Here is a 68,936-nt window from a genome sequence, read left to right on the forward strand (position 1 = left end):
CATTTCTATCATGTGAAGCTTTACTTGGCTGGCAATAAAAGAAGAAAATAAATATAACCTGGGCAAGCTAGTGTGCACCTTTAATCCCAGCACTCAGAGGAGGCAAACAGATCTCTGTGAGTTTGAGGCTTGCCTGGCCTACATAGTGAGTTCCAGGACAGCCAGAGCTACATAGAGGGACCCTGTCTCCAAAAAAAAAAAAAAAAAATACAAACAGAAAAATAGGCAAAGCTTCTGTTTTTTGTCCCAAACATTTAGCTAATTGTGCTCTACTCCTTCAGAAAATACTTTGCTTTCATAATAAAAGTCTTTGGAGCCAAGTCACTTGAGTAGCATGCCCTTTACAGCAACATTCTGCAAATTCTACTGCGTCCAAATAAAGCAGTGTGAAGTTTTTCAGGACCACAGTTGTTTTACTATCTAGGTTTAGGTTTATTTCCAGTGTTGTCCTGTTTATCCAAGAGCTTCCAAGGACAATGGTTTTTAAAAGGGAAAGGACGTGCTTTTAATTAAACTGAGTAAGTACCTGAATGAATACAGACTGATAGTGACAATCAGAATTTCAGGTTCACTCACTATAGGGAGAAACAATTCTGTTTACAAGCAACTATTATCACACTCCCTGGAAGTGAAATGGCAACACAAACACAGGCTTTAAAGAAACAAATGCTATTCCAATGAGAGCTTTGGCGTTTCTCCTGACATTTGCCTTCTCTTAATTCTCCAATGAATTTCCTCATCCCCTCTACTAAAACTACTTTACAATATAATGTGTATAGATTTACTAAGTGGTTAACTAGTGAAACATTGCCTTATACACACACACACACACACACACACACACACACACACACACACACACACCTCTCATTAGTCCTTCAGGAAATATATTGTAACAGAACAACCTCATTTTTTTAAATCTCCTTTTCTATCCAATCCTGGAGCTGTTTTAAATGAGAGATTAAGAATTTAACAAGCATTTGGTAGATAGTTTGAGGGATAACTATGCTTTTGAAGGCCATAATTAATAAATTAAATAAATAAATATAGATGCCTAAATTTCCTATTTTTATGCCTTTATGTATTATACTTTTTTAAAAAAAAAATCTGCCTTACAGTTTAATGCCACTAAGGAACAGAAATACACAAACCTATTTAAAAAATAATAAATAAACTCTGGAACCAATATTATTCCCAGATATTTATTGATAGGAAAACCTAATGTAAAAATCCTGCCCCGTCTCTTGACTGCATCCCCAACTTCCATTTGCCATGCAGAACTGGATTCCCTTTGATCTTGGCTCACAAACAATTCTTTCATGAGCTGAAGGATGCTTAATGGACACGAACAGTACTTTAAAAGAGCCAGGTGGGAGCGCTCTGTATGTGTGAGCTTATTTCTGTTGAAAATATGTGATGATACTAAAACTTAAGAGGGACTTTTCTTGCCATCTTCTTTTCTGTTTGCTATTCCTTAAGCTTTGAGGGAGGGATGGAGCTGCCCTGTCCTGTCTTGGTTAATGTACACTAGACATTTAATTTTTACAAGCTGGAAAGCTGAAAATATCTGTAAATAAGAGAAAACAAGGGCTGAGGAGATGGGTCCATGGTGTGGTGGCTGCAACTATCAACTTGACAGGATCTAGGATCACCTAGGAGATATACCTTGGGGCATGTTTGTAAAGCACTAATGAATTAAATGAACTTTTGGCAAGCCCTAGAGAGATGATCTAGATTAGGTTAATTGAAATAAGGAGATCCACCTTAACTTTGGACAGGACCATTCCATGGGTTGTCATCCTACAGTGAATAAAATGGTGAACGCGAGCTGGGTACCAGCATTCAGCACTCTTTTTCCTTACTGTGGACTCAGTGTAAAGAGTTGGTGGATCCTGAGTGCTCATTGGCCAGCCTGTCTAGCCAAAACGGCGAGTTCAAAGTTCAACATCTCAAAATAACAAGGTGAACAGCAGTAGAGGAAGGTACTAGGTCCCAATCTCTGGCCTCCACAAGTTCACACAGGGTCAAGCGTACCTACCTGCACACAGACATGCATACAGCACCACACGCATGCACACACATGCACACTTACACACACAAAGAAAATTATTATTACTGTACAACACAAAGCCTAAAATCTGAGATATAATAATTTGTCTAAAATGAAAACTTAGGTCAAGCACTGGTAGATGGTTCTGTGGTTTAAGGCATTTGTTACCTAATCTAACAATCAGATTTCCATCCCTGGAATGTACATCATGGAAGAAGAGAATCAAACCCCTCAGATTGTCCTTTGACCTCCATAGACAGGCCATGGCATTCACGTATAAAATTAACAGTTAAATATAACAAAAGTGATTAATCTAAATCAAGAAAAGAACTTCATCATCCATTGTTAATTTTGGGAAAAGGCAACACCATAGTGTTGTAGAAGGCAGGGTCCCACCTACGCAGAGAGGAAATTGTGCTTCTTAAAAGTGATCTTAAATTTAGTGTTAATGAGTTCCCACTTCATGTCCCGGAAAGATAAACCATCCAAATCCTTTCGAGATGTCTGTTTAATATACACAGTGCTCCAGAAATCAATGAGCTCCTTAGAAGGCTAAACAGGAACATCCTTTACTTATGGGAAACAGGATGAAAGAATGCTAAAATTAATCATCTTGCATTGTTCTGAATGAGAATAGAGTGACCCATTCTATCCCCATCAACGGTGGTACAGACTTCTCAAGCATGCACTCTTTCACCTGTTGTTTCTCAGACCCAGGCATTCCCACACAAAACGTAATTCTCAGTGCTCTTGTGTATGACATTTTTGGGGCAGAGGAGGTCCCTTTTGAAACAGACAAAATATTAATTAAGCTGGCACCAATAATAAACAAGCTACTGTGTCTTAATATTAAACCAGAAATTCCTGGTTCACTGATGCAAAACTTAATTTACTTGGGACAGGAAGAAAAAGACAAATGGCATCCAAGGAAAAAGAAAATTGGGGAAACTTCCACTAAGTATGTGGCACCTCTTGCCAAGTGTGGTGATTGAAGAACTTCAATGGCCCCCACTTTTTATCTGCTCCTTTAAACTTCAGGCAGCGGGCAGGGTCCAGTATATTGTCAGGAGATGGGGGAATGGTTGAAGGGAGAGTGTAAAGTGAGGGAGAGAGGAAAAGGTGTGAAAAAAAGTAGAGAACTATTTGAATAAGTCTTTATTCAAAGTCCACTGTGCCATGAAGAATTCAGCTCAAACAGGAAGCAACATTGTCTCCAAATTTGTCAAGCTTTGTCCCTGTGACAGTGAAAACCTGATCATCCGATGTCTCACTGTTCTAACAAGGACACAGATTCCTCAATTAAAGTCATGTAAAACTTGGGGAAATTATTCAATAGGTGGGATTTACCCAAGATCTCTGATTTCTCGTGATCTTAAGATGAAATATGAAGAATCAAGACATCTTCTAATCCATGATTTTCAAGATATAATTACCTAAACAACCCATGTCTTTGTGAAGAAAATATAGGAGGTCTAGCAAACAGACAAGATTTGGAAGTTGCTTCATGGGGGTCTCCTGATGGAACTGCATATCCCTAACTGCAGAACTGATATTACATTGGAATTTTGATAACCGATTACTTTGAAAATATTAAAGAATAGACAAAATCATTAAGCTTAACTTACTTTTTTTTTTTCTCAAGACAGGGTTTCCCTGTGTAGCCTTGGCTGTCCTGGAACTTACTCTGTAGACCAGGCTGACCTTGAATTCAAAGAGAGCTGCCTGCGTCTGCCTCCCAGTGCTGGGATTAAAGGTATGCTCCACCACTGCCCAGCTCCAAGATTAACTTTTTTTTTATATTTGTACATGTAATCTTATGTTGGACTTAGTTTTCTATAGACATGAAGCTATTTCACAATGAAGGACCAGAGCTTGGGATAAGATATTAATGCACTTCAAAACTTTGTCTTAACCATGAGCTTACTAATACACAGTGAGGCCTCCATTTTCCTGATTCATGTGACATTATTCAATAGTGTCAAAATCAGAGACTCTCGGGTCCAGGAAAGGCGGGGAAAGGTGACTTGGGTCCTCTGGGGCATTTGGCAATGTCTGGAAATATTTGGGGTTGTCATGTCTGGGCAACATTATCTGCAGCTAGTGAGGAGAAGCCAGGGATATTGCTAAACATTGTGCAGTCCATGGGGCAAGTCCTCATAGCACAGGATGATCCGGCCGAATATGCCAATAACATAGAGCAAGGCTCCTCTAACCATAGCAATTTAATTATCATGAAATTGTTCTCTCCCTAAATAACCAATGATTAAAGCTGTATGTGAGAAATGCACTGGAAGGTATGTGTGTGATCTGAGAGGAAAAATGAAAGGGAAAACTTTTTATTCATATACATTTTCACAAACACATTGAAATAAGCCAAAAAGAGAACTTCTTAAGACAGTGTGATTGAAAAATGAAGGAACAGAATCCTAACTAACAAATACTAATCTACAATCAAGTTGTACTCCCCCATTATTTTAATATACCATCTAAAACATCATCTTATTAGAAACCATGGCCTGTGATAGCCAGAAAATGAAATCACCAGCATGGGTTTAATATGAAATTTTATGTCCCTTTCTTTATAGTGAATGTTTTTGAGGCTCGTGGGAGGGTAATCTGGAAGATATGATTGTGAACTTGGCCTTTTAGCTCTGGTGCATCTCCTTTACTTTCTTCATCCTTGGAAAAATCTATTGAAGTTAGCACAGATAGAACCATTTTTGCTATGGGAATCATGCTGGTTTAATCCCCCTGAGGACAATGGTAAACTGTCATGGTCTAAGAATATTCTAGTAGGGTATGCAAAATCATTTTTATAGCAATGCTTTAAAAAACTTGGATTAAAATAGTGAAATGGGCCAGAATGTCATTAAAATCAGAGTATCATCCAGTTCCAACCAGTGGTAGAGGGATATATTCAATAAGTCAACACGTGAGTCTTCATCCCTTAAATTCTATATGGCATACACCAAATATAGACAGTTTCTACTTTTAGTTTCAGCTTCAGAACATCTTTTTAAATAAATAAATAAATAAATAAATAAATGCCTACAATTTTTACAAATGAATCTATAACTGAAACTGTCCAGTAAAAGGCAAGTCGGTTTCATCTCTTAATGGCCTCCTGTCTCCACTGCCTGAAAAATTCAGCAGTTATTTGCAATGGTTCTGTCATTTGCCCTAATAACTGCTCTGAAATGTAAAGGTACTCCAAAGACTTGGAAGAGGTGAAGCTCTAACACCAGATGTTCAGCCACCCCCCAGACTGCAGCCATGTGGGTTTCTTCTTCTCATAAACGATCGTACAGTTTTGAGGAAATGTGAGCTTTACAAAAGATTAGTTGGATGTAAACTATCTCTTCCATATCCTGTAACCAGCATAATGGCTTCCCCTGCAGGCTCCTGCCTTCTGGAGGCAGCAGCTAGACCCATAGTTCTCAACCTTCCTAATGCTGTGACTCTTTAATACAGAGAGTTCCTCATGTTGTGGTGACCCCACAGCCATACAACTGTTTTTGCTGCTACTTCATAACTGCAATTTGTTACTGTAAATATATGTTTCCCCGTGTAAAAGGGTCTCCTGTTGAGAACCACTGAGCTAGACCCTATCCCATACTTAGAAAGGCAGCCTGTTTGAATGAAGGCCGTAGAATGAAGTACCGAAAGGCATTCATTACGCGTAAGGCCCGTGTCATCCCTTTGAATTCAAAAGAACTTAAACAAAACCAGGAAGGATAAGCAGGGGTAGCCCGAGACTTGAGTGAAAGGACTACGTGAGATAGAGGATGGGCCTCCAGGTCCTGGGACTTGACCCTGTGACTGTCCCTACTGCTGCCACACTGCCATCCACACACTGCAGTACGGAAGATACACTTTTTATTGACCTCTAAGAGTACAGAATTTTAGCTCCAAAATGTTCCCCATTCAGCTCCATTTTTTCATTGCTCTTGTTGTTTGTTTTCTTTTTGTAACTTTTATTATTCCCAATATAGTGTTTTCTTTTCCAAAGAACCCTTCACATCCAATTCCTACAGCGGATTTGATATGTGCAAATGGTTCTAAACCCTACTGTACATGACAATGCTTACCCTTTGGTACTATCTCTTGGGCCCTGGGCAAGCTGTAAGCATCGTGCTAAATCTGTATTCACTAAATTCCTGTTTCCAGAAAGCAAACTTTATGCCAACTCGTCCCGTCTAAAATTCTTGAGAGAATGATCAGCTGGCTGGTCCATGTACATGACATGATGGTTTTATGCTTCTGTTTACGTTGCTCCTAAGAGGGTATTGCTAAAACTCTTTAAACAAAATCCCAACTCAAGAGAAAATCGAGAGTTGTAGTTTGGAGGGAAAAGACCAGACCTGTCCTTGGGGTATGATGCTTCAAACTCCTAGAACAAGTCTCACTACCCAACTCTGGAAAAACTGAAGTACTGGTGAGTCCCTTACCTTCCCATCAGAATGCTTGGCTCCTAGCCTCACTATGCAGCAGTGATGCTGTGATTGGATGCCTACTGTGACTTAGGGACCAAGTAAAAGTTTTGCATGAATTAACATCTTAGCTCTGAGGAGCAGGTGCCAAAGACATTAAACGAACCAGGGGATGAACGCAGACTTTCCTATTCTTAACCCCCAAGCGCCTTGATCCCTCCCTCCAGTTCACACATCTCCCTGGCCATTATGCTTGCCTTTAAACACCCATGTCTGAACTGCTAGCTAAGTGTCCCAGGAGGCCGGTTTTTGCCCAGCTCCACCGAGCCTGGAGATGACTCATCGGGCCGCCGCTACCCCACGCTGAGGCTCCTTCGGGCTCTGGCAAACTACTGGAGAGGTGCCCTCCCACCCTGCAGGCCCGGCGGGGCAGGGCGGGGCTCGGCCAGCCAAGGCCGGGAGCGGGAACCGGCAGCGGGAAGCGGCCACCGCCCGGGCAGCGCGACCTAGGCGAGGCGAGCGGGGCGGGGCGGGGCGCCACGGGAACGGAACCGACCGACCCGAGCAGCTCTCGCAGTGCCAGCCACGATGGGGCTGGAGACCGAGAAGGCCGATGTGCAGCTCTTCATGGCTGAGGACGCCTACAGCCATCACAGTGGTGTCGAATACGCAGATCCTGAGAAGTATGTGGACTCAAGTCATGACCGGGATCCTCATCGGCTCAACTCGCACCTGAAGGTGAGTTTCAGGCCGGCTGTCACCTAGGCTGGTGGCTGCTGTGGTTCCCTGGCTCTCTTCTGCCCCTTCAACTCCTCCCCAAAAGTGAGCAATGGTCCTATTGGCACCCTGTTGGCGGGACACACAACTCTCAGGCTCCCTGCACAGCCAGGGATATTTGTCCCAATTCCTGTGTGCCCAATATCACCCTAAGAAAAGCTGGGGATACTCTAGCCACATCTTTCCTGCACACTTCCCTGCGTATAGTGCCTCTGCTCCCACTGCCCCTCCAGACAGATTGGGTGACAGCTTGGGTCCCTGTGTCTTGTCTCTGCAGCTAGGGTTCGAGGATCTGATTGCAGAACCTGAGACTACACACTCCTTTGACAAAGTGTGGATCTGCAGCCATGCCCTCTTTGAAATCAGCAAATATGTGATCTACAAGTTCCTGACGGTGTTTCTGGCCATCCCCTTGGCCTTCGTGACAGGGATCCTGTTTGCTACCCTCAGCTGTCTTCACATCTGGTGAGAGGGGACAAGGGGTGGATCTGCCTTCTGGAGCATACAGATGTTTCTTTCCCCCCCCCCCCCCCCCCCAGGCCAGTTTGCAGAGAATGTCTGCATTCCTTCCCAAGCAGTAGCGAGACCTGAGAAAGTTTGAAGGGACAGGCAGTGTGCTTTCTTTAGAATAATAGTCCTTTAGAATAATAGCTGAGAGTTTAAACAGAAGGAAGGGAAAGCCTCTTTCCTGGGTGTGATTTTTCCTTCCATACAGAAGGCTGAGCTGAGTGGGGGGGCGGGGGGGGGGGCGGGAAGGCTGCTTCCTGCCACAGGCTGCTCTCTCAAGGCTCTGTTGTGACTTGTGCCTGTGGTTCTGGGCAGGTCTTTTCTTTCTTTCATTGCCTTTTATTCGGTCACCATCTGTGCTTGGGTAAAACAAGAAACAAGTGTGATCTCAGAGCAGAACACCACTGACAGTCTGACCAAACAAGAATGGCAGGCTTTGGTAAAGAGAGCTGTGGCCAGGGCTATTCAAGCTTTGCTATTGGTGAATGGTAATAATGGAAGCAGGGGATGGGAAGTGTTTACAGTGATGGTGTTGCACACCTAACATGGATGAATGAAAGAAAACCCAAGGAAATGCAACAATGAAATAAGGCCATTGCATTATCTCTTCAATATCACAAGTGAATATGGCATCTAGTTACAAGGAAAAGAAATACAGAAACCCAACCAACATTGGCGGGATGTTTGTGAGTAATATTATGCGCATCCAAAATGCATAATAAATTTTAGAGAACATCTTAAAGCACTCAAACTCTTCTTAAGGGAAAGAGTATATATCCCTTCAATAAATTCTTTTACACTAAAGGTTAACCACTTTATTCAAAGAATCATTCACAGTGTCACAATAGTTCTCAGGTTGACTCCTCAAGCTGACCCTGTAACAGATGTAACCACAGATGCCACCATATAATTCTTCATGTTATATGGCATTGCCACACCCCTATATATTCTCCTTGTTCACTGTTAGGAGCAATCAAATCCATCACATCCATTAGTCTCTAGCTAACTGCAGCTACTGTTAGCTAGCTACTTCTGCACACAAAGTCTTGCTGGGCAAGTATGCAAAATTTTCTTCAACTTGCCTATTGCCTGGGAGGGGGATTTAGATACAGATTTGAATGATGAGAAAGCACCATTGAACACTAATGGAGAAATTGGGAAACAGAGGTTACTTTATGAGGGAAAGAAATCTGAAAGAAAAGTCTTGTAAAAGATAAACATAAATTTAGCTGGCCAAAGGATAAACAAAGAACACCAATTTAATCACTCGGGGTCGTAAGCGGTCATGTTCAAAGTGCCAAAAGTTTGCCAGAAAGAGAAACCCTCTGCCTTTATGTAAATGCAGATCCACACAACCGGACATTCCTAATTAACTGAAGCCTCCAATGGCACGTCTAAGCCAGTTCTTTTTCCCCTTTCAAAAATGCGAAAAAAGCAAAGGCTCCATCACGTATTGTGATATGCTGGCTTCACTGCTCTTTGGAAGTACAGAGTACAGATTTATTGACGATACTATAGGTCTTCTCACACCTTTTGTTGAAGAATTGGAAAAAGGGGAATTTTTCATTTGCCAAATGGTGGAAAGATATTAACAATACGGCAATGGCCCAAACGATGCTTCTTTCCACCCTGCTCTCCCAAGGGTGGGAGGAGTTTTGTGTTTGGCTTCCACCTGTGAATCATCATCCCGCCTTTCTTTTTAGCCACATGATATGTATTATTTAACTTCGGCTTGTTTTTCAAATCGCATTCATGTGGGACATTAATATTTAACTGTCACATAGTTGTCATCAGGTAGCTGTGACTCCATGCTTCACCGTTACTCTGCACAGTGATGAAATAGCTTTATCATTAATTGATTACATCTGCCTGACAGATAGGCTGGATCAATGGGATGCTTTATGGAAAACTAGACTTGTGTGAGCAAGCTTGAGGTTTTGTTTCTTTATTTATTTATTTATTTATTTTTAGTTGTTTTTTAAACAAGGGATTGCTCATTGTTTAGTCAAAGTTGAGAAAACTTTAAAAAGAGACTTTAAACCAAGTCACAATATCACTTGATTGTGGTTACTGTCTGGGGCATGGGGCACATTTGGTTGGTGGTTTATTAAAGGTTTTGTTTGGTTGTGAGCACACAGCTCATCATGTTTCCCAGGTTGGCCTTGAACTCCTGAACACAAGGAATCCTCATGCTTTAGCCTCTCCAGTAGCTGGAACTACAGCTATACACCAAAGCTAGACTTTGGATTCTTTGCCCAAATAAATAACAAAAACTAAAATATAAATGTCTAGTTATATTGGGCCTTCAGTCAAATATTCGGGTCTTTGAGATTTGTGAGATGATTCTGTTTGATCCTCAGTCAGATCCACTCACCATGTGGCAAATAAGATCACTATAAATAAATGCATTGTAACCAAAGAAAACTGACTGGGGCATCTATACTCTTATTTTCCTAGAATATGATGCAAATAAATAGACATCCATTTGCTATAAATATAGTTATAGAAACAAACAACAACTCCTGGTCTCAGGCTGCTTATCCACTGTCAGCATACAGAGTCTGTAGGTTATGGAGTTTGCAACCAAAGAAGCATTTGGTTGACTATGTTGAGCCATTTATCATCAGTCTCAACTACGTAGTTTTAGAAGAGTAATGATTCACAATGTTGAGAATGTAACTCAAATTTTATATTCAAGTATTGTTGAGTTCTCTGACGCAAAGAGAGAATAACTTGAAGAAAATGTGTTCATCATGTCCAATGAGCTGAAATCTTCAAACATAGGAAGCTGGACTTTGTTGAATCAAAAATATTTAAATCTCTTTTAGAGCCCAGAGATATAAGAGTTATGAAGACAGAAAAAGATTTGCCTAAAGAAGAGTGGAGAGCACAATTTACTCAAAGTGAATTGGATCTGATTAACAAACTTTCGGACTTCTATTAATCTGAGGTTATTTTAGTTATGGGTTTTTTTTCATTATTTATTTTGATTTTAACCTGGGTCTGTCTATTTTTATTTATTATTTGACAGTACCATGTGGACATCACAGAGACATGCAATAATTATTAGCCCCGATAACTGGCTCTGTAGGATTTCCAGTCTCTTTTAAATTTGTGGCAATGTGTGGAACTGACATTGAATGGGAAGCCTGTGGAATAAGAAGTGAATAGTTGCTGTCACTCAACTTATAGTCAGCCATTTATTTCAACAGCACCCCTAACTAATTTTCATATGCAATTGTTTCCAATATTTAGAACTTGCAACAAAACATACCATAAATATAATCTATGTAGATGGTCAGTATAAATAATTCAGTGTTCTAAAAATACATCCATTGAACACACCATTACTGATCCTTTCGTTTGAATGCAACTTGTTTAGTTAAGTCGCATTTTAAGAACAAACCAAGGAAGCCAACTTCACGCTCCACCTTCTACCTGGGTAGTAGTAAAGACTCTACTAAGACCTCCCCAGTTGCCAAAATTCACAATACTTTTCATTCTCACAGCAAACACCGTTCAGATTACACAAGAGTCTTTCTGGGCAATATAAGAATAGTAAGCTATCTTGAGAAGAAATATACAGAAGTGTGGGGATATTCTTTTGTGAACTACACCACACAGCCCTTATTGGCAAGTGCAATGTCTGTGAAAAATAATAGTATGAAGCAGTTAATGACATAAATGATGATGACAAAGTGAAGCTGTACAGAAAACTAAATGCATTTCCATTCCAATCTTAACGGAAAGTGAAGCTCAGCATATATTCTAGAAGGAAAGACAGAGATGTAAGTATCTGTTTACCATGCTTTTTGATAAATTTGAAAATGAAGAGGCTTGTTCCAGTACATTAGAATACAGCCAGGAGGCTCCCACCCAGCCTGGCTAAGAGGAGGGGCAAAGAGAGAGGCCACAGGAAAGGCAGGCAGGAAGTAGATCCTCAGAGAAACAGGAAGTGCTAGCAGGTTAATGTTTAAAAGCAGAGATCTGGCAGAGAAATAAACTGCTATGTTTATTTTTGTTTTATCGTTTCCACTAGCATTCAACCAGCAGAAAGAATGTTAACATTTATCATCATTGTGCCTGTTTATTTTTTAAACAGCTTACCTCTTGCACTTCTTATCACTCTAGCCATTGTCCATCTATTTCTTTTGAACTGTTGAACCATATGAAAGTACGTTAAGCCACTATTGTATTTGTTCATGTACGTGTGTCAGTCCCCTCCATAACACTAATTGTCAGTGGTAACATTAACGATACTTTTATCTTCCCCCATCCCAGGATCCTAATGCCTTTTGTGAAGACCTGCCTGATGGTCCTGCCTTCGGTGCAGACAATATGGAAGAGTGTGATGGATGTTGTCATTGGCCCACTGTGTACAAGTGTAGGACGCTGTTTCTCATCTGTCAGCATGCAACTGAGCCGCGACTGATGACTGAGACCCCAGGCAGGTCCAGATAGTTGGATACTTTACTACTGAAGTACTGCTGTTCTGTTCACTTCCCAATTGTTATAATCAAGAAGACTGCCAAGATGGGACCCATGTTCATAAATAAACGCTCACTGATGGATCTTAACAAATAATGATTTCCCAGCTAAAAGCCAAGGATTCCATATCTAATTTTATAACAAGTGTTGACACCACTCAGTGTAAGAACAGATAAGTTTTGCTTTAGTAGAAAACATATATTTCTTCAAATACTACAGTAATTTTGTGCATAACTGCTCATAAAAGTATGGGATTTCTTGTTTTCTTTTACTCTAGGAGTAATGATTTTAAAATTACTTTTATGGATAGCGTCATAAGGCTAGAGAGGTAATATATACAAACATTCTAGAAACATCATGTAGTAACAAACTCATATACTTATGTAACTATCAAACATAATAAGACAAATAAATGTGAAAACATGTTCCTCTGAGACATTATTAGCCTGCAATCATATTTAACAAGATGTTTCATTTTGCTGTATGTTTTGTACCTAATGCAAGTGTTACTCTAATCCAATTGTTTTTAATACATCTGTCATCTTATTGATCTCCTATATAAATTAAGCATAGGTATCACAGAGTAAATTTCTTTGTAATATTAGACTGCCACATGTGAGAACTTTTGCAGCTTCTTTGGAATTCAGTGTAAAATGAGCTGTCTAGGTTTCCTCTCTAAGTTTCCCAGCAAATGTTTTATGACTGGGGTTTATCTGGCTGTGACCGTAAGACATGCACTTGCTATTGTTTACTGAACTTTTTTTTTCTCCCGTATAGTTAGAAGCTTAACCTGTATTCTACATTCCTATGAATGCTTCAATTACTTTCAAGTAATCCTGGTGCTAGTTAATAATATTTTTTATAATGAACTAACTAACATCTAAGTACAATTTTTACTACAGTGGCTCATGTAGAGAAACATAGGAGAATTGAGTGTTTATAATACTAAAACACATGTACAAATTAAAAGCTAACAGTTACAATTCTTCAAGATGGTCTCTGATATGAATTTTTTGACCTATAAAACATTATCCTATACTTTTTTTAAATTGTAGAGCCCTAATTTAGCCTTTAAAAAATTGGCATGTAAAAAATTCTACATTATAATTACTATAATTTTTCAAATTCCAGAATTATTATCAAAAACTGAATTATCATTTGCTTGAATATTCTCATGGGTGTCAAACCTTCATGAAATGAAATCTAATAAAAAACAATTTCAGCATTTCAAATTCTGGTTAGTATTATGTATGGGTGACTAAATTAGAATTCTATTGCAAGCCAGATCAAAAGATCTTGTCAAGAAACTAAGTTGTAAAGCTCATACATTTTTGAAGGTAGTCACAAAAGAAACATTTAAAACTGTCCTCAGAAGACAGGTCATAGCCTGGTAATAGCCACAAAGTGTTGCCACTAACATTATTATGGAGATTGTATTGTGCTACTTTCGAAGGTCAGTCTCATGGCTTTATATTATATTTTTTTGTAATTTAAGTAAACACTTGGATATATTGATTAGTCAAAAATGTAATAATAAAATAGCAATTTAATGAACTATAAACTTCAACCTTTTAAAATAATTTTGACAATTTTAAAGACAATTATGTGTAATTGTATATAAAAACCTTTCATTTCTAATATATATGATTTCCTTTTTGAATAATACTGATTATTTTCAAGTGAACTTTTATTGCAACTTTTCATGAACCATTTTGCATCAAAAAACTCAAATTATGAGTAAAGCAAATTAAAGCTAAATATGCAAATATGTTGGTTATTTTATCTGGGGCAGTTAGAATTCAGAGGCAAAAAAAAAAAAAATTCCTCATTACCTAAAATAAATATCTAAAAAGCAATAAATGAGTTCATTGGTTTTACGATATTTTGTCTTTCTGCTGCTTACTTCACTCATTTGGAGTTGAAGAGTGAGAACCTTTTCAAATCCCATTCAACTTATTAAGACCTCCAATAACAAGAACATGAGTTATTGTTCCAAGATGTGTCTGTTGGGAGGCAGAATGGTTCAATGGTTAAAGCGCTTGCCATGCAAGCATGGGTACTAGAGTTAGGATCCCCAGAACCCACGGGGAAGAGAGATGAGCTTTGCAGTCCATCTTTAGTTCCATCTCTACAAAGACAGAGATGGAATCCTCAGAGCCAGCTAGCAGACTAGTGCACACACGAGAGAGTATGCACACGCACACCACAAATGCACATAAGAAAAAGAAGGTTTTTCTTAAAAATTATGAGACTGCTCATTTAGTTTTTAATACTTTTTTAAAACTTTTCTGGCACTTGGTGAGTAATACGCAGTGGTTTTGCTCACAAACCAGCCACTCTTAGCCTTTGCAAAGTCTCATTTTAATAGTCCTAAATAAACTGACTCTATTTCTCAGTTATAAATACAAAAGGAATAACAATATAAATCACATGTTAAAATAACTTGTATCCCAGAGCCAGATTTAACCAAAATTATTTTTGGAAGGTGAGTATGTGAAGAGCAATTGCTAATGTTGGCATAGACCTTCTTGTGGTCAATTAATCTGATAATCAATCAGATATTTGGCTTTCTAAAATATCCATTATAGACTGAAAGAACTTTAAAAAAATCCCTCTTTTTAGTAGTCATCTAAATTCCACTAACTTATTTCCAAGTCTTTCTAGGGAAGCTGTTGCATGTAAGAAAAATATCCCTGCCCTAGAAATGAAACATCTTGGGTCCACACTCAGGACCTCTATGATTCCTTTGGTGTACCTCCTGCAAATGGCTTAGCCTCTGTGAACTGGATTTCTTATCTGTAATGAAAAGACTGAATTAAATGGTCTCCCAAGAGCTCCACATCCCACTGTTTTCTATAACAGCAAGACTTGGGTCTGTCTCTTCTTACAAATCCAGCTATTTAGTCCAGGAACATTGATGATGATGATGATGATGATGATTATGATGTCAGTCATTCAGTTGGGTTGTATACTAAATATACGCCCACAGATATACTTTCTATTCTCTCCCTGATCATAAGACCCCTTTTGTAACTTTGACCTCTTATGACAGGAATTCCTAGATTTTTATGAGCTCTAATATTATTATTCTATTCCTTGAATGTAACAAGTATAGGTTTTTCTGCCCGCCGCCTCTGGTCTTGTCTTGCCGCCGCACCAGCCCCTATTAACACACTGAGACTCTGTATTTGATATAATCCTGTTGGCCTGTTACTAGTTTCTTATCGGCTAGTTCTGTCTTAATTATTAACCCATTTCTATGTATTTCCACGTGGTCTTACCGAGAGTGGAGGAATGGCAGTTCTGTTCTCTCCAGGCTCTCCATCTTGACTCCTCCTATCTCCTTCCTCTTTCCTCCTTGTCTCCTAGTCTCTCCTATCTCCTTTCCTATTGGCCAACAATGCTTTATTCATTAACCAGCATGAGAAACATTTACAGAATGACATCTCCTATCACTTGAATTAGCATATTACCATATATTTTTAATTAATTCAGATTAATTTGAAGATTTACCAACAAAATCAATACTTTACCAGTGTTATGGTTTGGATTTTAAATGGTACCCAGAAGGGATATGTCCAAAGGTTGGTGTCACCTGCCTGTGATGCTATGTGAGCTGGAGGAACGTTTAAGAGTCTGGATCTAGACAAAACAAATCATGTCCTTGCAAGTGTGGCATGGAAGAAGACTGAGATCTGAGCCCCTTCCTGTCTCTTTCCTTTTGCTTTCTGGTTACTATGAAGTGATCAGCTTACTCTAACACAAGTGTTACTCCTTAGTACAGCTCAAAGGTAACAAGGCCAAGCAATGAAAACATCTAAAAAAAAAAAAAAAAAAAAAAAAAAAATGCCATCTGTTTACCACAGCAATAGAAACCTGATTGAGAACCTCTCATCCGAATTGTCATCTCCACCATCAGCCTGGATGCCAGTCTGAAACTCCCAGCTGGCCTCACCCTGCACCGTCAATCAGTTCTCCACTACTGGGATGGTGGCAGCAACCAAATGCACTCAGGCAATGTTTTCCGCATGAACAACTAGATGGATAAATAACTAAGGAGAATCTGTGTTCCTTGAAGAATTCAAACTAAGAGTCACATTTCAACCCCCTTTTTTATTTACAAAAAGAGTGTGAAACAAACTGATTCTGGTAAAAGTTTCCTACTCAGATTTTCATGCTCATAAGCCACCAGTGGAAAACTAAACCTACTTAAGGCAGAAGAGCTGCATTCCCTCTTTTGGGGCAACACCAGCTGTGGTTACTCTGCTCCTTACTGTGACAAAATCCCTGACAAACACAACTTCAGGAAGGGTTTATGTTGATTTGTGCTTTATGAAGGGAAATGCTCAGTCATATTTGTAGTCAGAAAACAAAGAGCAGGCCTGAAGGCACAACTACAAATTCTAGACTCATCCCCACAGGCCCTACTTCCTCCAGCCAGGCTCCACCCCCTCAAGGTCTATAGCTTCCTGTAGCTCTATCAGCAGAGGAGCAAAAGACATTTCTCACTCAAGCCACCCATGCCTGTCTTACTCTTCATTGCCTTGCTTGAAACCTACTTTCGAATCTTCCAGAACAGGCATCTTTACAGCTTGGAAACTTGCTTGTAGACATGCTTATGGGCCTTTGAGAATGGTAGTTCCTTTTGCTACCCCAATTCCCACTGAAATCAACTGAAACATGATTTCTGTAAAATTCTAGATGTCAGAGAACACAGCCTATACACCGTGTCATTTGAGTTCTAAAACACATTAAAGGACAGTGAAGAGAGCCATCCAAAAGACTCCATTTCTGTGGTTGTAACTTTATCACTGCAGAGTGATTACATAAGATAACAAGAGCTTCCAGCCTTTCTCTAGGGTTGCACAAAGCAGGCCGGAGTGAAAAAAAAAAAAAAAAAAAAAAAAAAAAAAAAGGTAGAGCAGCATTGAGAACTTAACGCAGCCCATGCAATTCATCACAAATCAGGACACAGGGCATTTCCCCTGAAAAGCAGAGGAGGAGGCAAAGGCTGTTAGTGTGCTAGATATTTCAGCACTAGACTTAAGGAACAAGAATAATTTCAGTTCGATTCACCCAGTGTCTTCCCTCTTCACTTCTAAGTAGTAAAATGAGCAAAAGAAGACTCCCCTTGACATAGTTTAAAATCATCTTTGTACCCTCTAGCCTTTCTCTGGGTAACATCTGACATGCTACCACGGGGATCTTACCTCTGATGTTTTTTTTAAAGTGGAAAATAGCCTTGAGTGGGGTCACATTTCAATTGATTGCAGCCTTATATTTTAGACTCCAGTATGAATGGGTTGTCTAAAGAGGACATTGAACACTGCAGAAGGGATCCCAGGAAGAGCCCAGAGTACTGTATGGAGCACAAACACAGACCAAGAAGAAAGTCAGGTTAGGGACACAAAGATAGGCGGCTGCAATGGCGTGACCCTAAGCCTTCCCGGCTCTCTTTTGGAGACCTCTGCTTCACATTCCTAGGCATGCTCAGTGGAAACTGAATAGGAGTGGAGAGAGTTCAGTCCACAAAAGAGACTTCTTTTTCTCCACAAAGAAGAATTGCTTTTGTCTTATTGAATGAAAATAGGCCTGGGAGGGAGCCTAGGGACTCTGCAGGAACTACGTACCCTAAAGACCATCCAGTGAGTAACACTGAAGATAAAAATGCAAGTAGGGCTGTGACCACTGGCGTCTCTTTCACCTTGCCCTGCTCCACTGTGACCCCAGCCATGGTGTCTGTGACAGAGAAAGGATACCACAGAGCAGTCAGAGAAATCAGAGGACATCACTTCAACAATTACCCCCGAAATAGGACAAGGACACCTATCTGCCTGCACTTGGACGTGTTATATTACGCAGCTTGGCTTCACGGCTGGAGAAGTCATTCTGCCATTATGAGAAAAGGTAGAGGTGGAGAGGGATGAGAGAAAGGAAGAGAGAAGACTCAGTGGGAAACAGCACGTCGCCGAGGGCAAATACTTCTCTCCCACAGAAATGGAACAGGCAGGAAGAGATGAGAGCAACAGGTCACCTCTAGAGCATTCTTTTCTTTCCCTGCTTCCCAGCCACTTGTCAGTGAGCACCATCCAGGGAGAGAAGGGCAGAAGGCAGGTCCTGCTTCAGCTGAATGGTAGATCAGTTCCCGCCAACTGCTGTCTCAGCTAACTGGGACAGTGAAACAAGGAATTGTTTGCAAAGTTCCAGGGCAGAGCCAGGCTATTTTCAGAGAGGCAAGTGGCGAAGATTAGCAAGCTTATTGTACCCCTTCACGCATACAAAGCTGAGAGTTATGCTCCCAGTACAAGCAAGGGCAGGGAGGTGTACATTGGTTAAATACTTAGGAGCTCCATCTGCAGTTTATGACATGGATTCTTTTGTCTCCATTTTCTAGATGATAAAAATGATGCCCATGTGTTGAGGCACTTGCTCAAGATGATCCCTGAAATTAGGATTTGAGCCAAGAAAACCCAATACCCACGCTCACACTTGGTCCTCAAAGAGACACCTGTTTTCCCTAGGATTCTGTACATGGCTTCTTCTGTCCTTCCTATCAGCATTCAATCATAGAACCTTCCAGAAGCATGTGTTTTCATCCTTCCATCGGAGTCAGTCCAGGACCTCAGAGGTAGTGCCCTAGCTCAGTCTCCTTCTAATACAGCTCAATATCCTGCTTCTGTAGGCATAGCTTTTTGTTCCTTTTACAATCTTACTTCTAGCTCTTATATCCTATCCAATGTCAGAAAATTATTATTCAAATGTCATTATTCAGAGGTAGAAGTTCAAGTCCTTCACAAGTTTCTCTACCATCTGTCTCAACACAGTGATGTATCTAAATACTAGGCACATTGGCAAATATTAACAATGGCAACAATTTCTGTTTAGGATGATCGGTTCTCTAAACAAAACGTATTTGGTATCTTTATTTGTTTAAAGATTTCTTTTCAATGTGTCCAACCCTTCATTGTTATTCAATTTTGTCTGTCATTCTATTTTTTGAAACCCCAATGAAAACATACACACTTGATTTTCCTATCATTGAAGATTTTGAGGTCATTTTCAAAAGTGGAGCTTCATTGAAGTATTCAAATATTTTATCAGTTTAGTTTTATATTGCCATACAAATGTTTAATAGAGATATACAATGTGTAATTGCAACAGTAGTTTATCAGTAGTATTATTATGAACTTTTATTTTAATACAGAGTCTTACTATGTAGTAGTCCTAGCTATCCTGGAACTCACTATGTAGACTAGGCTGATTTTGAACTCACAGATATCTGCCTGCCTTTCTCTGCCTCATGAGTGCTGGTACTAAAGATGTAAGCTACCCTGCTAGGCTGTGTAGGTTGTGTATTATGATCTTGCTATCAGTACTGGTATTGGGAAAATTTTGTTTTTTCTATCAAAAGTGGCTAGCCCTCCAAAGACCAATATTCCAAAATCTTACAAAAACTTTTATACGTCTTTTAATCTCCTCTATCTTAGAAAACATTTATGTAAACCTTTTAAAATTATATTTTTAAATTTTTACTTATTTTTATTTTTTATGTATATGTGTAATATGCACTGCATGCACACTTCCTGCCCAGGAAGGCCAGAAGAGTATGACAGATCTCCAAACTGCAGTAATGGACAGCTGCATGCCACCAAGTGGATGCTGGAAACCAAAACCAGGGTGTCCAATAAGCCATCTCTATAGTATCCTATTAATTCTTTTCATCTCCACACAAAGGCCCTGCTGTATTCCAGGAACTTAATGACCCCAAGGGCCCAACCCCTTCTCCCTTTCCTTCAGGTCACTTTTCAAATTAGCCAATCAGGAGTAGGCTGTAAGGGTGAACCTCAGCCAACAGAGAGGAACACCCAAGATCCTCCCTTGAATTAAGAATAAAAGGAAGAGGCCATCTTGGCAATGGTTGTTGCTTGCTAACTCAGTTATGGTGCACCTTTTTCTTGCCACAGACATTGTCTTTTCAGGTTACTTTCACCTTTTTAGATATTTCTTTGTGCAACAGTGAGAATATTCTTTTGCATATATATATATATATATATATATATATATATATATAGTAATGCCAATAAGCAACATTTATATATGCAACATATGTGTGTAACATATATATGTAACATATATTAATTCAGTATGATTTTTAAGTTTTCTTTTCATTTTTTACATGTATGTGTTCCCATGAGTATAAATGGAGGTGGGGAGTAGATGGAGTAGACATGACATGTATGTACATGGGTATGGTGGTCTAAGGTTGATCTTAGTAATCTTCCTATACACTCTTCTATCTTAATTTTAGGCAAGGTTTCTCAAACAAACCCAGAGTGCTCCAGGTAGCCAGGTACTCCAAGGGTCGCACACCTACCTTCTAAAGCTGGAATTAAGGTGAGCCTCCACCCACATCCAACATTTATACTGGTTCTGGAGATACAAACTCTAGTCCTCTTGTGTGGCCATAGATAGGAAATAGATTAATTGAATGTAGTAATTCGTTGACAGTTTCTATGAGGTCATCATCCATGATGGAGTGATGCCATCTAGGGTCGTCCTAGAACAAAGGGAAGGCAACATGGCATGTATAAGTGTAACACACTTCCCCATATGGGGAAGACAAGGAACTGAAATGTAAAGGGGAACTGGAGGAGGATAAGGTAACATTACAGAGTGCTTAGGGCACAGCCTCTAAATGTGCATCCATTTAGCCAGTGGCAGCATAAATACATGTTGCTTCCTGGCATAAAGCCTTGGAGTCCTGTCTCTCTGAGCATGTGCCATCAGTGACACTTGCATGTACTTGCAGGTGACACAGCTGTTTTGGAATCACCCATACTCTACCAGAAATGCCACAAACCCATTGTAGCTCATCACATTGTAATATTACTTTGATCTGTCATTTTGACATTCATCTGGAGTGATTGGATGTTCCTTCATAGCTTCTCAAGAAAAGTTTAGCATCACCATTTTGGAAGTTTTATAAAAAAAGTAAATGAGTATCTTCTAGTAGCCATGAGCACTGTGAGTCCTACATTAATTTTACTCTAAGATTTCAATAATGCAGTGTTCTATAATAATTGTTATAGCAGAGGCTGGGAAGGTGGCTCAGTGGTTAAGAGCACATGCTGCTCTTGCAGAGGATCCTAGATAGGCTCCCAGCATCCACATTAGGAGGCACAAAATTGCCTGGAACTCCAGCTCTGGTAGATCCAAAGTATGGAGCAAGACACATGCATATGCATAATTAAAAATAAGATCTATAGAAACTTTTAAATATATCAGACTCCTGTCATAGGGCAAGAAGACTATATTGTACTAGCTCATATCTAGTCAGTCTTCTCTTCCTTTATTTCATCCCTCCTCCCCTTATCATTCAGTCCTGTGAACTTAATATTTTACATGGCTCTAAAGGATAAAGAGTTTCATCATTTTGCTGTGAGACAAAGATTAACTGAACTACACAACATGATTTTGGTTTACGTATAAAACTCTGCCTTAACTGACCTAACAAAACTTGATGTTTTTCTGATTCAAATGTGTAAGATATCATGCACTGAAATAAGGAAACCACCAAATGAATGTGTTTAAGGTATCAAATTGTTCTTACAAAGTGATAGCTGTAGACTCAGCAATATCAAAGATGAGAGTGAAAGTGAATACAGGAAACTTTTACATATGAAGAGAAGCTTAAGACCTATCCACACTATCTTCTTCAATGCAGGTGCAGACTTGTCACAGAAACAGCACACATTTAAGACTGGATGATAAGATGAAGGCTCTCCAGAGACCAAGTGCAAATTCGATCAGTATCAGCACTGAATGCACCAGGATCAGGCTGTGCAGAGGTGCATGGAGACACATTTTCCCTGGGTAAAAGTAAAGTCTCCTAAATAGTGTCTTTACTAAGGAAAGCACCAAAGGAAGGAGGGTTTCCTTTGCTATATAAGAAAGCATTCACTTAAAGCTAGGTGTGTCTGTAAACAAGGGGCTTTTGTGGAAGAGCTCCTCCCTGATATTTACATTTGTTCAAAGAAAATGTGAGTTTCGTATCTCTACCTTCTAATTTTGTGATATCAAAACTAGTGCCATTTTTATTCTTTATCATTTCATCATGATCAAAATATAGATTTTGACCAAATGTTGTTAAAAATAAGATAAAGTATGCAGCTTCGTAATATAATACAGAAAAAGCTCTGTATATATCCTTCAAAACAGTATATATTTTAGTTTTGTTTTATTACATCAAAGTACACTAGGCTACTTTATATTATAAATATTGGAGCATGATTTGCACTCAGTTCTGGATAGTACTCACGTGACACTTATATGTTCAAGTGAGTCAAGATTTTTTTAGCTTGGGCAAGAGAAAATGTAGTCATTATTGCACTATTCAAAATCTCTTAGCTAGATATAATGCAGTAATTTGCTTTATTTCTTGACTATACATTTTCTGAAAGCTTCTATACTTAAGACTTATCTGTGGTAAATATTTTCAAATTTATACTAAATAGAATTCCATTTGTATTTTTATTATTGATATTACAGTTCAGATATGCTGGATAGAGATCAGAGATGTTACTAATTTGCACTTGGCAGTAAGTTTGAACTAAGATTTCTTGTCTTGAAAAATGGTAGAACAGTTATGATCCAGTTATCAACATAAAATAAATAGATCACTCGATTTCATGGCAGCTAACTTGATTTGCTATATGTCATCATGACAATTACAATAAGATAATTACTTGAATCTAGAATTTTACATGAGCTTCCAGCACATCTCCCTGTCCTGGATTATTGTTAATATACTACATAATGCTTTCTAAGAATGAGATAAAAGATATAGAGAGAGAATATATGTCAAAAATTAGATGGAAACTTAGAAAATCAGTAAAAAGCCAATCCCTAGCACTCCTCTTCCCTTCATTCACACCCTTACTATGGCTTTCTCATTGGTGGCTTTCTGTTTTTCCTCCCTTGACCTAAGGTTAGACCACATGTCAAGGGGCAAAGCAAAAGTCACAATTCACCATTCCAGCTTCAGGTTTTGGAAGCACTGCACATTTTTCTTGTCCTCTTGGACCTCAGCTGCTTATTGGAGGATGAGAAGAACATGTCCCATTCAGCTAGCTGGTACAAGTATAAGCACTTTCCCACCAGCCTAGTCCCACAGCCGCATCAGCCCCAAATAACACAGAGATATTGCTTTAGATATAAAGCTGTTGGCCTGTTACTAGCATTTCTTATTGGCTAACTCTGTCTTAAATGTTAACCTATTTCTATTAATCTAAGTGTTTCCACATGATCTTATCTTACCTACATCTTGACTCCTTTACTACATCTCCCAGAATCCTCCTTGTCTCCTAGTCCCTCCTAAACTTGCCTTCCCATTTGCCAGCAGTGCTTTATTCATAAACCAATAAGAGAAACATATTTACAGAATGACATCTCCCATCATCTCCCATCACAAGAAGGATGAGAAGCGTCCAGACCAGACCAACTTTCACACACCAAGTCATCCAACTACAGTCAACTAATCAGTGAATCTTATGGAAGAAATGGTGGCTTTTTAAAAACCACTGGATTTATAATGGTTTGTTTAAGCAGCCACACGATAGCAACAACTGATTAATACACTGTAAAGTTTAGTTTTTACATATGTATCAAATGTATGATAGTAAAATCGTGGTGGTTCCCTCCAACTTTCACTTTTGGTTAGCTATTGTTGTACTATGTAGCCAGAACCATGAAGCCAAGATGGGCTGCCAGTCTGGCAGTCACAAGGCAATTTTTGATGGACACAAAAATAAATTCACTTGGTTGGTTGGTTGGTAGGTTGGTAGGTAGGTTGGTTGGCTGGTTGGTTGGTTTGTTGCTTAGTTTGGTTTTAGTTTTTGGAGACAGAGTTTCTCCATGTGGCCCTCAATGTCCTAAAACTCCCTCTGTAGACCAGGCTGGCTTCAAACTCAGAGGTCCATCTTCCTGGCTAAAAATAAATTCACTTTCAGTACACGATTTGGTGCCCAAAAGTTTTCAGGAGATTTAACTCAGTAAATAACCAGTCAGATGGACTTAGAATTGAGTAGGAAAACATTTACTGCTTCAAGTGTGAACTGATGTAGTGAAAGCTAACTGGAGATCATACTGCTCCACTATTACTATGCTCAGTTAAATAGAGGGACAAAAGCTTCACTACGAAGCTGTCCATGCAACAGAAGTGTGGTTTGCACTTTGAGTCTGCTGGCTTATTACAGTTCAGACATGCTGGACAGAGATCAGAGATGTTACTAAGAATGTCTATAATTTCCAAAGTTTACCGATGTCTTTTTCTGTCACCCCTCAAACTCTCCTTCCTCTCCCAAAGCTAGACTATGGACTATGATGGGGGGGGGGGAGAAGCAGAGAAGAGGCTCTTCATCCCCAAAGCCTTGTTCCTGGGGATTCTGAGCACGGTGATATTACTGGCTAACTCAAGGCTAGGCTGCCTGCTCAAGGCAAATGAAGTTAGGAGAGTGAAACAGCAATATTTGATAGGGATACATTCATAAGCACATAATTTAAGAGGTTTAGAGAACAACGATAATGTTTCCTGTTTCTGCAGAGGGCTCATGCTGGTACCAACACCCTGATGTTTCTCTGAGCCATGGCAAGGCCAGGGAGTGGCTCTAAGTAGCTTGGATGGATACTCTGTTCTCCTGCATCATTCCTGTCTTCCCAGTTCATTACCTTCCCTCAGAGCCCTAGGGACAGGATAAACTGAAGAAAGCATCACCGGTCATATGCTAGCCAGCTTCCCATCCTGAGAACAAATACCTGAGCTAGACAACTTGTAAGGAGTGCAGGGTTGTTCTCATTCCCACTTTGACTCTAGTTCGTGGTCTGTTGATCCTATGGACAGGGCACATGGCAGAAGCACTGAGCTGCCTGCTTCGTGGTAGGGATGTAAGAGAGGAAGGGGAAGTTTTTGGACTTCTACAGGACCCTGAGTTTGCTGACAGTTACCTAAAGGTTTCACCTCATAAAGTTCCCACCACCTCCCTGGGGATGCTGGGAGACAGTCAAGACACAGATCAGAGTGTCTCCTAAGAGGTGCAAGAAGGACTATGAAGAATTGGTGTAGGGGCATCCACTGCCTGAGGACAGACAGGTGATATACCCTTCAACAGTTGTCAGGCTGCAAAGCATGGAAGGGATTCCTCCATATGCATGCCTCCAAATTCCTCAGCAATTCATAAGCCCACTTTTAGATACTCTACTGAGAAAATGGAGGAAAGTAGGAGTTGCCCTCCATGAAGTCTCTGCCACCTAAAGGAATGGGAGTTTCTAAGAGAAATTAAGTTCAATGGTAGTGAAGGATTGTATGATTCACAGAGGACTTTAACGGTATAACGTTTTCCACTTACATTTTAACGCAAACAAGAAACAAGACAAAATGACTATACCATCAAACTTGATGGGGCCTGCCCATATTATTTGTTCACTTTGAATGGTTGGATTATTTTACAACAAAAATATTGTGTGGTGGTTTGAATAAGACTGGCCATGTAAGCTCACAGATTTGAAGGCTGGGTCATTAGGAGTGGCACTACATGACAAGGATTAGGAGGTGTTGGCAGAAGTGGGGCTGGGCTTTGGGGTTGAAAATGGCTCAGACAGGCCCAGTGTCTCTCTCCTTCTTTCTTCCCTGCTATCTGTGGATACAGATGTGAACGCTGAGCTACTTCTCCAGCATCTTGTGGGCCTTCTTGTGCAGTTTTCCTACCATAATGATAACGGACTAAACTTGTAAAAAATTCTAAGCCCCGATAAAATGCCTTCTTTTATAAGAGTTGCTGGGATCATAGCATCTAAGACTTGACTAAGACATATTGTGAAGTAAAATGTGCCCATTCCATTATTGAATTTGTGGTTTAAACTGTCCCCAAGGTTAGTAGCACCCACCATGATTTAGGTAGACTCACCAATACTTCTTCTTTTTTTTTTTTAAGTTGGTTAATTTATTGTACATCCCAACTGCAGTTTCTCTTCCTTCATCTCCTCCCTTTCCCTCCCACCCCCTACCTCTCCTCTGACCCCTCCCCCATCCATCCTCCCACGTGTTTCTGTTAAGAAAGGGGCAGGCTTCCCGCAGATATCAACCAAACATGGTTTATCAAGTTGCAGTAAGACTAAGTACTTCTCCTTGTAGTAAGGCTGGGCAAGGCAACACAGTATGAGGGATAGAGCCCCAAGAGCCAGCCAAAATCGGAGACATTCTCAATTCCCACTGTTAGGAGTCCCACAAGAGGACCAACTGGCGAAACTGTCTCATACATGCACAGGGCTTAGGTCAGTCCCATGTAGGTTCACTGGTTGTTGGTTCAGACTCTGTGAGCTCCTGTGAGCCCAGGTTGTTGGTTCTGTGGGTTTTCTTGGATGCACCAATTCTTTAACAGGGTCCATCTCATGGAAAGTTCCCAGTACCCCTGATGAGTATGCATCAACTATGTTTTCCTTTTTGCCTTTTTAAAACATTTATTCTTCTCTCGTATACTGCATCCCAACTACAGTTTCTCCTCCCTCCTTTCGTCCCAACCACCCCCCTACATCCCTTCCCCAGATCCACTCCCCCTTTCCATTCAGAAAAGGACAGGCCTCCCAGGGCTATAAACCAAACATGGTATGTCATTGTAATAAAAATAATAAAATATTAGTTAAAGTAAAAAATAATTAAAAATAAATGAGCAAGTCTAATTAGAAAACAAGATCAAAATAATACTCTTCAGGATTCTTGATCAGAAAAAAAAAAACCATAGAAATGGCTTACTTGATTTTTTTTTAATATAAATTAAATAGAAAAAAAAACACCTTTAAAATACTGGAAGAAAAGCTAGGAATGGCATGTGTATACGGATTCTGTGAGTTCTTGACCAGCCTGGTCTACAAGGGCTAGTTCCAGAACAGCCTCCAAAGCCACAGAGAAACCCTGTTTCAAAAAATAAAATAAATAAATAAATAATAAAAATTCCAATATTAGGTAGAAGCAGAGAGATCAGGAGTTCAAGGCCAGCACCCTTTGATACAGGGAGTTTAATGTTGGATGATGATGATGATTAAACCAAAGAAGCCCCAGCTAGGCTGCAAGTCAGATGGGGATAGGAAAGGAGTTAGCAACATAGCAAATGTTCATTCAGAATGCTGTTACTTTCCAAGTAAAAACAGAAAATGCAGAAAGAAGGCCTCCATGGTATCTGGCAGACAAGAGGGAGGAGGTATGTGAGGAGGTAATAATGATAAACTGGTAACTACTCAGCTAGACAGAGAAACTGCTGAAATGGTTTATATACCTACATGTAGCTAGTAATTCCCCTGAAACATACCCTTTATCCAGAGGGCCATCAGCGAATTAGCAGTGCCCTGAGAAAAGCCCCCAGGGTCACAGCTGGAGTCTGGAATGACTGGTGAGTGATTTTGTCATACTGACACACACACACACACACACACACACACACACACACACACACACACACAGCCATTTACAACCTAAGCCAAAACCTCTTCTCTAATTAACAGACACACTTCGGTAATCTAGGCATCTGCATGTTGGGAAATGTTAGAAAGATTTTGCATCCTGTTTGAAGATGTATTTGTTTTCTTTTATCTGTATGAGAGTTTTGCCTGCATGCATGTATGAACACAATGTGTGTGTCAGTGTCTATCAAAGCCAGAAGTGGGCAAAGGATCCTCTAGACCTGGAGTTACAGACAGTGTGACTTACCCTCTGGGAACTCAAGCCAGATCCTCAGCAAGAACAGCAAGTTCCCATAACCCTCTTCACCTGAGCCATTGCTCCAGATTCTGTTCCTTGAGACACTGATGTGACTGTGTGTGGTCAGACCTTAGGCTACTAAGCACAGAGAAGAAATCAGATAAGACTGGATGAGGAGAGGAAAAAGCCTCAGTGTGATGAGAAGAGGGAAAGGATCTCATGGCAGGAGAATGACATTGGAGGAAAGGGGAGAACACAAAAAGCAGACAATTTGCCATTTAGTGTCCAAGAGCATAGCAGACTCAGTTATTCGTCAACTTACAGATGATTTATCATCCAACAAAATTCCCTCAGAAGGACTTTAAGTGTGTGGAAACTTCAGTTTCTTCATCTCTAAAGTAGTGGGAATTAGATGATCAATGTCTTATTTAGTTCCTAACATATAACCTGCAAGCTGACCTTTAATGCTGTTTCTAATGTGAAAATAAAGTAAATAAACTGCATTTTCCTCTCGTTTCCAGTAAGTGATTTAGAGAAAGTTATTAACTTGCCTTTAAGCCTAAAGTTATCTGTGTGGCTATCAAAGGAAAGAATTGTTTACGTCGTCTACTCACTGAAATCGTGTATCTAAATTAGTGAGTCCTGCATCTTTACTTCTCACTGGACTGGAGTTGTTGCTCCCAGCCAGTTGTAACAACCAGCATAAGAGCTGCTTGTCTTTGGTGCCTGCTTCTTGTTGGGGCAGGTTACTTAAACAGTTTGTGGGTTTTCCACTCATTAGGAATTCATCTTGGCATTGAGCACGCTTCGCTGATCATTATGATGCCAACAGCCACTGCTGATTTGACTTGGATATGGGTTCCCCAGGTGAGGTGGCTTTCCCTCAGCTGAGGACTACTTAAGCATTCTCAGGAGGACCTCTCCTGAAGTTCCCTTCCTGTCTGGAATGCAAGACAAGCTCTCCCTGTTTCTGTTGACTTCTTCAAGGTCAGAATTACTCATCAGCAGTTGAAAACTGAGTAACACTAGATGGGAGCCAGTTACCACATTTTCCCTAGAACAGAACCTGGATACCCTTGCAGTAAGTATCAATGAAAGAAAATGTACCTAATAAAGAAAGGGTATTCTAAGAGAGCATCCGAAGTGACTCATGCAGGATATGTGGAATGAAAAAGCATCCTTTCTCTGGTGGTCTATCATGTGCTTTGGCATATAGGTTGATTAAAGACTTTAGAAAAGGTAATTTAGCAGAAATAAAACCAAGAAAATTTGCCTTTTGGGAGATCTTTAATCTCGTGGTGAATAATAGCCAGCATAGGTCACGTTTATCACACAGACCTTTCCCCTTCCATCCCTAGTTAAAATCGATTTTTTTATTTTTGCAATGTACGACTAATCACCCTTATTTGATCAGTATATTATATGCAACATTGAAATATCACATCATTAGCAGTATGGTTATCACATGCTAGTCAAAATAATGAATTCAAAATGGATTGCCTTTTGTCCCCATCAGCAGGTCTCTAGTCTGCTAATGCAGTTGCTCTTTCCATGTCTTACCAGTCAGATGACCAGCTCTTTCAGGGTACCATTCTCTACTCTCAGACCCGGGTGTTTCCTCTTCATCTTCTCCCTGATCCCACATTCAGGCTTCCTGGTCACCATTTTTAAAATTTGTCCTCTGTCCTTTCCAGTGTGCTATGGAAGTATTTGCATATAGATAAAAGTAAAAACAACCTTCTCAATTTGTAGGGGGTGAATTTCTTAGCTGCTGCCTCGAGTTAGTTACTCAGTTCTTTAGCAAAAAGCAACTTTTTTTTCTCTTTACAATAAAATTAAAGGAGGTTGGCCAGATTTTGAAGCTGATCTTTCAGTCGTTGACTTTAAAAAAAAAAAAGTGTCTGGTCAGTTTGTCAAAACCCATCTCCTCTCACAGTTAAGCATATCTTTTTGGGCAAGGGCCCTCCAGGACTGAGGATATAGTTTAGTGGTAGAGTGTTTACCTCCATGCAGAACTCACAATGCCCGGGTTTGCTCTCAAGTCAGCAAGAAAAATCCTCTCTGGTAACAAACTTGAACCTCTAACTAAAATTTTCTACAGTTGAAAATATTCAAAGTGCTTATGATTACGGCATGACCTGTTGGCAGAAATTTCATTTTCCTTTTTGTAGAGATTGATAATGACATTACAGGCACCCACACAGATTCCTTCCTTGTGTTTATATGTAAAGTGCCTCTTCATCCTAGTCGGAGACAGACCAGTCCTGGGAGGTAATGGAATGTGGGCTAAGCAGGGAAGCAGTTTAGGACAGGGCAGAATTCGTTCTGCCGCTCTGCCGGATGCCCATACTGGGCATCTCTACGGACTCTTAAGCTCCCTCCACCCCTGCTGAGATGATGCACTGGGAAAACATTCACTCTCCCAGGGATGCCTCGCTGTTGGTTTATAGCTGGGAAAACGTTGCCCCGGGTCTAAAATATCTATCTGCCCAAACAGCCTAGCGCTGATGAAGGCTTTCTCACAGGCTCTCAGCTCCCCACGGGCGGGCACTCCCCGCCCTCTGTTGCCAGAACCTTGGGGATATGCCTAGACCCAGCGCAAAGCACGTCCCAGCCAACTGAGAGCAGAACAAACCACTGGCAGACAGCCAAGAGGCTCCCTCCCAGCCACCGCCCCCCCCCTGCCAGGCGCCTCCCCCCCCCCCATACAATACAAGATCTTCCTTCCTCAGTTCTCTTAAATCACAGCCCAGGGAAACCTCCTCAGAGCCTGCAGCCAGCCACGCGCCAGCATGTCTGGGGGCAAATACGTAGACTCCGAGGTAGGCTTGGGTGAGGGCGCGCCGGCTCCAAAGTGCCTGCTTTTGCTATCTCCCACTCCAAATGCTTGGGCTGCTTTCCTAGCCCCAGCCCTCTCTCCACCTTCACAGCACTCCCTTCGTGCTGGCACCGCTGAGGAATGGACCTGAGTGGGGAGGTGAAGCCAGGGATGTTTGTTTCAGGGCTTCTTTTTAGAGAGGAGAGCAATGGAGCCCACCGGGCAAAGGAGGATCGGGGATCCGAGTCCCGCGTTAGTAGTCTGCCGGACTTAGACAAGTTTTTCAGATAGTGCCTTTCAAGATCCCCACACACACACACACACAAGCCCCTGCCTACTGGGAGGCTGAGAGTTGACGCTGTGTGTGTGTGTGTGTGTGTGTGTGTGTGTGTGTGTGTGTGTGTGTGTGTGTTGGGATGGCAGCATCATTTGCCCATAGTTCTAAGAGTGACAGTCCCCATCAGGAGCCTAAAGTGGCTGGCCTGGGCGGTGGCGCTCCTGTTGCACTTTGAGCAAAGTTCTAGAGCACTTCAATAATCTCTTCCCCTGGGCGGCGGCCAGGGGAGTTCCGAGGTGGGGGACCCTCCTTCCTCAACAAGTACCACCACCGTTGGCAACTACTTCTTGGTACTCAGCCTAAAGGTGGAGACCTCAGTTCCCCAGCGTGACTAGTGACTACCGTTCAGGGTGGGTCCGGGAGTCCTTCAGGTGAGATGTGCTTCTAGAACATTTTGAGGGGTCTGGCACATGCCTCTTCTCAGAGATGAAAGTACACTAGATATTCACTCACCTAATCCACCCCCACGGCCTAAGGAAAGCAAAGGGGGCTAGGGAGAGGGTAGGGGACGCGGCAGGTGGGGAGGAAGAGGCAGGAAGGGACAGAGAAGATGGGACCAGAATCTGTCAGTATGGTCCAGTGGGATCTTAAAGATAATGGTGGAAAGGATAGGGGCACGATTAACAGAGTCAGGGCGGGATCATGGAGCAGGTGGCAGGACGCGAGTGGCTTAGGGGAGAAAAAGGGTACAGTGCAGGCGAACGCGAACCCCCTGGGCTGGGGAGCGGCCAGGAGCTGGAGAGGCAAGGAGCAGGAGCAGGAGGGCGAGCATGGAGCTTCGCCCTGACCCCTGGCGGCGGGCGCGGGAGGCAGGCGCTCCCTGCCTGGTACCGAGGGGTGTGGTGTCCTTCCCTCCGTCCTCTTAAAAAGCTTGCGGCACTGGAGTTTTCTGTGCGCAAAGCCTTCGGGGTTGAAGTTAGCGAGACTTGGAGCTCGGGGCTCCCGGGACAGCAGGCTGACTTCTGACGCTTGTTTCTCTTTCTGAACTTTTCTTCCCACCGCGGTTGCCGCCCTCCCCTGGCTTGGCTGGTTGCCTTCACAGGGACATCTCTACACTGTTCCCATCCGGGAACAGGGCAACATCTACAAGCCCAACAACAAGGCCATGGCAGACGAGGTAAATGAGAAGCAAGTGTATGACGCACATACCAAGGAGATTGACCTGGTCAACCGGGACCCCAAGCATCTCAACGATGACGTGGTCAAGGTAAGCCTTGGTGACTGTCTGGGTTCCACAACCCTTCTCTCTCAAGCAACTGGGTATCTTTTCATAACCTTGTCACATAGGCACTGTTTCCTAGACTTGGCTGTATATAAACCCTTGCGTCCCTTGTCAGAAATGTCACATCTGCCTTCCTCCTCCTACTGGCTAGTTGAACAGGAATTTGGCTAAAGTGAGCCTTGTGGGAGTTCATAGAGCCTCAGCCACAGGTGGGCCCCCACATTACTCGGGAAAGGAGGATGACTGTGGTCCATCGATTGCCAGGTTAAAAGTCCAGTGACAGGTAATTAATTGTGTGTTACTGTACCACAGGTGAAGGTCAGAATTCAGATTGAGCATATGCCTTCAGCTAAAACAATCTAAAGTGATTAGCTTAAAAATAGTATATGAGCGGAAATGCTTAAAACTAATAACATAGGCAGATATATTTTATGCATATATGCAATTACACACATATGTGAATAGTGTTTTAACTATAAAAACACAGTACATGTGCAAGGCTAAGCCGATTTACCAAACTGAAAATAAGGTCCACCTCTTGACTTCTGGATGCCTCTAGTTAGATGTGGGAAGATGCATCTGTGGTGACAGCCAAGGTCAGCCTGCCATGGGCTAACAGAACATTCAGGTTGGAGTTCAATTTTACACTTTCAGGTTATACTTGCTGGGATTTAAAATACATTACTTTCCTGGGATATTGGCTGAATATAGACTTGACACAATGGTCTGATTTTCATTATCATTTTGTTATTCAACTTTGACCCTTTTAGCAATTCTAGCTCAAGGAATTTATTGTCTGAGTCCATGTGGGTTGAGAAATACTGGACTTGAGCTGTCCTTGGCAGAGGATTTCCTCTGAGTGGCCTGGAGGGCCAAGGAAAATCCTGGCTTCGGGGTTCCAGCGGGAAGCCGCTATCCTGCCCAGCCCCTGATGCTTGCACCACTGAGGAGCTCATGGAGTTTCCACCCACAGCCCATCTATGGATGGGAGGAGCTCCAGTGCGGTTTCACCTTCATGAATAATATATTTTAAAAAGGGAAATGGTCTAATCTACAGCTGAAGGGAAAGTGTACCTCTCACAATTTACTCTTTTGGTTTGCTGGTAGAGAGAAAAGGAAAACTGGACTGTTTTCCACTGGCCGGAGTGTGGAATCTTTAAAACTAGCAATGAAGGCATCCCATAAATTGGAGGTTAAGATTGCTAATATCTGTTTATTAGCCACATTTCCCTAAAGGGGAAAAGACATTTTGCTTCTCACCCTTCTTGTGCTGGCTGCTTTGGTCAAGGATAAAAGCAGATTCCAGGATCTCAGATGTGCTCTTTGCACTTGGAAGCTCCCCGTTTTTGCCCTGTGCTGGGAGCAGGATTCCCTGGAGCAGGCTGGCCTCCTGGGATGAGTCAGAAAGGCCAGCAGTGTGGATGTGGGTCTCTACACACTGCATGACTAAGTGGAGAAAGAAGGCCCCACTGGGAAAAAAAAGAGACTTCAACACAGATGGAAAAAAAGGCATGGCAGGCTTGGAGGAAATAGCAGTTTACAAAATATCATTTCAAGGGCGAGTGTGGGGATCCTCAAATTAGAGAAATTAGAAATGCTACAGCAGTGTCCTCCTATTTGCTCACAGAACTAGAAGTAGACAAGAAAACCCACCTTGAGAAAAGAATTTGACAGGGCTTAGGTAGGAGCCCTGCCTGGAGGACCTCTTCAGAAAATGCTCCCTCTGCAAAGCAAGATCCAGGCTGCTCCTGCACATCCTGCTCCTCCCCTCCCCCCACACTAATACCTAGAAGTTTTCCATCATCATAGAAATCTCTGCTGGACTGTGTCTGGCAAGAGTGTTCCCTGCCCTTCACAAACACCTTCGTATCAAGATGAAAAACACATTAAACAAACCCTCTATGTAGAGAAGAAATGAGGCCCAAGTTTAAAGTTCGAAGAACAGCATTGTGCATTGTCTATCCTTTCAGGCCTACACATCGAGTATGGAGGCGTGGCAAGCCTCCAAAGCCTGCGTGATCCACACTTGGGCTTCAGTAACACAGAGCACAATTTCCCAGTCCACTGGTGACACGAATATCACTTTAAGTACAGATGGCCAATAAAATAATTTTCTTGTAGAGGTTTGCTATTCCACATATGATTTTTTCTTCTGCATATACACACTTACCCCAAAATACTGTGATCTGAATGTTTTCTTAAATTCCTTCTACCAAAGTGCTTAATACTCAGATCCACAATTTTTCCTCTAACATTTCTAGGGTTTTTTTTTTTTATTTTATTATGTTCATTTATGTGCTCATTATATATGATTAGAATTTGAAAGTAAATATCTTACTAGTTACCAATCAACTTGTTACATTGGGGTGTTAGGCTGGGATTTAATTCGCAAAATAAATCCAACAGATAAGAATATTACTGCTAATGAGAAAAAAAGATGCACATATTATTAATATCTTAATCTTACACACACACAACCAAAACAAGGCTTTAGTTTTGCCTTGCCTGCCAGGACACATGTAGCTAGATACTTTTATTTTATTAGCACATTTTATTTACTTTTTCTCACATGTGGTTTTATGTTCTCACTTCCTTCTTTTCTTTTTTTTTTTTTTTTTAACTGACATGCAGTTTTATGGCGTTCTAATGTAAACCTTGTCATTTTATAAATAGGCAAAATATATGCTATAATAAGAAGTCAAAGTACATAGTATCCCATATTGCAGAATAAAAATGTTTTTAAAATGGTGATTGACATTAACGGTCAGGATGATGCTGCTATGGAAAGAGCAACAGGTGGATAGAAGATTCATTACAAATGTGTTCCTGGAGAGGGTCATGAAGGGCATGCGTGGAAGAGCATGGTCTGCATGCAATAGCTTAGGGGGTGCAGAAGGATGCAAAGGAGAGAGACAAGATTATCTCACACAAAACTTCTCAAAAAGCACCTTCATACAGACATTTAATATATTTTGAATTTTGAGAGCATATTCTCTTCCAAACTGCCCTACCATTTTCCTTCCATTGTTTGCACCCCTGATTCCCATTTGTCTGCTTTGTTCCCCTAGACACTTCTACTTTTTACATTGTTGAAATTATAATTACATCATCAACCCCCCCCCCCGCCACTCCCATTAGAACCCTGGGCTCTTTCTCAGAATCATAGCTGCTTTTTCTTTCATTATTGTTACGTGCACGTGTGTGTGTGTGTGTGTGTGTGTGTGTGTAAATACAACCTGCTAGATCAGTATAGTGTCACTTGAGTATATGTTTTCAGGGCTGACCATTTGATATTTGATAGCAGTTGGTATACTCTTCCCCGAGGAAGACAATTTCTCCCACTCCCAGCATTCCCTAGCTACTGTGGTACTTTGTTTAGGGTTGAGGCCTCTTGGTCTTTCCCCCTTCTTTAGCATGTGTCCTGATGTCATTCTTGCTCAGGTCCTGGTCAGCCAGCCATGTTGGTGAGGCTTCATGCGTGTTGCTACTCTGACATTTCTAGGAGACACAGTGTCACAGCAAACTTCCTGTTCTTCTAACTCTTAGCATCTTTCTACCCCTCTTCCTCAGCAACCAACCCTTACATATTAGGAACAGTTGTACCATACAATTGTTAACATCTCACTTTGACTGGAATCTAGAGATTCATATAGCAGAGGGGAAGAGAATAAAAATGAAATGAGTGATTCTAAGCAAACAGAAGAATTCTGAATCTCATACTCACTTTAAGGGTGTAGGCTCCCCAGCCAGCCATGGAAAGCTATGGAAGAATTCAAGCATAGACTTGGTATAAGAAGCTGGAATTTTGGGAAAGGCTAGGGTGAAAGTGTAGGTGTGATGCCGTCATGTTGGGTAAGCAGAAAAGTGTTGAAATACAAGCGGTCCACAGCTCATAGTGGTTCAACCTGATTATTCAGTTTTACAAAGCTACAAAAACAAAACAAAAACAAAAAAATTTGAATCTTGGCCTTTCCCTAGTCTAGAAATATGTAATACAATGCTCTCTCTTGTGATGCTGGGCAGTGGCAGTGAGCCATGGCTCCTAGTTGGCCACACAATCACAAGATGAAACAACCACCAGTACTACAGTAAGCCATGTGGTTAAATTATGGAGTTCAGTAGGTTAGGCCCAGCAAATGCATCTTTGACTTGAAATATTCTCAACTTAATATGAACTTAATCAAATGGAATCCCATAGTGATTTAAGGAGTATGTGTATTTAGTCCATGGTCCAGACATGAAAATGAAAAGGATGGTACACACGGGGGAATAGGATCATCTAAACACAAAACAAAATAATTGTGGGAACATAATGGCTACCAGCATAGTTTCTAGTCTCCGCTTTGGACTTAATAAAAGTTAAGGGTTAATAAAGTTTAAAATGTTTTCCCTAGTTTCAAGGAGTACTCAAAACAGATATTTTGAAATGTACAACTAAGGAAGAATAGACAAGATTACATGATTCGTCATGGATTATTGTCATGGGGAAAAAGTGAGTTTAGTGATCCTGAGATTAGCACTGAAACAAATCAGAACATCTGGGAAGAGGTCTTTATTAAAAAGTGAAAATATCTGGCTGTAGCATTCTCCCCCTAAGACATGAATGAAATTATTCTTAAACACACACACAATTTCCATTAATCTTTGAGAGAAGGCATGTGTGTGGCTTGCAGACCAGGATCAGTGGTGCATCCTGATGCACCTATAATCCTTTTATGTGAGAAAATAGTCTAGAAAAACTGTGATTAATGTCAGATAAGCATCATGTAAAATTAAGTCACCTTAATACACATATAATCAAAGCACATTTCCAAGGCCATGGTGGTGTTCTTTCTGTTGAAATTAACAGCAGTTTTACTTAGGTTTTGTTTGTTTAAGATGCTTCATAAGATGGTAATCAATACTCTGCCACACCTGAAATCATACCTGGAATTAGGAGAGTGTTCAGTTTATAAAACCACATTGTAGTCATCCTTGATTACAAATTTTCACACATTACTGAGCAAAGAAAGGTACTAAAATGGGTGACATTAATTTCTAAGCATATGAAGTGATTTTTATTAAGTTCAGCCAGCAACAGTGTGTGTGTGTATAAAATGCTTTTTAAAGAGTTGCCCTTTTTATTTCCATCTCTTAACTAAAGTCAAAAAACAGTAAGGAATTGTCTAAACTTTGACTTTAACTGAATAAAAGTATATATTACTTATTATGACAAAGTATACTATATATCACTAAATTACGGAGGGTTCATGATGTAGGATATTTTTCCATTAACACCAAGAAGTGCTGGCTATGTTTTAAAGGGGTTGAGCTAGACACAGCTGCAGTGAGGCACTGGATATATAAAGCCCAGAAATTTCAAAAGCCACCTGTTTATGCATCCTCTCCAGCTGAGTGTATATAACAGCAGGCACACTTACTTCTTCATAGTTCGCCCGGCTTTGAAATGGCAGCTTTCTATGATTCAAACCCTAGAGAGAGCTGATTGTTAGGAAGAGAGGCCTGTGTTCTGACCTGTGGGGTCCTGGATCTTTCTATGACACTATGTTTGCAGTAGGGGAAGGATAGAGAGGATGAATTCCTATGAAGATGGCTTCTGCCAGGATCCGTTGACCCTTTTTCTGCTCTAGAAAATTTGTGTGTATATACACACACACACACACACACACACACACACTGGAATTGTTTATTATGTGAAATGCATTGTATATAAGGTGATGTATACACCATATATATACAGATATAAAGTTTCTATGATACCAGTGAAATATCCTTGCAAAGATTTTTTGTCTTTGAGAGATGGATATGTCTTTGAAAAGAGTGTAGTAAAAGCTCTTCTCTCCCACAAAGCTGAGATGCCCTGGTGTAGTGGAAAGAGGATTGTGCTAAGAAAATACTTATAAACAATGTTGTCATTTGGAGTTTGCTAAACTGTGATTAGGTTGCATAAAATATTGTAGTTAATATTTAATATTCTCTCCTCCCTTATTGGCTTTTGAAATCTCCTATTGAAAATGTGAACTCTGAAGCCTTAAAAAAGTGCATAGCTTCTTTAAAACCCTAGAGGTTTCCCAAATTTAGTTAAGGTATCAGAATCAATAGCAAAATTCTTAAAAGTTCAGGTGCCTGGCACAACCCAGATCTGTTAAATCAGAGTTTATAAAAGGCAGGCCTGAGTATCTACATTTTCAAAGGTTAAAGTGATCATTCATCAGATGATTGCACCGTAGAGTCAGCTTTAGAAAAAGTTGTGTCCAAGTTAGCATAAGGACATATTCTCTGACTTCTTCTGCCCCAAGAGAACACATAGAGAGCCTGATACAGGTTGTGTTTTGTTTGTTTGTTTTTTGTTTTGTTTTGTTTGTTGGTTTGTTTTTCGATTTTTTTTCTCTCTGATAGAACACTATTTGAGGGTCTGGAGTTTTAAACCTCACCAGAGAATTTTGAAACAACATGGAGTACTCCCAAGTCTGCCTTGCTCAATGGCTTTCCATCTCTTGAGGCCATTTGAGTTTAGAGCCAACTGGAATCCTTAAGCCCCAGGGTAACCGGAGTGGAGCAAACATAGGTTCCATGTTACCTCATCCCAGGCAGCATGGATCCGTCTTGAGCAACCAGGGATTTTTTAAACCTTGAACAGTTATTAATGGTGTCCCCCATTTCACACCCAAGAGTGCCTTGGGTTGGAAGAAAACATGATCAAGGGTGCAATGGCAATCTCCTGTCACTGATTCCTATGCTGGGGCTACACTAGCAATCTCTCTACTCACTTGTCTGACAGATGGTATAAACTTTTCACACTCCCAGTGTATGCTGTCTCCCTCCCCCACATTCTCCAGTGTCAAGCCTTTCCTGCCCTTCATCACAGCTAGCAAGCTGCCCCACTATCTGGATGAGCAGTTTCTAAACTCAATCTACCCATTACTAACCCTTTGGAGTCTTTCCATGAACCACGGGGTTAAATAAACTGACATGCCTCCATCACATATTTTGTCAGTGACTCAATTGAAAGATTAAAATGTCTAACTATTTTTCAGTTAATGCAGGAAACATAAAACAGCATATTTTCTCATGAAGCATTGTTTAGGGAGGGGGAAATGTTTTTGAATTTTGTCTTAAAGGAAATCTGCCTGATCCATGTACTGGGCAACTACCAAGGGATTTAGTTGGTAGAACACTGTTACACCTGCAGAGAATACATATTTCCTGCCTCTCCTGGAAATTGTGTTGAAGGTTCAGATATAAAATACATCTTGCTTTCTTTATTGAATCTTACAAAGATGTCTCTTGTTGGTCATTACTTCATGGAAAGGGAAGTTCAAGTTTCCCTTTAACCATTGTTGCCTGTTTTGGTAATTAAAACTCAAGCATTTTTAATTTCGAGGATACGTAAATATGTTTTGGTGGATTGTATCTCAATAGTATTTTCAAAGTTAAATTTTTAAAGCTGTGTTAAGTATACAACTCTTTACTGAACCCAATAACAGCATTATATTATAGCTAGACCTTGACAGAGTCAATGCTAGATATTTTTGTCTAGAAATTACACTGAGCCATGTGTGGTGCAGACATCAAAAACACAATTGCATTTCTCATTTACAGTGAATATTGAAAGACTCTGAGCCCAAACAGTGAGAAAGCAGGAGATGGGAATCAAGCAAACAACAATATAGAAACCCTTGTTCCTGGCCGGCCACCTGCTCTGTGCTTGCCTAGGCTGCACACACCCCAGCTTCAGCTTCCCCCACATTTGTTTCTTTTTTGCACAGTGCTGCCGTGTTTCCATGAATAGCGGGTTCGTGCATGAATTCATACATTCATCCATACAGCCAGACTGGGGCATTAACTGAGTAGCTGAATCATAGACCCACCTCCAAGGGTATAGGAGTTAGGGGAGGGATATGCACACAGGTAATTGTGAGTAGGATGGTATAACTAAAGGGCAGACAACAACCAGGCACAGAGCAGAGACTTCTTTAGAGTCTTCAAAGTCAAGTGCATATTTCCACCAAAAGGGTTCCCCCAAGAGCAGCCAGGGAGGCTAAGCTGCATGGCACCAATAGCAACTTAGTGCTGACAGAGTCACGTGCAAATCCAGAAGCCAGTTCAGCAGGGCCTTCTTTGACTGGCCAGAGTATTTGGACTTTATAGGTATTGGTGACCCACTAAGGGGCTTTAGGGCCACAGAGTCAGCTGATGGCACAAGCCTTTCAAGGGCTGGTTACATCATCCTGGTGCTAAATGTGTGGGTAGGAGGGAGAGGGTGGTAGGAGGCCCCTGCAGCACTTCCTATAGCCTGGCTCAATGGCACTTCCTCCTGGTGGTGGTCCTGTGAGCTACATACTGTTGTTACTATCAACAGCACACTCATTTTGCAAAAGGAAAACACAGATTGCTCAGAACTGCACAAACAGAAAGAAAGTAGAGAGTCAGGATTAGAGCCCCAACAGTAGAACACAAAAGCCTGAGCTCTTAACCACTGTAATCCTATATCCCTCTAGAACAGGTCATCCTCCAGGAAAGTGATGTGGAATAGCTGAAGTATGTGGTGGCAGCCTCACATTGAGCAAACAGGCATTTTTGATGTGGTCTATGTTGGGAGTAATAGGAATATCACTGCAGGACCTGATTCCCGGTCCTAGTGGGTTGGTAAGAAGAAGAAAAAAATTGATGTACAAACCAATGTAAATCCACCCGCCCACACACACACACACACACACACACACACAGTCCCAGGAAGGGTACAGGGCACTAAGTTTAAAAGACCAGAGATAAGCATGAATTCCTGGAGCATCTCAGTGAGTGAAAGTAGAAGCCAAAGCATTGACTGCAGAGCTGTTAGAGTCCCTGATGACCAGGCTTATGAAAGCACCTGGGGTGGGGATGCTCCTGCTGGATGTGAAGGGTGGGGTAAACAGCAGAGGAGAACCAGGCAGGTCCCAACAAGTATTAAACCGCTGTTATGAAGGCGCTCCTTTTGCCTGTTCAGTCTGTATAGACATACGTGCGGTGGAGCCATACATTGTGGAAACAGGAAGCTATTGAGAAGAACCTTAGTTAAATGCTGGTGGGAGACACGTCTATTGAGTTCTGTAGGGAGTTTCTCTGAGACTTCCTCCCTGGGCATTACATATTTGTTCAAAAAAAAAAAAATGCCAGAGACAAAAACTAGCGCTTTTAACAAGGCAGGATTAATCTCTTAGAACAACCGAAGTGTTCCTTCCCTAGGCTGTTGGCAGCAGAACAGGGCTGGAAGTGAGCACACCAGGATATATCAAGGAAGGGCAATGCATTTGTTAGAATCACCACGGATTATTTTTGTCGACTCAACAAATCCTCCTTTCTTGTATGTTTCTCAAGAAGCCAGGCTTTTTGTCTGTTCAATTGTTTTGTGGTTTTGTTTTTTGGAAAGGGCATCACTGGAAAAAGAAAATGTCACAACCAATCCCCCAAATTACCTTTTTTTGATAAACATCCATTTTCTGTCGTTAAATAGATCTGAGAATCGTTCCCATAAGATATGCTCAAGAAATATTTAGGAAGATGAACTCCCCACCAGACCCAGAGTCCATGGAGTACCAGAACACTACCCCCTACACACACACACACACACACACACACACACACACACACACACACACACACACACACACACGGCTCCAGCCACCCTGCAGTGGCAGCCTAGGATGCCTGTGCTTAGGCGGCAAGGTCTGCTCTTTAGCAGTTACTTTCTTACTGTTGTAGCACTGGTAGTTTTCCAGTCACAGTTGCACTGTTCACAAAGAGAAAGGCGCTCTCTCCTCTTTTTCTTTGGAGAAGAGTGGTCTGTCTCTCTCCCTTTTTTTTGCCTTATTTCTCATCTAAGTTCCGCAGAGCAAGGCAGTGACCCCCACTTCTATAGCTGCTTCCACGCCTCCAGCTGGACCCCAGAGCACCGCACTGAGTCAGCCACCAGGAAATACAGGCTCAATTGAGTCAAGGCTCTGAACTTCCTTTACCAACTTGGTCCCTTTTGTGTGAACGCACACTTATAATAATTACATTATCACCTGGCTTCCTGTGTGCCTGTTTATCGAGTGCAGTTTAAAACCTTGTAAGAAAAGTCTGAAGCAGTGATAAAAATGTCCAAACTATCAGTCAAAGAAAAATGTATTGTACATGTATATATGCCTATAAACGTACATATTTGTCTGTAATTGTAATACGTGTATGTGTATTTTAATATGTATTTTGAGCTTGTTTTTTATACTCTAGTATTAGATGGATATAATACATCTTCCTTGAGCCTTCTAGTGTTGACCTCCCCGGGTACCACAGATCAAATCTAAGCTCCAGGGTCTCCCAAGCACATCCCCAGGATGCCACTGGCTGCTGCTTGGCTTCCCTGCTTCTTCCTTCACTTTGGCTTTGTCACTCTGAGATGATGAGTGTGACAAGCTTAGGGGATCTGAATTCCACCCACTATTCCAACAGCAGAGACAGACGAGGCCTTTGCCCCCTGAGCTGGTCTTTTACAGACCACAGATCTCTTCTCAGAGAAAAAGGTAAAACTAAAACCACAACATAGAACCCTGGGGTCAGATGTTGCCATTACTAGTATCTGTGCCACGTGTGATGAAAGGTGCAACCTGTTCTTGTCTCCTGTAATAGCAGCTAAATTGACTAAGACATATATGTCTAAGGATAATTACCTTGACTTCCAGTAGTAATCCCAGGACTGGATGAGTATAAATTATCTGCATTATTATTCCATTAAAAACATATAGGAAGAGGAAGTGCCATCAAGAAAGAGTGTTGGAGTGTAATGAGAATGACAGGTGTGGAACTGGTTTCAAACATGCAGGCCAGAACCACAATCTTAGCCCATATAATGTCTTGTCAGAGACTGGAGTGGACAAGTTAAGAGGTCCTTCATCTCACAAATGGCACCAGATATGATGATACCATTAACATCTGTGATTAAAACAAAATTACACAAATCCTATTAAAAGTGACCATTACAAAGCACAGTTGTGTTAAAGGACTAGAAATAAAATATATAATGAGAATTACATACCAATTAAACATGAAAATAGAAAAGCAATGGGGAAAGATGCTCATACACGGGAACATGTGATGCAGAAAGCCAATATACCTGTTGGGCATAGTGAAATAGAACTAACTGTCCACCACAATGAGCCCACAGCACTTGGAGAACACAGCCTCTTTGGGGTTCTCAACCTTACTGGATTCACACACAAAATCCCTTGGGCAACAGGAGATCAAATTAAGCCTGTCAATTGCTCCAGGACATTAAGCATCTCCATAATTAAATGATGCTTTAAAGCCACCTTCAAGATTCTTTACTGTGCTACAATAGTCTGCTTGGTCTTGAAAGGAAGTGTAAACTCAGGGGAAAACCTAGAGAAGAGAGCAAGTTGCAGGTGATCAGGAGAAAACACAAGTCCCCAGGGGAGGGGGCTTTTTGGTCTGAATGATATTCTAGCAAAGATCCTGGAATGACAGTTTTTTGCTTATTGTCATGTTACTGGGATATTCACAAGAGAAATATCATTCAAACACAGGCATCATTTAGGAAAACAGAAGGCTAACATGAGTCACTTAAAAAGGAAGTAGAGAATACTTTCACGTAGTAATAATGGTTAACCCGATGAATGTGTCACAAGAAGCAGCTTCCTGATAGTTGTGTGTTTATTTCCTTGTCTACCCAACTTCTCACATCCTTCTCCTTCCCTCCACAATTACACTTTTGAGTATGACAGCACTTAGCACAGCCTAACATAGACATATGTGAACACCTTCCTCCATTTCAGCAGATTGCCTGGTGTGCTGGGGTAAATAATTGGTGTAGCTTCACTTGAATCTGCAGTGCATAATGCAAGTGGTAAACACCCAAAACCAGAACACTGAAAAATGCATGCATTGTAGTGACCAAAAGGTCAGCATGAAGCATTATCTGTGTGGCAAGCCTGCCATCCACTCCCTCCTACACAGTGCATATTCACAGAGCTGGCTGCTTGTATAAACCCCATTGTGGTGGAACCTTGAGATGGAACCTCATGAGAGGGTGTGGCTTCATCTGGCCTCAAGTCATCGGGAGAGCGTTTTAAAATGCTGCACAAATGAGATGTAGAAAACCTGATGTTATTGGTCTAGGATAGGGCCCAAGCTCCAAGGAGTCTTCCTTTGTAGCTCCTAGATACAGCTGATACATAGTCAGAATTACATTCGCATTGGTTTAGACTCTAGGAATTTATTAATGAAAAACTACATGTCACAGTAAGATTTTCACAGCCATAAAGGCAGTAAGGTATTACTTCACTAGCTCCTTACTGATGGTGTTCAGCGGGGTCTTAGGCATTTTCCCAGAATATACTGTTTTCTGCTACAGCAGCTCATGAGACATACTTTCCATGCAGAGTGAAGTTCATGGTATTTATCAAATCCAGCTATGAGCTACCTCCTGTCCATTTGATTATACTTGCCTATTCTCCCCCAAGAGGACAGCCTCTTGTTTGGAGCACCAAAATGTCACCTCCAGTCCCCTTTCTTACCTGCATGGGCACTAACAGCTCACACTGGCTTTTCTCCTGAAAATGTAAAACTCCTGTAATGCCAGTAGCCAAAGGGAACTTCAGAGGACCTGCATTAGGAAGCTGATACTGAGTTCTCCAGTGCCTCACAGAGAAGAGGATCCTAGTCACTGATTGGCATTTACTACCGCCAGTCATTCTTCCAGAGCAGAAGGGGAAATTGAGTTCAAAAGTAAATGTTAATTCCAGTCCTCTGTTGGACATGTATCTCTAATGATACTCTGGACCTTAGAAAGGTCCTATCTACTTCCTGTGTCTGCAACAGTCAAAATGTAGAACAACACAATCTCTAAATCTCTTTCATTTCTAAAGAGGTATAATTCAAGTAGACCATTCATAACAACAGTAGAAACCCCAAAACACATCTGACAAAGAGAGAATGATGGAAGACTTCTCATCAATAAATAGTGTGCGTGTGTGTGTGTGTGTGTGTGTGTGTGTGTGTGTGTGTGTGTGTGTTGAGACAGGTACTTACTAAGTAACTATGACTGTTCTTGCACCCTCTGTGTAGATGAGGCTGGCCTTGTATTCACAGACATTCACCTGCCTCTGACTCCAAAGTACCAGGATTAAAAGCTTACACCACTATGCCCAGTTAATCATCAATAGTATTTTTATTAATTTTTTCAATTGGCATCTTTTCTCTTACTACTGCAACGACAGCACTTAATTAAATCACCTTCGAAAGACTGAACTCACAGGCAGCCTGCTGAGTCCATGTGCTCCACAAAACACACTTAGTTCTGAAGACGATCTGGAGCTAGAATTCACTTCACAGATCTGGGCTCTGTACTTTGCAGTCTTCTCTTTTATTGTCTCCAAATTGGCTGCTTGTGTTCCAACATGGACAAGAAGTCAGTTCCAAAGCTGGCTATAAACCTTCAAGGTTTCTTTTTCCTTTTTTACAGCTAGCCAACTCATCTAAGTTCATGAAGCAGAGAAGGCATAATTACAGCTTCTGTTAGAGCAATGGCCTAGTAAAGACCTAGCTAAATAGAAAAGTCCTGCGAAGCCAACAGTTGTCAACTGCACCTAGTTCATGTAGCCTTGTTTCTGGAGTTCCTTTAAGGCCCATCTGTGAGCAATAGGATCAGATGACTAAGGCAAAAAGGCAGCGTTTCTTTGAGTCATATTTTCCTGTCAGGGAGCTATAAAGTTTGTTTTTCTCCAACTGACATAAAGTTTAGCATTTAAAGGTCCACAGGATTCTAATCCCATCACTTAGCACCCCAGCTGTGTGACTCTGGAGCTAAACATGAAGTCACTTGAGTCCTAGGCCACCTGAACACTCCTAGGGGACTCATCAGCTCTCACAAGCAAAGCTACACCAAAACCTGTAGGGTGAATGCAAATTTTCATAATACACAAAATTAAATTAAGCCTTCTTCCTGTTCATTAGTCAACCTCAGTGCAGGCTTTTACCCAAATTATACCTGGATTGAAAAAAAAAAAAAAAGTAACTATACCAGTGAATTACTTCTAATCTGTGAGCCAGATAAAAACACATTAGGAACTCCATTTCTTAAAATGGGTTGTAATGAGAACAGCGATTTGTCTTGCAAGTGGGGAATGTCCAGTGTTGTAGTTTGAATGAGAAAGGCCCCAGAGGCTCATTTATTCCAATGTTTGTTTAAAGTTGATGGAACTGTTGAGGAGGAATTAAGAAGAGTATCCTCATTGGAGGAGGTAGTATCTGGTGTCTTCAAGGTTTCAAAAGCCCACTCCAGGCCCCATCTCACTTTCTCTCTCTGCCTTCTACTTTGAATCAAGATGCAAGCTCGATTGATGCTCCATCATCAGGCCTGCCTGCCCACAGCCAAATTCTTCCCGTGCCCATGATGGTCTTGGACTAACCTTGAAGCTATAAGCAAGTCCCCAATTTGATGCTTTCTTTTATAAGTTGCCTTGATGCTGTGTCTCTTCACAGCAATAGAAGAGTAACCAAGACAGCGAGTTTCACTAATCTGTTCATATATTTAACAAATACTAATTTATGATCCACTATATGCCAGAAACTTAGAGTCTGCTAGCAGAAACAACACACACACACACACACACACACACACACACACACACACACACGAGGGAGAAGGAGAGAGGGAGATAGAGAGATAGGAGAGAGAGACACAGAGACACACAGAGAAAGCCACACAGAGAGAAAAGAGAATACCATTAAATAAGGAGTGATGAAGTAATAAGTAATAACTGGGTAGAAAAGAGGTTCAAGTAAGAAGCCAGTGATGAGAGGCCAGGACAAAATCTTTGAGACACAGAAGAGTAGCCAGGTGGTAAGTAGTGGGAGAAGCAAGCCAGCACATCCACAGCCAGTTAGAGGCTCTGTAACAAAAACAGTCTTGGGCATGGGCCTGGGCCTGAGCCTAGGAGATATCATCCTTAATTCCTCAGAATCCCAGAAGCTAGTGATCTGGGATCAAGAGGGATAATGACTTCCTCTCTTACCTAAAAGCAAATGAGTACGTCCCAGAAGGACATTCCCTCTCCCCGGCAATGTTACCTAAGTGAGTCTGCAAAGTCCAAGTTCATGTCTATTTAGTTATACTGCCCCCTTTCCAGTGACCTGTAGCCAGCCTTGTGACCTTGACCTGGCCCTGCTTTTTCATTTTGTTTATTCTGTCCTCAAACAGCAAATGCTTTGCAAATGTTAGGTGGATAAAAAAAAAAAAAAAAAAATGGTTCCATGAGGCCACAGTCGCGCAAAGCAAACATCCCTGCAATAAACAGAGGCATTCCAGACTACAGATACTTAAGGTACCACTTTATCACCACGTATTATGACTTTTCTAGGGCAGGACTCTCTCAACCAGGTGCAATTTGCCTCCCTTCCTAGAGGACATCTGACAATGTCTGGAGACAGCATTACTTGTCACCATTTTGTGGGTGTTACTGACATCTATCTAGTGAGTAGACTTCAGGAACACAGATAGTCATCCTGCGGTGCACACACACACACACACATACACAGGTCCATGTGGAAAACCCACTGTAAAAGTCAGGGGCTGTGCCTGGATAATCACTCTACATAAAGTGTCATTTCTGTACAATGGACTGTCATTCTACTTGCAGGGACACTTGTGTATATCCTTTCCCCTATTTGCCAAGTAGCATCCAGCCTTGCAAGGATTTATTTGATTCATTTTCTATTTGTTTAATAAACAGACGAAAAGCACTGGAGGGGGAAATATCCCAGCCATGAGGTAGAATAAAGACTGTTCACAATGTTCCTTGACATTTGCCACCAGGAAAGATACTGGGACAACTGCAAAATAGAGTTAGTACTGCTTCAAAAGCCGTGACTCAAACAAACACGTTTAGGGACTGAGGAGTAGCCTGCAAATGGCAAGGACATTTCTACTTGTATCATGAATAAAATATAAATATAAAGAGTCTTTTTTTGTATGGTAGTCATTCATATCTGTCTCATGGCTTAAGAAATAACAAATGCCAAAGTATAAACACAGAATTCAGTGAGCAAGCCAGTCCTCGGGGTGAGCCTTCTGATTGGGTGTTTGACAAAATAAGATTTCCATACATTTAATGAGACAGGCCTTTTCTATTGGAGACAGCATTTACCACGCTCTGGATGGTTACGATTATTCCTCCTCTTGCATAGCAATTACAAGTGTGCCAAATAGTCATTTCTCTCTGTCCCAGCTCACCAGCACGCAGCCTCCAGCTTCCTATCTCTGGCCCTTTCTAGTTCTATTTTTACACTGTTGTCTGGTCTCTGTCACCTCTTTGGTGACACTCAACATCAACAAGTGGCACCAAATGGACACCAGAAGTCTGTGGAGAATAAAAGCAACCAAGAGGTGCTCGGCCTGCTCTGTAGAAAGACATCAGCAACTAGACACTTGGTGATAGGGAAAATGTGATGTTGTATGAACAAAGTATACTGTTTCCCTAAGAAAACTCCCGGCTAACTGACCTCAATTACATGATATGATTCTTGGTTTGCCTAAAAAAAAAAAAAAAAAAAAAAAAAAAAAAAAAAGAGTGCCCACCCTATATGAAGAGGTGTGAAAACACTCAGGAATCCCCAAACCCTGACATTGAAATTGGGGATATATATGCATTTTCCAGGAGTTGCCACCACCAAACTGTTGCAAGCTGGATGGCTTTAAAGTAGCAGATGTCCATTGTCCCCTGGATTGAAGCCAGGGGGTCAGAAATCAAGGCATGCTCCCTGTAAAACCTCGGGTAGATTCATGCTGTTTCCTTGTTTGTGGTGGTTTGTTGAGCATTCTTGGAAGACTTCACATGGCAGCTGCTCAACACAATTCCCTGAATCTATCATCACTTGCCTTCTCCCCATGTTTACTGGAAATTGGGGTTTTTATTTAGCTGGTAATGGGGACATAATTCAATGCATGCCAGGACATAAGCATGCCAAAATATAAACTAGGAATGTACACCTATGTTATCAGGCTGTGGATATTCTGCCTAGACAGGGGAAATGGAATGTGAACCTCAGAGTTCATCTCACTCCTTCCTGACCAAGATAACTGGACCAATGCTCCTGATTCAGCTGGCACTATCCTAGGCATTTTCTGTAAGTTAACCATCCCCATGGAGCTGAGACTCCCATACCCGCATGTTCTAAGTAAGAAACCAAGGCAAGGAGCAGACTAACCATTGGTGTGATACCATCAAGAAGGAAGGCAAATCCAGCATCCATGTTGTTGGCCCAGATCATTTATTGCATTCCAAAAATGATACACTCATATACCATTTCGTTAATTCGGATTTCCATATTGAGGTTTTGAGATCCTCTCTTCCAGCAGCTTTTTTTCTCCCCTAGACATCCTACATCAAATTCACAGCAGGAGGGAAAGAGACCCAGACACCATACACAGACAACTGATTCTGATACAAGACCCAGAAACTTGTGTTTTCACAATATCTCCAGGAAATCCTGGAGTATTTCAGTGTTTGAGAAACTGTCCATCAGAAACAAGAGAGAAACAAAATGCTGTGGTAAAAAACGAGACAACAGAAAGGAATGAGGAGGCAAGGGCCCCAGAGGTTCTGGCCTGGTTAAGAGTGAGGTGGCTGAGGACTGGACATGAGGAACAGAGTTCAAAGCCATGCTGAAGTCCAGGCTTCTCACTGCAGACCTTTCGGTGCCCTGTAACCCACACCGCCAAACTCTTCACCTACTCACATGTGTTAGCTTGCACTGATGCTCTCGTTACGGATGCATCTTTCTCCCTTGCTCTCCAGGAGATAGTCCTGGGAACTTTTGAAACATGAAGTTACTTGACATCTTCCACTACAAAGCAGCAGGCCTTCAAGCCAAGAAAATGCATCAATGTTCCTACTGCAGATTTGCATTCCTCTAAAGTAGTGGGTGGGTCAGAGTGGGGTTCATGTGACCGTAGGTGTTTATAACATAATCCAGACCCTCTCGCTGCCTTTGGTGATGGCTGTAAGAAGCACCACAGCCTCTTGCCCAGTGGTGCCAGTTTTACCCAGTAAAGTCTGCCTCTGAGGAAACACATGGGAATTAGGGCAAAGTCGCTGTGTTCTGGTAACGCTTAATTGTGTTCTTTCTCATCCTCGTCCATACCCACATGCTCATACACAATATTATCCCATCAGCTTCAAAGGCCTCTCAACATGTTGGAAATTTGTGTGGGAACAGAGAAGGGAGTTAGAACACACTGTGTGTGTGTGACTAGATTTGGTGCACACATTAGAATTTTAGAAATGTGTATTTAATTTTGAAAAAAAAAATACATTTGTTTTTATTGCATGCAGAGTGATGGAAATACACCCAGATTACTACTGAGTGGCTTTTCATAATGATCATGGTAATTTCATGTTTTTAAATAGTAATCCATATTTGTAGATTGAAATTAGGAAAACCTTTCCTGAGAATGTTTCCATTCATTTATCCATTAGTACCCTGATGCCATCCAGCATATGAAGACCCCAGAGAAGGAAGAAGGAAGCAAGCCAGGGCTGTCATTAACTGCAAGGAGCCATGGCTCCAGTGAGGTTTACCACTGAGAGAAGTCTTGTTTAAAGTGAAAGCCCTGGGGGCGGGGAGGGGAGAGAAATGGCTCAGTGGTTAAGAAGGGGAAAAGCTCTGTCTGAGAACACAAGTCCAGTTCCTAGCATCCCTATCAGATGTATCACACCCACTTATGACTCCAACTCCATGACACACCACCCCCCTTTCTAGACTCTTCAGGTGCCTACACTCATGTGCCTATCTATACTGACTCACAAACAGACAAATGTACACCAATGATTTTGAAGAAAACTAAAAATAATATGGAGCCCCAGAACCAGACTTGTAGTCTTAGCACTCAGAAGGCTGAGGCAGGAAGATACTCAGTCAAGCTATCCTGAGTGGCATGAGGAGATCCTGTCTGAAATAAGAAAAGTTCAGATCCCAGCCCAGAGAGTCTGATGACAGTGTTAGCTGAGAATATGCATTTTAGCATTTTTGACCTTAGAAAAACCCTCTTGTCATGTTACTCATGATGAGAACTTGTGAAAACCAAGAAGCATAACTATAACATTTTGGGGATTTAAAAGTCAAGATTTGGTCATCAAGGTGTATTTTCTAGATCAAAGTGTCTTTAGCTGTATTTCTGGCAGAATTCACCTAAAAAATAGAAACAAGGGAATGTATGTCTTATAGAAGAGGGCTTATTAGACCAGCTTACACTACAGGGACTGGGTAGTCTAACAACAACCACCTGCCCACTAGACAGGCTGAGAATCCAGTAGCTTCTTAATCCAGAAAACTGGATGTCTCAGTAGTCCCAAATAGGTGTTGGATGCCAGGAATATTCCTAGAGAGCTGCTAGTATCCAGTCTACAGTAGAAAGCCAAATAAACTGGAATTAAATGCACTCCAGAAGAAGCAAATGCAAGCAGACAATATTGCTTTTCCTTCAGGCCTCTTCATGTGTCAGCCAGCATTGGAATGTATCATTCACCAGTTAATCCCCTCGGAAATATTCTCACACACAAGTCATGGTATGTGTTGGACTGTAAACACTGGGTTGTTAAGGTAGCAATTAATGTCAACTATCACATTGGTTATAAGCTCAAGCCACTTGAGACATATGGGTAGATAGTCTTTATACAAACACTGTAAATGGTCTAATTATTTTTCTAAGAGTGTGTGGATTATAGAAAGTTTAAGATGTAGTATTTCCTTCTTGTATACATATGGAGTTTTGCCTCAACACCAAATTCTAAGAAATTAGGTATATGTTCACTTTACATGATTTTATATAGGCATGAAAACTAAATTGTCTAAGGTAAAAGACAAAATGAAATTATAACATAAGAGCGATTTGCTCTAGAATTAGATTGTCTACACCTTCATAACCAATTATCCTCAAACTTAGTAATGGAGAGCAGACATCCATCAGCCATCACTTTACCTTTCTGTGTAATGGAAATGAAACCCTGAGTGCTTCCTCAGGGTCTCTCACAAGGTAAAATACAGCCATTAGGATGGAATCCCCTCAAAGCCAAGGTGGGAGAGGTACCATATCCAGATTCATCCATATGGTTAGTAACTAATCCATTCCTTGCAGACTGTTGGACTGAGGACTTTAGTGTCTCAATATTTGATAACCAGAGGCTGCCCTTAGTTCTTGTCCGTGCCTTCCTCTTCTAAAGGAATCCAATCATGGCAGATAACTTCCAGTAGAACAAGCCAGAGATCAAGAAATGCACCTAGTCAGATGTTACAGTGTTTTGTAAACTCATCTTCAAAATGACAACCTTCACTTTTGAAGGACAACCATGACTTCTAGACACCAACTCAAGCAGAAGGCATAGAAAGAACATGAATAGCTGGAGAGGGATCCTTGAGACCCATTTTTAGATACTATTATATTTAAATTCCATTTTTATAGATGAAAAACACATTGCATTGCTCCATTCATAGTTAATTTATTATTCTGATATTAATGTAAAGTAAACATTTCCTGAATTAGGTTTGGCTGCATTCTGTGGGAAATTCTTGCAACGTGGGAAGGTTGAAGCCAGACATGGAACATGTTTCCAAATGAGTACACAATATGCCCTACCAACAGAGAAGTGCGTTCTAGGAATGAAACCTAGAGCTGTGGTTTAAAATAATGGTGTGTACACACCACATAGGAAAACCCATGTGGCCAACATTGCTGCCATTGCTTCCATGGCTGGTCAATGACAAAAGGAGCATCATTTTCATCTCTTTGTCCTTTTACTCATTCATGTCCACTCATGGTCACGAGATGACTTCACTTTCTTTAATCAGCACATACTATTCTCAGCAGGATGAAAGGGCTCTTCCCATAAAACCCTGTCATTTTATGAAGGAAGATAAAGATTTCCTGGGGCCTGGAAATATGGATCAGCACTTGCTGCTCTCACAGAAGACCAGAGTTAGCTTCCTGACACCCACATCGGGCAGCTCAAAACTGCTCGTAACTTCAGCTTCAGGGAATCTGATGCCCTATCCTGGCTTCTACAAGTACCTTCTTCACACATGTGAACAAATTAACACACACACACACACACACACACACACACACACACACACGAGAATAAATAAAAAGTAAATGTAAAAAAGAAAAGCTTTCTTGAAATTTCCACCCAGCAGTGTATCTTATTGGTTAGAACTGGGTCATATGAATATTCTCAACAAACCACAAACCACTCACCAAGAAGATTAACATGATAATCCCAGGTCTAAACTAACTGTGACACAACTCTGAGATCAGGAGACCCTTCCAATTAGCTGAGTGGTTAGGACTGTGTTGGGACAGCAGTGTGACTGTGTTGAACAGACAACAGGTGGATCTTCAGCAAACATCCTCGTAGCTGCTTTGTCATAGGTCCTACATATACATTTTGATCATGTTAATAATGTTTTAATAGGTATTTCTTATAGCCTTTTTTTTTAAACTTCTTTATTGAGCAGGGGGGTAGTGACACATGCCTTTAATTCCAGCACTTGGGAGGCAGGGGTAGGCGGGTCTGGTAAGGCCAGCCTGGTTTATAGATTGGGTTCCTGGACAGGTTCCAAAGCTACAGAGAAACAATGGAAAAAACAAATAAACAAACTTCTTATTGAATCTCTGGGGGTTTCACATCATTTACCCCAAATCTATTCATCCTACCCTCTTAACCCCCCATCCCTGCTGTGCCCTCCCACAAAAGAAAACAAAACAATCAAGCAAACCAAAAACACCCAATAAAGCAAAACAGAACAATATTTCTTATATTTTAATATAATCAGAGTTTCCACTAACAGTACAAAAATGCACTGAAACCACATGTGAAAACATTGTTGTGCATAAACCACAAAGGTCCTTAAATTTTCCTTGACCACTTCTTATTCAGAAAAAAAAATTGTTTGTATTTTGAGACAGAAAAAAAAAACTTGACCATGTTTCCTGATTCCTGTGTGCATGTCAACTGCCTCTAATATATTACGTTAAGACACATTTAACAGCATAGGATGTTCTGAGATTTATTGTGTTAGACAAACATTATCAAAACATAACAAGACAAATTGCTTTCCTTGACGTCTGTTGCTAGATTTTGTTATGTTTCAGAAACAGCTGAGGCTATGCAAAGGTATTTTAGCATCATTTATAAAACTCTAGTAATATAAACTGTTGACTCCTGAGAAAGCATCCATTGAGACACAAGAATACTGCTGAAGCACATCCGAACCTTTGGTCTGTAGGTTTGCATAACAATTATTACCAAAATGGCAACATGTTCCTTGGGTTGCAGAACAGAAAAGCAATCCCTTGGTGGAATAATCTAGCTTCATCTGAGGCAGCTCATTCTAAAAACCCACAGGGTGCTTACACCACTTGGGTTTCTTGTCTTGTTTTATCTTTTAAGAAAAGCCAATTCCTAATCCCTGTGCCATTCCAAATCTGAGTAAGCAGACAAAGTATTGTTCTAGATGAAGCCAACAACACTAAACAGAACATGATTCACTAACCATCACCTAGGCAATGGCAGGGCAAAATTCCACACCAACCCAAGTACAGTCACAATGGAGAGGGACGTGCAGGATAACCCCCTGGGAAACAGGACTCAAGAGTGGCTGTTTTGATGGAAGGTTAATCGGGCCCATGCTTTATGTAAATAATGACCTTCCATGGGGGGACTTGTGGGGCCTCTGGAGATGAAGACAATGTTTAAATTCAAGTTCAGGACCAGAAGTTGTCCTTGCTAGTCACCAAGCACAGCCACCAGACTGACGGAGAACATGTGGTGATGGCAGGCGGAAGCCAGGAGAGTTCCTGAGGCTGAGTTCCAACCCTGTCTGTCATTTGATGAGTAGATAGCCTTGGTCTAGCCAAGACAGTGGTGGCCATTGATTCTGGGGTTTTAGGCAGGACTGCAATTTTATAAGATCCTTTGCTTTCAATTTCTATGAATCTACTAAATAACTGTGCCTCGGTTGGTGTGGAAATTTGCCCTGCACTGACTAGATGACTGTTCACTTAGCAGAACTATGTTCACTTCAATGCACTTTGAATGCAAGTCAAAATTGGCACTAAAGATAGTTTTGTTGAGTATTCCTTGTGGCTTAGTGGTTAGAAGTGCTTGCTATACAGTATGAACATCAGAGTTTGGACTCCAGCACCCTGCCGCACACAGACATGCACACCCAGCTGAGCAGACACATATGCACATACGAACACACACACACACACACACACACACACACACACACACATTTTTTAAAAAGTATTTGTTTCCAGTTTTCTTAACCCTGGATGAAGTATGAAAATGTCATGAGCACAGTATTAAGAGGGCAGCTCTCTAAAATGTATACAGAGACACTGCCAAGCCGGTCTTAGAAGACAGGGGGGAGATATGTGGGTACCTAGAGATAGAATAGGTATGTGAAAAGGGAGAGGCGTGTGGGGCCTCTGGCTGTGTGTACACTTGGGAACTTGAAATTAGCATTCTAATGTCAGCTTTTCTACCTATCCACTTGGGACCATGAGATTGGCTGCCTCATTTTAATCATTTGGTGCCTCAGTTTCCATATCTACCATTTAGCTTGACAGTCCCTGGCTAAATTCCCAGGACTGTGGGAACATACTGCTCAGAGCAATATAAATATCATCCGTTCACACAACTCAAAATATCCCTGTTACCAGATGTCCTAACTTAAAGTGGTAATGTTAACAAGAGCCATTCCTTCAACAACCGCAGTGTGAGTGTCTCTGGTGCCAGTCCACCCGGGAAAAATTAAGCCCCAAGACTAGTGTAAGAGTTTGGATTCCCACAGTGCTGAAGCAAAAGGAGTGTAGACTCGAAATGTGACACATTCCGGCTTTGCTCTTCAGCATCTGGGTGACCTGGGACAGTGCAATAGCTTCCCTCAATATCCTCATCTGTGAAAAGGAATAGGAATGGGCATCTCGGAGGTTTGTGAGGAAGGTGATCACAAGCACAAGTTAGTCCTTTTGAGCTAGGCGTAGGCGGTGAAGCCACATCTTTTATGGGCTGTGTCGGTCACGCCTGCCTATCTTTTTATTAAAAACCCTCGTCAGCAGATTGAGGAGTCTGTCGATTCTCTTGCTTAGAGCACCTGCCACATTTCAGGGCTTGCAACTCACAGTGAGTACTCTTCGAAGCAGCTGGATACCGGGACAGAAAACGGAGGTAGAAAGGAGGAAGCTCCTCTCTGGCCTTAGAGCTTCATCAGCCCGCCTTGCTTCTGCCCCCAGCCACACCTAATGTGGCTATACTACTTTATTCGTTTAAGCCACTGTACTTTCCTAAGACTAAATTAGCAACATAACTGGATTGTTGTGATTTTTCATCATTTTGTTCCAGAAAACCTGCACAAAGTTCTCTGGGGTATTTGGATATTGTACTCACTTCCTGACAGTGTCCCAAAAGTACCTAAAAGGAGTAAAAGGAACTTCTAATATGCTTGCTGAAAGGGTATTTAGATGTGGGGTTAAGGGAATTGCTCTCAGGAAAGTTTACATCCAAATATTTGCTCCTAAATCTCTTCCCTAAACAAATATTTGTTAATATGGGCCAATTACATACATTCGTGTATATGTATACACACACACATGCTGTACCACTGCCCCTGAGGTCATGCTAGGGGAAGGGTAAGTGTGGCAAGCTTCTACTGCTATTCACATGGCTTTTCATTATTGTGAAATAGCCTGCAATTTTTTTTTAAATGGCTCAATATTTAAGAAAGTGTCAACTTCTTTTAGATTAGATTTGAGCCTCAGCCCAACCTCTTACTCACCTGGACAATTCATTTTCATTCCTGGAGTAATAGCTAATACATGTTCCCTTTGCTAAAAGCAATGGGCCTTTACCCTGTGTGCACTCAAACAGGTATGCACTCCCAGGATATTTGCAAACCGCCATTACTTAGCCTTTGATCCCAGATTTAAACATTCCTGAAAATTTTGCAATCTTGACATTTTTAGTTGTTCTTTTTAATAACAGCATCTTTTAAAAGTAAAGAAAAAGGAATATATTTTAGTTGAGGAAAGGAACATCATCAGTTCTCTTTTTCATTGCTTTGGAAGAATTTATTAACATAACCTTGAAAATAGACAATTATAAATAAGTATAATATGTTATAATTATAAATATATATGTAACATATTCAAATATTGATCTGATTTGCCTTATATTTCCCGTGTGTGGTATGTATGTGTATACATTCATCTGTGTGTGTGTGTGTGTGTGTGATAAAGGACATATCAGGTGTTTTTCCAACACCATCCATCTTTCTTTATTAAGAACAAGGTCTACAAGGTCTCTCACTGGTTGACAACTTCACAATTAGACTAGGCTGGCTGGCCTGTTGAGTCTATGTCTTTTTTTAAGTGGACTTTGGGACCAAACTCATGTGTTTGTGCTTGTACCAAAGCCATATTTCTGGCTTCTTACAAGCTGTGAAAAAACACAAGTGAATGCTTACCTCTGAGTCTAGTTCTAAATGTGCTGAGGAAAAGCACAATAACTATTTACAAAATTATAGCTGAACTATTTTTGCATATTATACTATTAGGACATTGGGCAATAGAACAAGAAACAGAATGTTCTGAAAAATAAACTTTAAAGCTGGTAAGCATCATGTACTTTTTCCAAAAGACATATTTCGTGTGTTAAATCAAAGGTGACTCTTTGGCACTATGCAGCAGTCAGAAGTAACCCAAGTTCTAGCTAGCCTTGACTCTGAGCTCTGGTGGCTGCAGAAATAGCCAACAGTTCCTGTGGATTTCAAACCATGCCTGAGCACTTCACAAACTATCCAGCCTTCCCTATGATACTTTGTTTTTAATCTTGTTCTTCATTTAGTTTATATAAAGTCTAAAGATTATCTATGTGGGTGAACAGGTACCTAGAGGTGAATGCTACTGGGAAAGGCTGAGATTGCACTAGCATCCTCCTACAGCTGTATGTCTGTCTTTAGAAAGTCACCATGTGTCTCCTCTTTTGTAAAGTGACAGGAACTTACTGTTTCAGGTAGCTTTGAAATCCCAGTTCACCAATGCATAGAAGCGTTTGGTGACTGAAATGCTTTGTGAATGTGAACTAGGTTGATTGCTTCTCAAGAGCAATTTCTGAAGTATTCATAGTTCCAGGGCCATGCGTATTTATCTTGATTATTACCTAAAACTATGTTCTCAACTTGTCCCATTCTACACTGAGGTTCTCTCCTGCTAATCGGAAGTGTTTTTCTTTCTAATTTCCTTCTTGCTCTGATGCCACCTGTATTCTCCCCAACAGTCAGATCAGGAGTTCAAAGGTCATTTGTTTCTCTCTTTGAGGTAACCAGAACTTCCCATGATGTACAGAAGTTATTTACTTTTTTCTCCTTTTTCCTTCCACAATTTCCTCCTCCTCCTCTCTCCCTACTTCCTTTTTTCTTTCATTTTCATTTTTATGACCAATTTCTCATTTTGACTATGCCATCTTTATTTGGGCTGTGACACAGTGTCCCTGCTGGTCTTCTTTTCCCTTTGTCCAGTATGTGTACATGTACACATACTCATATGTATGCACACATACTCACATGTATGCACACATACTCACATGTACATGCACACACACACACACACACACACACTATCAAATTCATCTCAAGAAATGCTATGTGGTTGTGACTGCACAATTTCCCTGATCTAACATCTTTACAAGCCTTCACTTCATGGAAAACATTTTTTGGCATCAACCTCTTTCTGATGTGGTCACTCCAGTCGACTCTGTTTATGACACCCTTGTCTTCATTCTCGCTTGCTCCTGAGTCTTGCCTCACATCTCAATGCCACAGCTCACCCGTGAACGAATTTCCCGACATGATTCTGCTAATCCTGTTTGGAAAGTCATTACTGGACTCTAAGTTAGCTAATCCTCAGTACTGTGTGTATGTTTGTCCTTGAGTACAGAAAAATTATGTCACATTCTTTATATTGTAATGATTTGTATGTCCTTAGACATATTTCTGAGTTTTACTTTAAAGCAAAAGGTTTAAATGTAGTCATTTGTTCCAAAAGCAGTAGTTTAGTTGTCAACCATTGACACGGTAAAGAAACACCTGGGGAATATGCTAAAAAAATTTTTGAGCTCCACCCTAATCAGATCTGAACGGAATGCACATATTCATGTTCCCAATGAGTTTCAAGGAGGCAGATGCTATTAGTGACTGAGCTTGTCTATCACAGGGCTGACAAACAAATCTTAGACATTTGCATAAATCTCTAGTAGTGTCTCCCAATGTTTCTTCTGTTCACACTCACATTCTGCAACTTCTTTCTTTCAGATCGACTTTGAAGATGTGATTGCAGAGCCAGAAGGGACACACAGTTTTGATGGCATCTGGAAGGCCAGCTTTACCACCTTCACTGTGACAAAATATTGGTTTTACCGCTTGTTGTCTACCATCTTCGGCATCCCTATGGCACTCATCTGGGGCATTTACTTTGCCATTCTCTCTTTCCTGCACATCTGGGCAGTTGTACCGTGCATCAAGAGCTTCCTGATTGAGATCCAGTGCATCAGCCGTGTGTATTCCATCTATGTCCACACCTTCTGTGACCCACTCTTTGAAGCTATTGGCAAGATATTCAGCAATATCCGTATCAACATGCAGAAAGAAATATGAGTGACATTTCAAGGATGGAAGTATTCCCAATCTTTTTTTTTTTCCTTATTATTTCCTTGGTGCCAATTTCAAGTTTCAAGTTGCCATCACCATCACGGCAGCGACTTATGAATGGTTTGTCTTGCTCCAGAACAAAGAAGTTGTCTCTTTTAAGCTCTTGCATCTATTTTTCACAGTCTGAAATCTGTAAACCCATTGCTACCCTCTCCTTTGTATGTGGATCATTTTTTATTGGCTAAAATACAAAAACATCATTGAAAAAATAGGAAGAACTGGGGGGGGGGGTGGGGATGGAAGATGAGGACCAACATCTGCCTATTCTAAAATGATGATGTCACAGGAAGGGAAGAATTCCAGGCTAAGGCCTCATGTTTAGGGACACGTGGGCAGGTTTTAAACAGATACTTCCACAACCATCTGAAGTGTTAGTTGTTGGCATCATTGTTGACACTGTTAATCTAGTGGGAGCTAGTGAACACTATTAAGTTGGAGACCATAATCTTCATGCTCATTGTTATCAGTAATGTCCTTATTCATCTTGGCATTTTAACCTGTTATTTTGTGTGCCTGAATATTTGTTATATCTATACAAAGACCTGGGTGCCTTCTAATTTTTCATGTTTTCTTTTCCAATAGGGTCTAACTCATCAACTCTCATTATGCCCACAGCTTTCCAAAAAGAAAAAGAAAAAGTCATAGAAAACCTATTGCTAGTTCTTTATACTGGTTTCTAACTCTGAGATACAGAACTTGTTGAAATTGATCTGAGTGCTTGGTCCTGTAGCATCTTTCTCTGTGGCAAGCCTGGTTAATATTAACCCAATGAAATGATTTAAAGCAGACATATGGGGCTGAGCTCTCTCTAGGGCTGGCAGGAGCAGAGGCCAGCTTTCCCTGCCTCTCAGCTACCGAATGTCTTTTCAGCTTCTCTCCTTTTCAAGCGCAATCACACTTATCTGAATCTAAGTGAACCCATCACTGGGGCGGTTTAGTGGCTCAGGGCTGTGCCCCATTCTCAGCTGATCAGGAAGTGGGCCTCCAGGGAGAGTTGTCTTGGAAAGAGGGCCACCAAAATGAGACTGCCAAAGCTGTTGCAAGCATGACCCCTTCTGTGCATAGCACTTGTAATAGTCTGTGATGCTGTGACACTTGACCCCTCCCCCTGATGGGAGCCTTTGGACTAGCCCAAGCATCACTTTGTTCAGAGGCAAGGTGGGGGAGGGGACAGTAACAAAAGCTTGAGGTAATGTTCTTGCTGGAATAAATTCTAGTTCTTCTGAACCCAAACTGAGGAATTTCATCTGTATATCTGAGTCCTCCAGAAAACGGCCTACCTGAGACACCCAAAAGCTTTCTATTTCCCTCACTCATATTACAGCTCTGCCCTTGGGGCATAAATATATTGTTTAATTCTGGGTAGGCTTTTATTTTCATTCTCATCCATTTATTGGGATTTTGCTTGACTTTTGTTTCCTCTCTCAGTTTTGCTGACCACTTTAACTACGAACCTGCTACCTACTTTGATTGTTTGCATTTTAAACAGACACTGGCATGGACACAGTTTGACTGTTAAGCTGTGTGCATAACTGAAAATATAGTATACTTTATAATCATTTAAATGTAAAGATATTCCTTATCTTTATAGAAAGAGGCTCACTTGGGAAATAGTTCTGCGATTCAGTCTGTAAACTGTGTGTCCCAAGACGTGTCTGTTCTTCCTAGATGCTCAGTCTTGTGTAAGTCAGTTGCTGCTTCAAAAGGTTACTGAAATTTTATATGCTTACTGATATATTTTACACTTTTTTATGCTGCATGTCCTATAAAGAGTTCAAATCTGCACAATAAAAATGTTTAACAGTTAAACAGGTATGTGTATGTGTGGTTGTGTTTGTATGTAATAAGCATGTGTATGAGGTATATTTACATGTTTGTATTGTGTTTGGGGGTGGCAAACTTTTCAAATATTGAAAATCATTTAAGTGAAATATTTCTACTAAAAGTCAATGCTATTCATAGATTACTTAAAATAATTTGGTTTTAATTCATAGTGAAAAACAAAGTTATTTTTAAACGATTTGCACAATAATTTATTACCTATTAACCTGAGTCCCAATAATCTTATATGATGGATATTAATATTATCATCAAATACCACCTACATTTATATTTGGACTTTTGTATTAAAGTTTTCCAGAGAAACAAATCCACAGCATAGAGACATGATAAAGATGGAGACTGAAATAGAAACCACAAAAGAATAGAAAATAAAAGGTTATCAGAAGGACTTGGCCCCATGAGTTTGGATACTGGCTAGTTCTAGGTGAACCATGATACTGGGGATCACTATCCCACTTTTCCAGTAATAACAATGGGTGGAACTAATGTACCAGTTGGAAGGATCCAAGCAAAAGGACCTCTCTCTGTCTTGACGGAAGATCAGCCTCTTACTGTACTTAGACCTTCAAATGACTGAATGAGGTCTACCCACGTGAATGAAGGCAACTTGCTTTGTTCATCCTAGAAAGTGAAACATAACTCCATTTATACTACTCACGAAGGAACCACGGCATAATGTTTGACCAGATTTCTCAACAGCCTAAAGTTCAGTCAATTTGACAACTGAAATTAACCAGCAAAGCTTCCAAATTTAATTTAATTTTAAAGAAATCTCTAAATTCCTTTGGCTGAGAAAATATTGTGAGCATGACAGTGTTCTTCTCTTTGCTGAGAAAGTATGGGAAGTGCTTAGCTGGCAATGCTGCCTGGAATAGGAATTCACCCATCATTTTGTTTCCACTACACACACACTGACTATCACCACATGATCCAGGCAGAAGTGGAACTTCCACTTAAAGGATGTTGAGTGAGGTGAGACAGGAATAAATTATCCTTCTGTTTTGTGACGTGAATGTCTGGTTGTCTACATAGGATCAAAATCACACTGTAGCTTGGTTCATCCACACACATGAAACAGGTCCATCACTGGGTACAAACAAACACATGGTTTTGGAAGACTTATTACATAGCTTTATATTTGAAATATAAACTTAATATACTTCCTAAATTAAGATAATGATGCAATAATAAAAAAGCATAAATAATTTACACACATGGTAATAAAATAAAAACATTTACTAGGCAAGTTAAATTACTTGTGTGGTTTGCTGCTAATTTTGTTTGAAAAAGGGATGTTTTATTAAAATGTATCATTATTTCTGATTCCTATCAGATACTTAATCATTGTATGTATAAAATATTTAAAACTAGATGAGCTGATAAAACTGTCCCCATTTCACAATAAGGTTTACAGAGTGTACTGAATTTCTAGTCCCCATAACTAAAGTACTGTAATATTGCTCCATCCCTGTGTGTCACCTAGCAAAACTCTGCTGCCTTCACTCCTCACTCCTGGTGTGTGTGGTTTCAGAGCTCTAAGGCTTCTAGATTCTATGAGCTTGCAGAATCTTCGCATCTACTTTGAAGACAGCAATAAACCGTTCATAGGTGATCAGAGTTCGAGTAAATTGGTAAGTCACAGTAGTTAAAACTGCAATAATCTCTATGTGACAAGTCTATGCACCTCAACTGAATTCATGTGCACACTTCTAACAGCCTTCTACAGTGTGTTCCAATTATAGAGATTAGGGCACTGCTGTCTCTAAAGAGTCAAACAAGTCACCCAAATTCAACAGCTTGTAATTTATAAAGTCCAAATTATTAACACATGGAGTCTGGGTCCTAGATCTACCTTCTGAACAACAACATAAACCTATACAGTTAGCAACTGATAATAATGAAAATTAGAAAGCAAGGTGGGTCTATGTTAAGAACAAGTGGAAGTCAACATTACGGACTGCAATTAAATGCAAATTAAAATACTTTGTGTTTAAATATGACAGTGAAACCCTCCTCATAAATTTATCAAGATCATTTCCAACCTTAAAAATAAGTTTTTACCAGTTACCTTGGGTTTTTTGTTTCTTTGGTTTCTTTGGGGTTTTGTTTGTTTGTTTGTTTGCTGTAGCTGAGGACTGAACCCAGGACCTTGCACATGCTTAGTAAACACTCTACCACTGAGCTAAATAACACCTTTATCCCACAGGTGGGCATTGGGAAGTAATGCAGGCAGATCTCTGAGTTTGAGAGCAGCCTGGATAGCCAGGGCTACACAGAGAAACCCTGTCTTAGAAAAAAAGAAACAATAACAAAACAAAACAAAAGAACAAGCAAACAAAAAGGTTTTACAACATACAATAGTACACAACACTATCTACTTTGCCATACAGCTTAGTGATTCTTAGGGTCTTTGTTCCTTAACTGTCTCCTTTAATTCCACTATATTCTTTCTAGACTGTTCTCATTATATATTCTCCTCACTTTCAAACCTCCCTTGAACTCAGAACTTTCTTTAACCTAGTTGTGGTGATATCTTGCTTGTACAAATAAAGCCTGTCTGAGGTCAGAGAACGGAGCTTGTCATGAGCTAACCATAGAGGTCTGGAGGTCTGTACAGACAGATAGGAAGTGAGGTAGCTGGGCAGAAACAGGATATAAGCAGGGAGAAACAGGAACTTGCTCTCTGGTTTACTGAGACTCTAAGGAGGTAAGATGTGGCAGTGTTTACTCCTTCTCTCTGATCTCTCAGCATTTTTCTCTATATCTGACTCTGAGTTTTAGTAGACCAATCAAGAACTCTATATACACCTAGTGGTTCTCAACCTGTGGGTTGGAGCCTCTTTGGCAAACCACTGTCTCCAAAATATTTATATTACGATTCATAACAGTAGCAAAGTTACAGTTATGAAGTAACAACGAAAATAATTTTATGGTTGGGGGTCACCACAACATGAGGAACTGTGTTAAAGGGTCACAGCATTAGGATGGTTGAGAACCACTGCACCCATTAACTATCTCACCTACCTTTTTGCAGCCAAATTTCTCAAAGAAATGTCTTTGGGCATTATCTAAAGGCCATTGAATTGGTCCCGGTGACACTATGTTTAAGCTGGAAAGGCTTTAAAGTTCTTTTTGACTTCAGGTGCCATCTTCGTCAATTTATAGGATTTTCTTTCACTTGATGTTTCTTATTTTGTTGCTTAGTTTTTACTAAAACCTAAGATATCATCACCAAACCAAAAACTAGAATGGTGACTATATTATATATGCATTTCATGTCGACTATCAAATATTGAAGAACATACTTATTTAGAAATATGGTATTTGTCCTGCATGGTAGTCACAAGCTCTAGCACTCAGGAGGCTAAGACAGGAATATCTGGAATACAGGACCAATCTGGAATGTGTAGGGAGTTTCTGTCTCAAGCAACCAAGGTGTGGTGATTATAAGTGCAAGGGATAGCACATGCAAGATATAGCATGTGCAAGGCTGGGCTGTGCCCTCTGGAGTGCATACCCAACTTGTATCTATTTTTTGTATTCATTTTTTTATTATAATGTAATTACATTTTCTCCTTCACTTTCCTCTCTCTAAACCCTGCCATAGACAATCCCACCTTTATCAAATTGATGACCTCTTTTTCATTCATTTTTATTCATATGCAGACATATGCATAAGCATATATATATTATTCATATGCATATATATATATATATATTTATATTCCTAAATGAAACCTGATTTTTTTTACTTTATGTGGATTGGTGTTCTGCCTGCATGTATGTCTATGTGTGAGGGTCAGATCTTAGAGTTATAGTTAGTAATGAGCTGTCATATAGGTGCTGGGAATTGAACCCAGGTCCTCAGGAAGAGCAGCCAGTGCTCTTTACCACTGAGTCATCTCTCTAGCCCTGCTGATATATATATATATATATATATATATATATATATATATATATATATATTTACTTGTATATTTTGTTTTCATGGCTGCACATGTAAAATTGATTAACCAATTGATGTGCTCTTCTCCAGTGAAGACTATTTCTCCCGCTACCTATAGTTCTTTGAATAGGGTTGAGCTCTGTAATTCTTTGTACAGCACTCTGGAAAAATAAATTTTAAGACCAAACAATTCATTCAAGATAAAACGAATCACTACATAACTATGGAAGAATCTATAGATAAATAGATAGATAGATAGATAGATAGATAGATAGATAGATAGACAGACAGATAGACAGATAGATAGACTTGGTGACTTATCTGTGTATGCATGCTATAGTTTACTTTGCTAGATATTTATATGACTTTACCATTCTTGCTTAATGTGTTCATTTCCAGTCTTTCCCTTATGAGCTTCTAGGCATGGCTGCACTGGTGGTACAGTATACAAAGCTACCCTATACACATTGTACTGTCCTTCAGAGAGACTACTTTATAAATAGTACTCCCCCCCCCCGCAGTTTGTACATGGTTAAGCATTCCATGCTCTCATCTATTATGTCTTTTAGAAAAAGCAAAGTTGGAACTGACAGTCTGTTGTTTGACTAACAAGTTAAGTCTATTTTTATATTTTGGCAAGAGAGAGAGAGAGAGAGAGAGAGAGAGAGAGAGAGAGAGAGAGAGAGAGATTATACCTCTCCTATAGTTTCTCATTCAGTGTAAAATAGAATCCCTTTACCTAGAGCTGCACAGTCTTATATGGTCCCGTCACTGCCCATTTCTGTGGACTCATCTTGTTCACTGTCTGTGCTCCACACACACCTATGTTCCTACATCTCAAAGACTGGGCTCTGCCCTATATGGTCACAAAAGCTCACATAGCTGTTTCCTCTGCTTCTGCTACCCCTTCCCATCCCTTAGCTCCCAGCCTCAATGCCAGCAGAGAGATCATCCACATCTTCCTTAACTGAATTAAGTCATTTCTTCTCAGTTTCTATCTTGACCTCTTCCCTTTCTCTTCCACAGCATATTTCAATCATTTCCTCTGACTGTTAAGAAGACCAGCATTTTAGCATCGTAGTTAATATTTGTTGGATATATTCTTTCTCAAACTCTCCAGAGGCCTATGAAGACATAAACTATCAAGTTTATTCCTTGTCACTAGTCTTCTAACCAATTCTAGAATTACATCATTTTCAACAAGACCCTTGTCATTTGTGTCCTTTTATTTCATTCATTTCTCCATGATGTTGTTTCCCATCAGAACTTCTTCTATAGCCCTCATTTAAGCATTCTGCATCACAATGTGAATTTCAAGGCTGGAGAGATGGCTCGGTGGTGAAAAACACTCTCTGCTCTTCCGAAAGACCCAAGTTTGATTACCAGCATAAGCATAGTGACTCACAACCATCTGTAACTCCAGTTCCAGGAGTTCCAACATCATTTGCTAACCTCTATGGGCACCAGCATGTAAATGGTGCACAGATATATACAGAGGAGAAACGATCAGGTACACAAAATTGAATTAAAAATAAAACTGAAATTATTTTGGAAGCATGGATTTCTCTAGTGAAATTTTTAGCAAAGGGGAGCATGGATGTTTGATGCATCTATTTTTCTTACTGGGATAATAGCAAACACATGTTGATAGGGCTATTAAGGAGAAATATTTTCCAGCAGCTGTTGACTTCATCAATTCCTCTATGCAATGAGTCATTCGAACTTCTAGAGCTACACAGTTACAACTAAGGAAGTGTGGGGTTTTCTTTTTTAGTCCTGATGAGAAGAGTGGGAAAAGTTAGACATGGAGAAAATGAAAGTGTAGCCAACTGAAGGAGGGATGGCATACTATAGAAGCTGAGTAATCTACATGCAAAAAAAAAAAAGGACGGGGGATGAGTTTACCAAGTGCTTTAATGGAACAAGTTGGGGGCGGGGGACTAGAAACTGGGGAAAGGGTAGGAGTTTTGCAACAGAAAGAAAATATCCTAATATCCTCTCTTTTTAATGGTCAAAGCATGGCAGCAGCTGCTAGTCAGAGCTGACCTATGAACTTCTAATAAAGAAGCCTTCTCCCTGCCTTCAGCTGTATCGACTATGCCAACTTTTAATGAGTTAATAGCTATTCTGGGTATTAGTCAGCACTCCTTTTAAGGATATAGCTCTTAAATCCCAGATCATATTGCCCAGTGTCTTGGAAAAGGCAGCATTCAATTTACCTGCCAACTCTCAGTCAGGAGGCTTTGCTGACAATGTAACACAAGGGTATATTCTGCCATGCACGCAGCCAGTCTATACTGTGATGGGTGTCATTTGGGCCTTGAAAAGACTTTTCTTCTGCCTCGTTGCCTTTTCTGTTACTCTCAATAACAGTTTCCATGTATTGAGCCCATGCCATCCTCCAGACGTTATCCAAACATTTTATAAATATCAGCAGCAGCCCTGCCTTTTGTATTACTGAAGTCACGCGATACCATTGATCTGTTTTAAAGATTAGGAGACCAAAGCTCAGAGAAGGTCAATAATTCAATTTGGGTCAGCTAATGAATTTAAGACCCATGTCTGTCAGCTTTAAAGTTTTCTCTGTGGAAAAACTGTTTATTATGCTTGGGAGAGTATGCCAAAGTGTCCATTTTAAAGTCCCACAATGGCATTGTATGTCATCAACCAAAAAATTAAAACACCTGAAGGTTAAATCCTTGGCCAGGCTTGAGCGGCAGTGGAGAACTTCCTTTGCCCTCACAGCTCAATAGATAGCAGATTTCTGTTTCATACAAGTCTCAAAAACAGTGCTCATAAATCACTAACTACATATTGTTGCAGGTTACCCTACTCAGACATCCTTTAGGGGAGGGGTGAGAAGATGCAGCACCAACTACTCAGGTACCGGGACTCAGTAAGTAGCCCAACCTGGGGCAGATTCCATTTATTCAGGAAGTTAGGTCTGCCTTTATATCCCATTCAAGG

At 40.7% G+C, this 68,936-nt stretch overlaps 2 protein-coding genes across 2 annotated transcripts; both read left to right on the forward strand.

The window, feature by feature from the left end:
* Window positions 1–7,005: 7,005 nt before the first annotated feature.
* Window positions 7,006–13,243, forward strand: Cav2 (caveolin 2). The gene is made up of 3 exons (XM_051175714.1): window positions 7,006–7,218; window positions 7,535–7,722; window positions 12,046–13,243. The coding sequence occupies exons 1-3, from the start codon at window positions 7,069–7,071 to the stop codon at window positions 12,194–12,196; spliced, it is 489 nt and encodes a 162-aa protein (XP_051031671.1). The 5' UTR covers window positions 7,006–7,068; the 3' UTR covers window positions 12,197–13,243.
* Window positions 13,244–30,697: 17,454 nt separating this feature from the next.
* Window positions 30,698–60,405, forward strand: Cav1 (caveolin 1). The gene is made up of 3 exons (XM_051175725.1): window positions 30,698–30,822; window positions 32,198–32,362; window positions 59,786–60,405. The coding sequence occupies exons 1-3, from the start codon at window positions 30,793–30,795 to the stop codon at window positions 60,125–60,127; spliced, it is 537 nt and encodes a 178-aa protein (XP_051031682.1). The 5' UTR covers window positions 30,698–30,792; the 3' UTR covers window positions 60,128–60,405.
* The last annotated feature ends 8,531 nt before the right edge of the window (window positions 60,406–68,936 follow it).

This window comes from Phodopus roborovskii, unplaced genomic scaffold (genome assembly GCF_943737965.1).
Source record: "Phodopus roborovskii unplaced genomic scaffold, PHOROB, whole genome shotgun sequence".
NCBI classification, from domain to species: Eukaryota; Metazoa; Chordata; class Mammalia; order Rodentia; family Cricetidae; genus Phodopus; species Phodopus roborovskii.

What these genes read in the sequence shown, in the direction of transcription:
- Cav1 (XM_051175725.1), top strand. Translation starts at nt 30,793, where the DNA reads ATGTCTGGGGGCAAATACGTAGACTCCGAG. An exon ending in GCAAATACGTAGACTCCGAG is followed by an intron (nt 30,823 to 32,197) that starts GTAGGCTTGGGT and finishes TTGCCTTCACAG; the next exon opens with GGACATCTCTACACTGTTCC. An exon ending in TCAACGATGACGTGGTCAAG is followed by an intron (nt 32,363 to 59,785) that starts GTAAGCCTTGGT and finishes TCTTTCTTTCAG; the next exon opens with ATCGACTTTGAAGATGTGAT.
- Cav2 (XM_051175714.1), top strand. Translation starts at nt 7,069, where the DNA reads ATGGGGCTGGAGACCGAGAAGGCCGATGTGCAGCTCTTCATGGCTGAG. An exon ending in GGCTCAACTCGCACCTGAAG is followed by an intron (nt 7,219 to 7,534) that starts GTGAGTTTCAGG and finishes TTGTCTCTGCAG; the next exon opens with CTAGGGTTCGAGGATCTGAT. An exon ending in CTCAGCTGTCTTCACATCTG is followed by an intron (nt 7,723 to 12,045) that starts GTGAGAGGGGAC and finishes CCCCCATCCCAG; the next exon opens with GATCCTAATGCCTTTTGTGA.